Genomic DNA, 72089 nt, shown 5'->3' on the forward strand with positions numbered 1-72089 from the left:
ACTGCCATTAGGTACCGAGATGAGATCCTCAGACCCCTTGTGAGATCATATGCCGGTGCGGTTGGCCTTGGGTTCCTCCTAATGCGAGTCAATGCTAGACCTCATGTGGCTGGAGTGTGTCAGCAGTCCCAGGTGAAAAAAATATATACTTAAATACCCGCAAATACATTATTAGTACATTGTTATTTTTTGTGTTAAGTAAAAGTGTGATGTTTATACACTATAAATCTACTAATTAAAAGTATGTTTATACTAAAGTAGGACTTTAGTACACTTGAAAAAAAGTATACTAAATACCATTAATAATTGAATAAATTTTTTGTGTACTAAAAAAAAACCACAGAAAAAACATACAAAAGTTTTATTAGTGTTTTTCAAAAGTGTGCTTTAAACATTAGTTGATTTTTAGTAGACTGTTTACAAACTAATCCTAAATTTAAAATAAGTTAATATATAAAAAAATATATTAGTAATGTATTGTAGTAGAAGTACATTTTCTCAAAAGTTGTACTTAAGTACACTTTATATGAATGCATCATTAGCACTAACACTTAAATTGATTTTAAATGTGGTAATTCTAACAAAACATTATTGCCTTGAGGTGTGTGTGTGTGTGTGTGTGTGTGTGTGTGTGTGTGTGTGTGTGTGTGTGTGTGTGTGTGTGTGTGTGTACCTGGTATTCATCACGTTGTGGCGACCAAATGTCCCCACAAGGATAGGAATACCAGTAAATTTTGACCTTGTGGGGACATTTCTCAGGTCCCCATGAGGAAACAGGCTTATAAATCATGCACAATAAGTTTTTTGTGGAAGTAAAAGTTTGCACAATCTCCTGTGAGGGCTAGGTTTAGGTGTAGGGTAGGGTTAGGGCGATAGAAAATACGGTTTGTACAGTATAAAAACCATTACACCTATGGAATGTCCCCTAAAACATGTAAACCAGTGTGTGTGTGTGTGTGTGTGTGTGTGTGTGTGTGTGTCTGTGCGTGTGTGAAATAGCAGCTGTTTCAGTGTTGTGGCTGAGTCTGTTTCTCCTTTTTAACAGTACTTCCCCTGCCTTAGAGAACACTCGTTCAGAGGAGGAGGTGTACAAAAAAACCCTGCAATGCCAAAGTGTATAGATGGAGGTACACATTTCTGCATTTTCTAGTATTTTAGTGGATCTTCAGCTCTTTGAAGATCTGTAAGATATCTGTTAGCTTCTACAGTAGCATCAGCCGTGGCACTTGAGCTTTGTTTGCTCTGGTCCACAGTATAGTCCAGCAGGATCCACCTATTAGTGAATTACAATAGTCCACTCATGAATGCATGAATAAGTAACAGCTAGCTTGGCAATTTTTCTGAGATGAAATAATGCTGTTTTTGTAAGATGGGGAATATGATTTTCAAAAGAAAAGTTGCGCTTGTTGGAAATTAGATCAAATCGAATTGATTCGGTTGGGAATCAAATAAAAGGACTCGTAATCAGTTCAGGGAGTGAGATTTACAGAGTTTGAATAACATCCCAAGATTCTAGTTTTTGCTACTAGATCTTAAATCACGACCTGAGAAAACCATTTTAGCTGCTTAAGAAAGATTTTGCACCAGTTTCACCTTTGGGAGATTTTTGTTTACTTGTGTTCGGCTGAGGCAGGGTTCCACGGTGGCTTGTCTTTAGCAGAAGGGAGCTGGGCGGAGCTTTGGTTGGTTGCCTGGTTACGCAATGTGATGCGCCAGAAGTTGTGAGAATTTGAAGAGTTTTAGATGGCACAATCGCGTGGTTGGTCAAGCAGGTGAGCGCAGGTGAAAAGCACTCAAACCAAAGGCAAGAGAAGAAATACGAAAGGCAAACTGTTAGGAACATTGGATTTTAAGCAAGCCAATTAGGTCCATCTCACAAACTTGCGTTCCAATCAGATCTTGCTGCAGGGCGGGGCCATGCCACTCCTTATGCATGAATTATCATGATACTCAGGTTTTGTTAATAACTTAAATAAACTGTTGTAATGCAAGTATTGTACACAACACTAACTTTTCATTCAAGTCAACATTTTGGAAATAAAACAAGCTTGCATTCAACACAAAATGTCAGATATCTTGCGTACGCAATAATAACTTTGTCTACTTAAAGGGAATATAAAACATTGGTTAACTTTGTAGGTTGTGCTAAACATATCAAGCATGGTAATAAAAACACAAAAACATTACTCATTGATACAGTTGCTCTAATAGCAATACTATTAAGTTGACTGTCTCTTAACTCTTTCACTAGTGAGTTTAAAATATTCTAGCGGACCCCCCAGAGTGAGTTTTTTTTAATCGACCATTATTTTAAAACGTTTGTCCTTACTGTTTCCATGGCGACGCGTCAAGCGTGTCACATGACACAACAACCAAAGTCCCTTTAAGGGGCTGCTTCACATGAAGCGTCTTTTGCACGCTCAAGTTCGGTATGCACGCGCATAATGGAAGCGACGCGGTCGCGATGAAAGCGAGATAAAAACATCTCAACTTTTCAGAATGTCGCAAGCGCACCGCAGGTCATGTGACATGAACTAACCAATTAGCTTCATCCTTTTCCTTAATAGCATTGAAAGCACTGCCAAGTCAGAGAAACAGCTTATCATGGCTGTACAGGAATAAACATTTTTACATAAATGTAATAACAGAGCTACTGCAAACAATTTTTAATGCTGAAAATCCATTTATCCTTTGCTGAAACTTCCGCGTATTTATGGAGAGCGCAGGTCATGGTTGCTTAGCAACGGCAGACGCTTCCGGAGCGCAAGTGCCCGAGTGCTTTGTTGATAAGAAGGAAAGTGGCGCGCCTAGCGTTTTCCACACGTTTTTAGGTGCGACATGTGAATCGCCCCTAAGGCAAGTCATGTCACTTGGCGGCAGTCTTTGAAATGCTACTCGGGCAGGCAAGTGCAGCTCCTATTTCTTTAAATAGGGAAACGTTAAATTCTCCAAAACATTAAGTTCACCAAGCTTACGATTAAATTTCATATTTTAAATCTTCAAAGAAATCCAACAAGAACTGCCTCATAAATATGGTTCCTTGTGCTCCAATAGCGTTAAAAAAACGCTTATTTTTCCGGCTAAATGAGCCAGTGCGCATGCGCAGTACTGAGCGCACGTCTTAAAGCGCCGACTGTTTCTATAGCAACCGGGACTTCTAACGGCAGCCGCAGTGATGCGCTGACTTTTCTAATCAACGATTGGCTCTTTCACTAAGAAGGCGGGGCTTCGCGGCCATAATGAACGTTGCATTTTTCCCCATTCAAAACAAGTGACAAGTCTTGGGTATTCTATAGTCTTTGCAACAACACTGTATGACAGATAGATGCTTTTATTTTGTTTTTCATTTTTTATTCAGAATACTCACACACTTGTTTACCATGCCATGAACTATCTGATATTCCGATTCACAAATATGTGTGAATTAGTGTTTCTCATCGTTTAAAACCCTATCTGGATCGTGATCTATAATGTGAGATGGACACCACCATGTTTGTTCACGCTGCCGTTCGGAGAGTCCTGTCAGCCGGATTTACAGCACATAAATTCATCTGTTTCTCCCGAAATACATGAAAGTAAGTGGCTGGTGAACTAGAAGAGGAATAGAGTGAACTTTTTAGTTACTTAGACTATGTGTATGTGATATGAATAAAACACAACACAGCGGCAAATTATATTTGAATGGATTGCTATTTGCTGCTTTTCAGACATATGTGTGTATTTTACAAACTCTAAATGTCTCGTTTTGCTAGTGCTTATGCGTATTTAAATGTATGAAACCTAAAATAAGCGTTATGTGGTTAAAAACACTACATAGTTGTGATTATATGACGAGCACAGAGCTCGCCAGTCTCTGGCTCAGCGCCAGCCAACACGCCAAAGCGCAGTTTGAATTTGGCAGCTACGTGACGTCACTGAAGGCTCTAAGTCCCATTTGTGGGACTGTACTGCTCAAAGGGTTGAAGATTAAAGCGGTGCATTTCGAATGTCAGAGGATGGGGAAACGGGATGTCTGAAGGGTCACGCTGGATGGTTCCTGTGAGCCCTGCAGGCTCAGGAGTGTTGTTGTAAATCTGTCCCTTTTTGTATTTGATTGTCAATTTATGGTCAGCTGGTCAGGAGATACACTGGACATCTGTTTTGTGAACAACCTCAGAAAAGGAGAAGCATCTGTAAATTAGTCTTTTCCTGTGTTTCGGGACATGGATTAATGTGAACTGGTCATGGGGAGACGTATCATTTTGATTCTTCTACAATGTGGTGATTATGCAGTTCTTGTTGTGATCTGTTTGAACCAGAGGTCCCACATCTGCTATATTGGATGAGATGTGCGAAACTAGTCCTACACACAGAATACTCTGACTTTGCCTAAAACTAATATTTGAGGCAGTTCAAAAAGGCAAATGAAAGATTGTGAGGACAAACAGTAGACAGTAGGTGGAAGTATATACTCAGTTCATTTCAGAGGATTCTTACAGAGGCAGCTGAGGTTAATGGTACAATTTGCAGCACACTACAATACCTGTGTCAGGGGTGCGTGCAGGAGTAGACGAGACGATAGACGATATATACAAAAGACAATATATTTAATATAAATCTCCAAATGGAACAAGGCAGGAACACTCACACACATCTATTTCACAGAAGGACCGACAGGGAACTGAACTCAAAGACAGACTTTTAAAGACAGACTAATTAATAAACACAGGTGACACAGATGACTAATAATTACAAGGACAGGTGCAGGGAATCACAATAACGAAGGGCTAAACCAAATGACAGATCAACGGGGGGAAGACAAATGGGAAAAACCAAAGACAAGACAGACAGAACTGTGACATTACGCCCCCCTCCGGAAAGGCGCGTCCTCGCGCCGTGGAAAAAATGAAAAAACGAGAGGGGTGGAAAACCAGGAAACCAGAGTCAATGAGGGAGGGGGCTCCGGCGGAGGACGCAACCCCCGGAGGAGGACCAGAACAAAAGTCCAGGTAACACAAAAGACAGTCCATGGGGGCGACGACGGAGGGAGGAGCCAGGGAAGACACAGGAGGGACCTGAAGCAGGAGAGCAGGACTCAGATCGCAGCCAGGATGACGGCCCACGGAGGAGCCGACGGAGGGAGGAGCCATGGTGGAGGAAGGACCGTCGACTCCATGGGGCCGACCGACAGAGGCAGAGCAGCTGGCAGAGGAACCCGAAGCGGAGATGGAGAGCCGAAGATCCAGGGCGACACCGCGGATCCAGAGGGCCAAGGCGGAACAGGAGGCTCTGGCGGCCGAGGCGGAGGTGGAGATCCGGAGGTCCACGGCGGAGCCGGGACAGGACAGGTGCAGGGAATCAAGGACAGGTGCAGGGAATCACAATAACGAAGGGCTAAACCAAATGACAGATCAACGGGGGGAAGACAAATGGGAAAAACCAAAGACAAGACAGACAGAACTGTGACAACCTGGTCATCAATAAGATGAGAACCAGGCCCATTATTAATCTAAATGTACTTGAATGAAATGAAATGAAATGAAATGTGTGATCTCAAAGTGGTAATAAAGATGAGTAAAAATTGCTGTCATAATGATAACAATAGTGCTTGCAAAAACAGTAAAATAACTGTTACATGTTCTGGCGTGGTTAGCGATCACATTACATGTATACCACACCCGAGCCACCTCTTCAAACGGGACAGGGCATGGTTAAACTAATCGCACTGGACACGGTACAGAGCAGTCAAACTTGTGAAATGACTTTAGGGGTCATTTGCGCAGCGCTCAAGCACGGATCAGATCCGGACATCCTAAATCTGGCAGAAAGCACACCACATTTATAACCATAATATCACAAAAAAAAAAAAGATGAATGATAAAAACATTAAAAGCCAATCAGACCCAGGCCTTACTAGTCTTACTTCACTGGATGGCCAATTTCACATGTATTTTCAAAATACAAAAAACTGTATTTGTATTTAAATACATTTTTCCAGACAGTATTTTTATTTTAAATATACGTTGATATATTTGTGACTTTGCAGCTAAGTCATTCAACCGTGCTCTGAGTTACAGTTTATTTACAAAGAGGCTTTGAGTCGTCTCCCACAACAGGGAATCCGTTTTTAGAGTCACTCTCCCATTCTATACTGTAAATATCACTTTTATTTCATACAATTTATAAGTGATCATGTCTCCAACAAGACTGTATATTAACATTGCGGAAGTGGCATGCACATAGACTAAACAACACCTACGCGTGCGAGCAGTCAGAATAGTGCTGGTAAAATGTGCCGAGTGCCTCCAGTGCAGCTAAAAAGAGGAAGAGCGTACTGTCTTGTTGTCATAGGGGTTTCTAACTTTGGATGTACACTTACACATATTGTGTCACTATTCCGGGGGAAACCAGATGATCCTGGAAAAAGGTAAAATAAGCAATGCAACCGCTTTAGGATGCTATAAAATGGGGAGAAATGTGATAAAATGATCTGAGTGTGTTTAAGTATTAGCAGATATTAGTATTATTAGATTATTATTTTTAATTCACCTCATTTTTTACATTTTTAACTTACAGTTTTTACTTTTTTTAAATTATGGTTTACTTTAAAAAATTCAAATCCAAATTAAAAACTAAATCCTGTTAAATTATGTGATTTATACATGATCAACTTTCACAATTCTCAGATATTCCAGGATATACAGCATGTTCATGCAAAAAGGCAAAATTTTTAATTTTAACTTGCATTTTAACCTTTTATAAGAATTATGAATTATTTTAAACTACATTTGTTAATTGTTTTCTTTTTTTATTTTGGCAGAAAAATCTTGTTAAATTATGTGATTTATACATGACCAACTTTTACGTCAATAAAAATTAATATCAAATTCTCAGATATTCCAGGACAAACAGTATGTTCATGCAAAATAAAGAATGCTTCCTCTTTAGGATGCTATACAATGGGAAGAAATGTCATAAAATGCTCTGAGTGGGTTTAAATATTAGAAAATAGTAGTATTAGAAGTAGATGAAGAAATTATTATTTTTAAGTTATATTTGAACTTTTTTTTTTAGAATTATGAAATATTAAAAAAATTCAAACGTAGTCAAAATTAAAAACTACATTTGATACTTGTTTTATTTTGGCAGAAAAATCCTGTTAAAATATATGATTTATGCATGACCAAATTCTCAGATATTCCAGGATAAACAGTATGTTCATGCAAAAAGGCAAAATAAACAATGCAGCATCTTTAAGATGCTATAAAATGGAAAAAAGGCCCAGTATTAAAAGTGTTCAAGAAATTATGCTTTTTTTATCATTTAAATTTTTTCTTAATACACTTTTTAATGAAGTTTTAGTCCTTATTCCTTTTCTAAATGACCAAATATTTGTAAAAATATTTTATAAAAACGCATTAAGCTTGCATCTTAACTTTGAATACTCAAAAATCCTTTTTTAGTATGACTAAAATGTTCCATCACTAAAATTGTCAGTACAGTAAAGTACATTTTTGCACATTTGTGCATTGCTTTTGTTCTGCACTTGTGTATTTGTTTCTAATAATTGTATATTCTTAATTGACAGGTTTTTATCACCTTGTTTATAGCCCCCTTTCATTGAATTGGCTATATCACTCTCTCCTCTCCAACTGTAGCTGGTGTGTGGTGAGCGCACTGGCGCCGTTGTACTGTGGCTGCCGTCGCATCATCCAAGTGGATGCTGCACACTAGGGGTGGGCGGATCGATCCTAATATCGATAGTATCGATACTGGCCTGCTGAGATCGATACTTTTAAGTTATTTTTTCTCCTCTACACTTAGTGCATTGCTTAATACATTTAACAAAGAGTAGACGTGTGTATATGCCGCAGTTTTCACATCTCGTATGCAAACATTGCTGCTGCTCCCCTGCTATGCTGTTTTGTTGTCATGCCATCACGTGACTCCAAGCGTAAGCAGACACTTTTGGTTAAAGCGAGATGTGGAACAGTACAAATTTGCATCAGTGGCAACACCACCAACTTAACCACATTATTTTTCAATACAGAAGTAAAGTTTTGTTTCTGTGAATGTACGAGATGTTCGCTTCATTAGGCACGTTAGGGAAATAATGAGAAAAATATAGAACACAATGTTGCTGGAACAGATACTGTCTGGAATGATGGTAATGTGAAAATGTTACCTTTAAAAACAATTAAACTGGTTAATTCATAAGACTGCGACCCTTTCAGCCAATATAACATTTTTCAGTTTGTGCAGCTCAGATCTGCAGCTCTCTTTATTCAGTCACATTATTTCATATATTATACAGCCATTGATCTACTACAATTACAGAGCAACATTTTTTTTCTTTTCTTTGTGCCACAATCTCATAAATAAAATAGTAAGGTCTGTAGTGCAGATTGGATGTTATTTTTTATTTTACACAATAATATATATATTTTTTCAAATCATTTTTAATCAATTTCAACGTATCGAAGCTTCATGATGAAATGCTAGACCAAAGAACAAATTTGTATTTTTTTATAGTATGTCAAATAGTTATTAATCATTTACTAATGATGTAGTTATTTCATGATTTACAAAAACATTTTTAATTACATAAAAACACTATTGGCATTTTACTATCATTTATTAATAATATACAAATGTATATTAATGTTTAAACTATTAGTTATTCATTAACAAAACACTTTTAAATTACTTATACCTGATCATTATTGCAAAGTGTTGCCAGAAATTTGATCAAAATGATCTGAAGTCACTGTCACAACCAAATTAAAAACTGTCGATGGTGTTGTGTTTTTTCCAGACAGATTTGGCAACCTTGCTGACAAAACAGAAGTGAGAGCAGATTGTTTTACATGCTGTGTTTGCACTTGACTGTTAGGTTTGTTCATTTTGAAAAACTGATCATCAATCTGTTGTTATTATTTGCTGATGTGGGAATTTACATGTATATAATGGGAAACTAAGGACACTTTGAGAACTTGACTAGTTGCTGAACTTTTTGATCAAAGCAAGTCTTCTGGTGTGGAGCACAAAGGCACTTCCTTATTAATGTAAGTCAGCATAAAATACAACCTTTATCATGAAACACTCAAGAAACATGAATACATATAGACAAATAGGGATTAAAAGACTGATTCGGTTAATTCTAATGTTCTGTAATCATGTTTTCAAACTTTTTATATTATTGATATAAAGATGATTTTAAAGTAGCCTACTGTTGTCACCCATAGGTTAAAGTAATATGAATGTAATGTTTTCTAGTCATAGATATGACTCATTAATTGCCCTTCCTAATTAATGTATTAATAATCCTAATTTCATCTGCATAAAACCAGATGAATTTATTATTGTACAAGACAATGGTCAGAAACACGGGTGTACCAAATAATAGAATAAGATTCAAATAAATTCATGTACAAAGAATAGGCAAATAAATGTTTTAAACAGCTAGTGAAAAACTAACACTGAAAAGTCAAGAGTATATATATTATATATTTATGGTAGAAAATGTACAAAATATCTTCATCGAACATGATCTTTACTTAATATGCTAATGATTTTTGGCATAAAAGAAAAATCGATAATTTTGACCCATACAATGTATTTTTGGCTATTGCTGCAAATATACCTGTGCTACTTAAGACTGCTTTTGTGCTCCAGGGTCACATATGTAGAAGGTTATCTAAGACAGTGGGAAAGAGAAATAGAAAGAATGTTTATGGATCATTGTTTAGCATTTATCAATAGCGTTTATCCTGTTTCTTGTGTTTTTCCTAACCTTGTTCCAGTTCTGTTCAGTTTCCTCATCATAGTTTCCCTTAGTTTCATAGTTTTGTTTCATTACTACTTTGGACTGCTCATTTGGATTTTGACCCTCGCCTGTATAACTGGATTACTCTTACGGATGTTCTTGGATGTTACTGTTTGCTGTCTTTGACCCTGCCTGTTTGACCACGTCTCTAAAAAAGGTTGCGTTTGGATCCACCTCTCACCGCCTTTTTGGATAAAAGCATATGCTAAATAAATAAATGCATATAATGTGAACTTTGATTTTCTAGGTACTAATATCTATAATCTAGAGAGCTAGAGGGCTTTATATGTAGGACATCCTTGTAGAAGTAAAAATAGTCTTCTAGATCCATATGTGACCCTCTATGAAATCCTGGCTAAAGTCTCAAAATCTAATTATTAGATAACAAACATCAAATTTTGATTTCAACCATTCATTTCAGTATGATTTCAAATTTTGACATGGCCTTAATCAATATTAAAGATATCACTAATTATCACTGTCAGTGATAATCTGTGAAGATTACATTTTCACAGAATGTTCTTCACTTTATGAAGAATGTACTATGTAAAGTGATATTGAGCTATGGAAAGTTGCTATAATATGTAAATAAAACTTCTTCTTATGCATAGAGGTTTTTGGTCAAAGTAATAAAATCTCTGTCATATAGATTTAACAGAAGGAAATTGATGTTCATCCAAATGGTCAAATTTAATCTGGTCTGGAGGAAATTGTGTAATAAATACTCATAAATGATCCCCTGAAAGAAATACAGTTTCAGGCCCTATTTAGTCAGTGTTTAGTAAGAGTGACCTATTGTAAAATATTTTCTTTATGTTCAACAGCAGTCAGTGAAGAACGATGGCATCCGTTAAAAGACTGCTTTATGACACACTGGATGATCTGGAAGAAGAAAAATTGAAGAGATTTAAGAGCTACTTAAGAGAAGATGGACCTATTCCAGCTTCTGTACTGGAAAAAAGAAAATGTAACTGACACAGCAGATCAGATGCTGGATCGTTTTGGACCAGAAAGAGCTGTGAAGATCACGCTGGATATCCTGAAAAAAATCAACCAGAACCATCTTGCTAAAGAGTTAGAGAATAAACACACAGAAGGTAATAAGTAAAAAAAAAATGGTAATGTCAAACCTGTAATGTAAAAAGTGATAAATCTCTTCATTGCGCTCTTTCAGTCAAGAAAATCAGCTGTGCCCAGACTGAAGTCAGAGTTGATCTGAATACTGAAACAGGTGCAAAACTAAATGCTACAACTGTAAAGCATATGTTGGTTTAATTATAGATCCTGCACAAAGTTTACTTTATAAATCACATTAGCGCATTTGATTATTCGAGGTTTTTAAGTCATGCCCAGAATTATTAATCTCTTGCCAGGCAGGGGCACCACTCACAATTTTGGGCCCTATGACAAAATATGAGATTGGGCCCCCCCTACCACACCAAAGAAGATCTCTGGGGGCCCCTAAAGTGCGTGGGCCCTTAGAATTGTCCTAACCTATTGTTTTGAATAAAAGATCAAATAAATTAATGATGCAGAATAAATTTTACAGTTTTTGTGTTTATATTTACTAAGGCTGTGACTTTATATATAATTCATATACAGTGGGTACGGAAAATATTCAGACCCCCTTAAATGTTTCACTCTTTGCTATATTGCAGCCATTTGCTGAAATCATTTAAGTTCATTTTTTTCCCTCATTAATGTACACACAGCACCCCATATTAACAGAAAAACGCAGAATTTTTTACATTTTTGCAGATTTATTAAAAAAGAAAAACTGAAATATCACATGGTCCTAAGTATTCACACCCTTTGCTGTGACACTCATATATTTAGCTCAGGTGCTGTCAATTTCTTCTGATCATCCTTGAGATGGTTCTACACCTTCATTTGAGTCCAGCTGTGTTTGATTATATTGATTAGACTTGATTAGGAAAGCTCAGAGACAGAATTGTGGAAAGGCACAGATCTGGCCAAGGTTACAAAAAATGTCTACTGCACTTATCGTTCCTAAGAGCACAGTGGCCTCCATAATCCTTAAATGGAAGACGTTTGGGACGACCAGAACCCTTCCTAGAGCTGGCCGTCCGGCCAAACTGAGCTATCGGGGGAGAAGAGCCTTGGTGAGAGGGGTAAAGAAGAACCCAAAGATCACTGTGGCTGAGCTCCAGAGATGCAGTTGGGAGATGGGAGAAAGTTGTAGAACGTCAACCATCACTGCAGCCCTTCACCAGTCGGGGCTTTATGGCAGAGTGGCCTGATGGAAGTCTCTCCTCAGTGCAAGACACATGAAAAAACACCTGAAGGACTCCAAGATGGTGAGAAATAAGTTTCTCTGGTCTGATGAGACCAAGATAGAACTTTCTGGCCTTAATTCTAAACGGTATGTGTGGAGAAAACCAGGCACTGCTCATCACCTGTCCAATACAGTCCCTACAGTGAAGCATGGTGGTGGCAGCATCATGCTGTGGGGGTGTTCTTCAGCTGCAGGGACAGGACGACTGGTTGCAATCGAGGGAAAGATGAATGCGGCCAAGTACAGAGATATCCTGGATGAAAACCTTCTCCAGAGTGCTCAGGACCTCAGACTGGGCCGAAGGTTTACCTTCCAACAAGACAATGACCCTAAGCACACAGCTAAAAGAACGAAGGAGTGGCTTCACAACAACTCTGTGACTGTTCTTGAATGGCCCAGCCAGAGCACTGGTTGGGCCATTCAAGAGGATCTGCAAGAAGAGGATCTGCAAGGAGGAATGGCAGAGGATCCCCAAATCCAGGTGTGAAAAACTTCTTGCATCTTCCCCAAAAAGACACATGGCTGTATTAGATCAAATGGGTGCTTCTACTAAATACTGAGCAAAGGGTCTGAATACTTAGGACCATGTAACGTTTAAGTTGTTATTTTTTAATAAATCTGCAAAAATGTCAACAGTTCTGTGTTTTTCTGTTAATATGGGGTGCTGTGTACATTAATAAGGAAAAAAATGAACTTAAATGATTTCAGCAAATGGCAAATATATGAAATACCTAATCTTCAACTATTATGTTCAACAGTAACATGAGAGGTTTTTTTGTTTTTCATAGTGTTTTCTTCAATTTTATCAGTTTTTTTAACAGAGGACTGGATGCTGCATAAGTTATTGGAAACTCACAAAACGAACATGAAGAAAAAAGCTAAATATATTTTTGAGGGCAACAAAGAAAATGACACAGATCTCATGGCCGTTTACACAGAACTGTTCATCATAGAGGGAGATATGGAGGATGTCAATCAGGAACATGAGATTCTGAAGATTGATTATGCTTTCAAGAGCAAAAAAACACAGGACAAACCTATTAAATGCAGTGATATATTTACTGAACTGAGGAAAAACAATGAGGAGAAGATTGTACTGACCAAGGGAGTTGCTGGCATTGGAAAAACTGTCTCTGTGCACAAATTCATCCTGGACTGGGCAGAAGGAAACACCAATCAGGATATAGACTGTGTGTTCCTGCTTTTATTCAGAGAAATCAACATGATTAAAGACAAAAAGGTCAATCTCCATGAGTTCCTGCTGATATTTTATCCTGAATTGAAAGATTTGGGTAAATCAAAGTTATATAAGAAATGTAAGCTAGCATTATTATTTGATGGACTTGATGAGAGTCGATTGCCTTTGAACTTTAAAAGTGAAACACTGAACACTGTTGAGGAAAGATCATCTGTAGATGTGCTATTTACAAGTCTGGTCAAAGGGAAACTGCTTCCATCAGCTCTCGTCTGGGTGACATCACGACCAGCAGCAGCCAATCAGATCCCTCCTCGGTATGTGGGTTTGTTTACAGAGGTGCAAGGATTCACGGACCAACAGAAGGAGCAGTACTTTAGAAAGAGAATCACAGATGAAACTCAGGCGTCCAGAATCATCTCGCACATTAAAGTCCAACTTTCAAGTTGAAGATCACTGTGAATGAACGTGTAGATAAATAGTGTAGGAACCAGTTTTTCTTGAAAATATAATTCAAAATACGCTATTTAGGCTTCTGGAGTCGTTTTTGAGAGAGAATTTTACTTCCGCATCTGAAAAACTGGCAAAAGCGGTAGTGACGTCACGGCCGGTAGAGCGGTCAATGTAAACCATAGGAAAACAATGGATCGCAATGACTGTTCGGGCGCAGAGAACATTTAAAATGTTCATTTACACTCGTATGACGAACCACAGACACAAATATGAGCCGGTTATGTGGCCAAGAGAGCAGGGACATGCCAGGATTAAACAGAACAGCGGTCAGAGACAAATCAAGTTGTAATGTGAGGAGAACAGGGCAGGTGTCTGTGAGAGATCAGTGTTAGCAGACGATATCTAATCGGGCAAAATTATAGCATTGGTCATCTAGAAGTATTGATTCTACTTACCTGTAACACAAACGAATAATCGTTGATCAAGCGTGTCATACTCGTTAATATCCAACGTTACAGTGATATAGCGGGTTCTTTTTACCGCGCACGCGAGAGATAAACACCTTTTTGTTTTATTATATGCTTCTATGGGAAATGCCCCCAAACTTGATGTGCTGTCTCTGACTCTGCACTTTGAGGCTTGCTGTCTGAAATCAAAATAGATAGCTTATATGCATTTAAGGCAAAGGCATGAGTAAGTTTATGGTAGAGATAATTTATTACTCTGATCAAAATACTTGTACGTACAAATAAACAGTAAAATGTAATCTCAATTACAGGTTGACTATTTTTAGCTCACAAATACCTATAAAGTAAAACTTTTTTAATGCCATTGGTATAAGACAATTAATATTGACAGCATAAGTCAAGTTGTCTGCTGGTATTCATCAGGAAGCCCTTACCTGCATGTGTTGTGTCAGCTATTAAACAGGTTACAGAGGAAGGATTACTTTATAAAGGTTTTGAATGGCCCATTTTGGTGACAATCAAAAAATAATAATAATCACAATAACAAATTGTCTCAATGTATAAATGTTTTTATGAGGTTAACAACACATATATATCAAGCAGATCTGCATTTATGGCTCATTCAATTCAGTTTAATTTATGCAGCAATAAATCGTAAATATTATTTCATACTACTGTTAATACCCAACTTAAAACACACAACATTGCAACTGTTCATATATATACATGTAGATGTACCAAACATATACAACTGAAAGAAAAATATTTTCAGTGTGGTTATCAGTATCACACTAATGTGTTATTTTAGAGGTTGGTTAATAACAGCTGGCCTCCACTGCTTCAGATCTTCACACAGCCTCATGTCTTGCAATGTCTCCCAAAACCCTAAAAACACACATGACAAAAAAAATCACAAATTAGCTGTGCAAACAATGTGACTAAGCTGTAGACTTGATAAATATAATATTAACAAACGGAGGATAACTGACCAGTAATGCCTTCTCATATGGTACCATTTTTACATGGTTCTTAAACTTACATTGCTAATGCCTAACGTTACAAGCTAGCTACAGTGCTTTACCTCGACTTATACACATCTCGTTGTGTCTCATTATTTAAATAAATATATTCACGGATTTGGTCGTTTTGCGAAGTTATGAGAAGAAAAACAAGACTTACGGTGCACATTTCACGTATTCGTCTGCATCTCTGACGGCTTCGGACGAACCAGGCTGACCGCGGAGCCGATGAAGCCGCTGTGTGCACTGAAGAAACTGCAACAGTTTTGACCCTCACTTGGTTCTTGCTTCGGCATCCCATATTGAACTGTATCATATCGCCGGGATGATAATCCTCCGGTGTAAAGTGAACGCGTTTTTCGAAGCAGATGCATTCACCCGCACAAACGCACCCAGATCCGGAAGACAGCGCCGTTCTTTTTATTGTAAGTAAACCCGTGGACATGATGTCCTGACAGGCTGGAGTTTGCACAGCCTCCATAAACACAATAATTTACCATGACAATGATCAATTGAAATTAAAAATAACGACTGAAAACACTAGGGCTGTCCCCGAATAGTCGAAGATTCGATGCATCGATATGCGGAGCCTGATTCGACCACCGATCTCACAGTCGAATCTTCGCGGGTGAAACGAGCATCATACCATTTTGCCAATATGGGGGTGCTCAATGTCTAATTGCACACAGAACTACTGGTTTTGTACGGTTATATTAAGTTATATACAGCCTTTGATTATGATAATGCAGTAAAAACAAAAGTGAAAAGAATGAAGCGTTCAGTAAATATTTTTAACGTGTTTGTGAATAATTCCAACCACCCCTGTGACTAATTTAATTTTCACTTTCTCTGATGCATGACGAGATGAGGACCATCTTGACGCGTTTTTGCAGTTGGAGGCGCCTCTTTTGAATGGTTTTCTGTTGGCAGTGAGCGTTCTGTGCCCTGTTTATGCGCCCCCGGCTGCTGCGCCTCGCGTTTTGCAGGAGCGCTCTGAGCGCCTGAAGTTAAAAAAAAAAAAATCAACTCTGAGCGGAAAAACACCCAACGTCATTCGCGTTCTTTTCCATTGTCCAATCGAATGAATGGAGATGCGGGTCTTCTGTTGTGATGGCGAAAGTTTACCGTTGCTTAAAAAGTCCGGAGACTGCAAGAAATGGAGGAGAAACCTTTGGTGTCTATCGTGGGTAACCCGGAGCTGTATTATTTAGGGTTTCTGCTAATATGACAGTAATGAAGTTAGAGCGCTCGCGCTATAATCCTTTGAATTGACTGACAGGACAGCTGTTTTGGTCGTTGCTTAGCAACATAAAAAAACCGCAGCACACTGCTCTTTCATTAAAAGTCACCAAAAAAGGCAGTGCTGTGCGCCTCGCGTTTTTAGAACTAAAAGACGCGTTCTGTGTTTTTATTTAAACCTAAATAAGTTTGTCTGTCAGTTGGCAGGCAGTTTTGGTCGCTTATAAAATAAAATAAAAATAGTTTTACCCTCCTGCTGACTATAGTGTCGTGCCCCTCCCAACCCATTCACACACGCACATAAGATGATTCGACTATCGGTCGACTATAGAAAGATTCGAAAATTCTGATTCGACTATGAAAATTCATAGTCGGGGACAGCCCTAGAAAACACACTAACTCACGACTGCTCCTACTGAATAGCAACAGAGCTAGGCGAACGACTACCTGTCGTGACGTCATATGACGCGGTGTGGAAAAAAAGCTGTTTTTGAGAGCGGTCCAGGAAATCGTCACTTTGTCTTCTAAATTTGTGCCCTTATGTCTTGTAAAATATTTTCAAATCCTGCATTAACGATTTGTATTGTATTTTCATACACGAATATATGTTTATCTCGAAATTTTTTTTAACTTGCAACATGGACTTTAATGTTCATAAAGACTTGACCCTGGAAGATCAAGGATTGTGCATTTAAGCGAAACGTTTGTTTTTCTGTAGCTCTAATAAAGTCTGTATGCTTCATATAGAGATATAATTTATGTTTTAGCCTTTTCTTCAGGCCGCGGAAGCATGGTTACGCACTTAATTTCACAATGCCAGTTTTCCTTGGTCTTATTTGATTTAAATAACTGATCAACAAAAATATGAATTAAAAATTAAGATAAAAATTATACAAAACTAAATTCGTTTGAGAAAGGATTTCCCACAAATAAAAACGTACGAAGTTGTCAAAAAATTGTATCTGACCCTCTCCAATTCTCCCGGCTTATTGCAGTCCAATTCATACCACGTCGTCCTCTTTGACATTTACAAGTTACACAAACTTCTTTCGTAATAAACAAATAATATTTAAACAATGTAAAACAGAAAAAAATTCTTAAATGGCTACAACAATATATATCGCTCTTTCTCTTTTCGTTTGATCTCTTTAAACTAATCTTTGCCGCTTTTTTGATAATTCTTTAAGTAAACATTTGCCGGTTTGGTGATTAAATAAACTTCCCCTTTAGACTTCCCCTCGAACTACACGCGACGCATCCTGTGTGTGTGATACCTGCGCTGCCAGTTGTCCGCACAACGAAGCGCTGCACTTTTGCACGGTTTCATTAAGGGTGAGTGAAAAATGGATTCTCCGATGCATCGCAATCCTCTTTTCAACAAGCTTGTGTTTTTTCCCGCATATGGCACGTGTGCTTGCTAGAGACGCGGCGGGCTTCATTGCACAGAGTTTGCACTACGAGACATGTGCGGATTGTTTGACAGTGTGTGCATCCACCCGCAGTGCTTTACTTTAGATATGCCTTCTTTTCTGCCGGTTGTAATGCAGTACTAGTACTATTAGATGCACAAAACTCACGCACTGACAGACTTTCACTTTCACTTTCTCTTTGTGTTTGTTCATCCTAAAAAGCTCAATTGCAGATGCGGTTAAATGCACTTGCATTTTCTAATACTTTTATATGAAACTTGTTTAAAGAGCAGGACAAAACATCTGATATATCGAAATAGATCTGTGCATTCATTAAAGCCTGTTAAAGCAGCCACTGTCATATGTTACTGTCTATTGTTTTAAAAAGTAGCCTGCTTATATAAAAAAAAATAAAGTGAATTCTGCACGAATTAAATTTAATATAAAATCTAATTAATTTGAACCTTAATTTTAAGATGGCAGTACTGACATACAGAGATTACAAATATAAACAAAAAGCATAGAAACTGCTATTTTACATATTGTTAAAATGTAAAGATTTATTTTCTTAACATTAATGAACTATAAAATAACTTTAATGATCAATATATAATTCATATTAATATTTTTATTAATTTACAAAGTATGGTTTTGTACTTTTTTAAAAACTCGTAGAGCACTATTTTAGTTTCCTTTCAGTATCCATTTTCAAAAACTATCGGTTAATTAATCGGTATCTGCCAGTGTGGTCCAACCTAGCTATTGGTATCGGTAAAAACCAATATCGGTCGACCTCTAGTTTTTTTAACCCTCTGTGTCGTAAAAGTAACAACATATTTTATTCATAATTTTTGTTTTATGCACTTAATAGAATTGAACGCAAAACGCAATTAGGTTTTTTCTCAAAATCGTGCAGCCCTAGCTCGCTGGTGTCCCAAAGCTTTAGAAATGGCTTTATAATCTTTTCCAGACTGTTAGGTCTAAATTACTTTCCTTTTCATTTGTTTCTGAATTTCTTTGGATCTCAAAATGTGTAGCTTTTGAGGACCTTTGGTCTACTTCATTCGGGCAGGTCCTATTTATGGTTTCTTGATTGCGAACAGGTGTGGCAGTAATCAGGCCTGAGTAAGGCTAGGGAAACTGAACTCAGTTATGTTTTAACACTTTTTCACACAGGGACATGTGTGATTGGATTTTGTTTTCCTTCATTAAAAGAAACCTTCGTTAAAAAACTGCATCTTGTGTTATCTTTGATTAATATTTAAATTTGTTTGATGACCTGAAATATTAAAGTGTGACAAACTTAAAAAAAAATTTAATAATCAGGAAGGGGGCCAACACTTTTTCACACCACTGTAAAACAGACAAGAGTCCAACACAATCATAAAAACTTAACTCTCATACTTTGTTAAAAGCCAACGAGTAAAAATGAGTTTTAAGACTAGGTCCCCCGGTTTGTAACCTCATGTGAGGAAGAAACAAAAGTAAATGCTCAGTGGATCTAAATGCTCTTGTTGGAGTGTATAGCTGTATTAAGTCAGAATATGCTAGTCCATTTAGTGATTTAAACAATAAAACCAAAATCGATTAAAATCCATTTTAACATGAACAGGAAACCAATGGAGAGGTGCCAGAATTGGTGTAATATGTTCTCATTTGTGTGTTCCTGTCAACATACCAGCAGCAGCATTCTGTACCAACTGCAAATGTGTGAGAGAAGCCTGGTTAATATCTAAACATATGTATAACTCTTTCAAAGTTACTAAAAGATAGAAAAGACTTCACTTTGGATAATTGCCTCAACTGAAAACAACTAGCTTTAATTACTGAATTAACCTGTATACCCAGTTTTCACTCCATAATAACACCCACATTTTTAACATTGGGCTTCACATATAATCTTAAAACACCAAGATCCAACTCAGAAGAGTCACGAGCACCTCTAGATCCAAATACCACAACTTTTCTTTTCTTCATTAAACTTTAAAAAAGATTTAGAGTCAACCAGGCTTTAATGTCTTCAAGACAGTCCAACAATGGTGCTTTCGACTTTGCATCTTTCCTTTTCAAAGGCAGATAAAGCTGAGAATCATCTACATAAAAATGAAACGAGATGCCAGACTTCCTACAGATGGACTCCACATGAAACAAATATATAGAGAACAGAACAGGCCCAAGAATGGACCTTGAGGAACTCCACACAAGAATGACGCTGAAGAGGACACCATTACTACGCAGTACCCTTAATATCAATGCAATTTTCTAATTGAGAAACCAAGATATTGTGGTCTACAGTGTCAAATGCCGCTGTAAGATCTAAAAGCAAGAGGAAAGCATAATTACCAAAGTCAGTAGCTAATAACAGATCATTAAAAACTTTTACAAGGATTTAAAACATGACTGGAGCACTTCCTGAAACCCATGTAAATATAGGAAAGACAGCAGTTGTATTAATACAACCTTCTCTAACACTTTGGGAAAAAATGCCTTTTTAATCAATGGTTCCACTATTGCATGTTTCAAATTATGTGGTGCAACACCTGAGGTGAGACTGCTGTTTATAATTCTCTAAATATTTAGTGTGAAATAAAAGTGTGAAGGGACAATGTCCATACAGTAAGAAGATGGTTTCATCTTACCAATAATATCTCCTAAAAAATAAAGAGACACAGGCTCAATCTGGTTAAAACGTTTTTACCAGATTGAGCCTGTGGTTTTATAACAGCTGTATCTTCTATCTCTAGTTTTTAAAACACTAAAATTAAATAGAAATAATAGAAACCAGCCTACATTTTAACTGGGAAGAGGAACTGACATTTACTCATTTGAGCTAATAATTAGGACTGTATCAGTCAGCTTACATTTGATTTACATTTACTTCCAAGATAATAATGCACTTACATTACGGTTAATAATAATACATGTCACAGTTAATGTCCACCAACACATATTTTAGCTAAATGTATGTTTTCCTCAGAATACCTGAGGAAAACAACATCTCAAATGTATTTAACAGTACAAATATATTTGCCATGGTGGATCAATCTGATCTATAATCGACATTAAGGACTGCTTTAAGAATAAGCGTGCACATCAAATTAAATGGTCAGTAATGGTACTACTTTAACCCCAATAGATTTGTTAGATTATTTCAGGTCACGTTTTGGACTTTAATCCCAGCTTTTCTGAGCGTCTTTTTTGAAACAGCCCCCCGAGCTTGACATTAAGCCTTGATCTGTGCTTGTCCTTTAGACAGCTAAATCAATCATCCATTTGAAGAAAAAAGAAAAAAGTTATATGTAATAAAAAAAATATATATATATTTGTTATTCAAGTTATTTATTTACAAGCAATATTCTCATTACAATTTCATCAGCTCTAACATAAATAAGCATGTGGTATCTGTGGTATTTAACACATTAAATTGATGGATGTAATTTTGTATCCGGATTAATTTAGCTGTATCTTTAGTGTCCACTGGCTGTTTTATTTGCTTATCAAACACTTTAAATGACTAAATGTAGTCAGCATGCAGTAACTAAATGTGATCACTTACATTTTAAGGTTTGTGCAAATAACTTTCACATAAATAATTTTCTTAGATACTTTTGCATAATTAGCCTAAGTGCTAGAAATCAATGGTTTTAATATTAGAAGCAGATATTGGGTTTAATGTTACTGAAAAATATATAATTGTTTTAGGCTAATTCCATATTATTGTTACAACTTAAATGCATGATCTCATAATGCATTGAAAACAAATGCTCAGTGTGAAAGCAGGATATTGAAGGAAGCGTTAGTATTTGTCATGTGATCTCAACACTTCTGTCAAATGTCTTAACATTTCTACACTCGTGTGACATTTCTGTAGTGAATTCAGCTTTGAGAATGAAAACCAACCTCTTTGTTCCTCAGCATCTTCATGTTTGACTCTGAATGTTTCTTCACTCATGTCTTCACTCTCCTCTTTAATAAACTCCATCTTTGTTTGTTCCTCAGTATCTTCATGTTTCAATGTTTCTTCAATCCTCATGTCTTCGGTCTCCTCTTTAATAAACTCCATCTTTATAATAGTGTGTCAAGTGGATCTCTGTTGATTCTCCAGGAGTTTTTCCTGTGTGTTTGTACACTGTGTCCTGTTTAAGATGAGAATAATAATAAAAAAATCAATGCAAACTAAATCCCTGGGCGCGTCTCAATCAGCTCCTAGTTCAGTAGTGCATTAGTAAGACAGTCGGAGAGTTAATAGACTTCTTTATAAAATGTATAAAATATACAAATTACCAAGAAGGTTCATATTTAGGTAAGTTATTTTTTTATTTAGATTTGGTATTCAATTACTTGCACATCATATCTAATTTATTACACTTTCATGAAATCATTCTCGGTTGTGATTCACTCGTTTGTGTTTGTTGTTGTCGTTTGTAGTTCGCGTGCCGCTGAATCGAATCACTGAATCATTTCACAAATGATTTGATTCAAATGATCCGGATTCTGAGTCTCTGGCTGCATCCGAAATCACATACTTCCATACTATTTAGTAGGCAAAAAGCAGTAGGCGAAGAAAAAGTATGCATGAAATCTCAAACACCACAAAAGAGTAGGCGAGATTTACCAGGATGAAGCACTATTTCTCGCAAGATACCTAAGTCTCGTTCGAATATGCCTACTTATCTACTACAGTGTTTCCCACACATAGACGAATCTGTGGCGGTGTGCCACAGATTAAATTCCTACCGCCACAGATTCAACACCGACCAAAAAAATAATAATAATAACAATAATAATGAAAGAGATTCAAAAATTAAAAAACCCACGCGATCATTTGTAAATGACAACGATTCCACATGTCTGTTAAACCTTTGAAAAGTCTTACCGGAACATTCAAATCTATATTTGCACTGCCGCTGACAGATAGAGCGGTCATCATGTTTATGTAAAAAAAAAAAAAAAAGCTTTTTGGCAAAACAGCTTCACAAACAGTATTTTCAAATACCCAGTCGTTAATATTATCACAGCAATATTCTGATTAAAGGTCATAGTTTGGATATAAACACTGATGTGATGTCTATGGTAGAGATCAAATCAGAGCACGCCATTTTTTGAAAGTAATTGGCGCTTCAAGTAATGTTTGTGTCGATTGCTTTGTTTCGCCACTAGATGGAAACAACTGTTAAAAAATGTATTTGTCATTGACTACTAGAGATTGATTCAAAAACGCAGATTCATCCAGTTGTTTTTGTGAGCAAATCATTTTTTCATTCAAACCACTTTTTCATAAATTTAATATAAAAAGTTGGTGTATTAAATATATTCTTTTTTAAATATTATGCATTAAATTAATGATTCATTCAAATGAATTAAACACTTTTTAATAGACTGAAGCAATTAATATTTTGTCTCTTAGTTTGGAATTGCTAGGAAATCGTGATCTCTATTTAAAATAAAACGAATTTAAAAAAGCAAAACTAAATTAACCTTGTTAGGAAGCCCCGCAAAATAAGGTGCCCTAACAAAAGTTTTAGACTGTGCAGCAAGTAGGCTGTTGTATATGGTGCTAAATTAACGTAATAAAGTTCTGTGTAACCAATTATTAACATAAATTATTACACACACACACACAACTCAAGTGTTCATTAGCATTAACAATCACAACAATTAAAGAGACAGAAACATCGAGAGCATCACAGATTTGTATTCACACACACCAAAAGTAAAAGAGATTCATTTACAAATGAACATTTACCTTTTTGCTGAATTTCCTAGGCAATAATTTCATTTCAACCAATATAATTGTCTTTAACAGTAATGACTGTCACACCAATGGACTGTCCTTGTGTTTGTTTTTGTTTCCATGTTCTCCTTGTACTTGTTTTTCCAGATGTTTTCTAATGCCTATATTTGTTTTTTTCTGTTCCTGTTTCCATTGATTTCAGATCTGTCTTGTCTTTCCTTTCATTTAGTTGAGTATTTAAGAGTGATCTGTTTGTGGTTTTCTCCTCTGATGTCTTACGTCCTTCAAGTGAATGTCTTCCTGTTGTTCTCCTGAGTTGTGTTTTAGTTTGTCCATTAAAGACTGTTTTAAGTTAGATCCTGCGTTTCCTCGTCTCCTCGTTTCCCGCTCCGTAGATTTGTGAAATATGACAATGGTATTGAAATGATAATAAATAGTAAATATCCAATCATAAATTTGCCTTAACAAATTGCTTAATGTACCTGTGTTAAAAGTAAATATTTCTTATTTGAAAGTACAAATGGTGATTATATAAACTTAATTCTTCAAGATTCTTTATACATAAAGGCAAATGTATACGCCTTTATTTATACCCAAACTTAGTCAACTGTGAGTATACATAGTACTTCATTACTATTTATGAAAAATATGAAAGATATTTAGATTTGCACATGTTTATTAAATCTTGATATTCTACATTATTTGGATTTTCATGATTTACAAGTTGTGTAAAATCATTAGAGTCAGGAGTGAAGGGTCAGCAAAGCAGACTCAGTGCCATGAATGGACTTAAAACCTGACTGAAATTTTCCTGGAGTACTTAGAAAATACCAAACACAAACTGTTTTAGTACCTTAGGTTAAAGAAACCACAGAATTAGGCTGATAGTTATTTAAAACAGATGTGTCTAAAGAATAATGACTGCAAAATACATTCAGAAAAGAGCATTAGAAACTCAGCAGAAAGATAAATGGCATTTGAATTTTAAAATAAATATATTTAGCTTTAGGAGTGTGTGAATATGAATGTGAAATGATGCTAAGTGTCATTGTCACCGGGGCGGACTGGGACTCGATCGAATGAATCGAATGCCCAGCCGCCCCTGTCTTTAACGCACCAACCACCGCGAGGAGCCGACACCACAGGCCCGCAACAGTTGGACGAAGCAGACAAAAGAAACGATTTTCCAAGAAATAACAATCTTTATTGAACACTATTTATCAATGAACTCAGACGTAATGAACTTCAACGTTTTCCAGATCTTCTTCCCACTACAGATAGATGACTTCGTCAGTGCACAGTAATGGAACAGTAATCCAACAGCTTACTTCACCAGCAATGCTGCATACTTCCGGACTCAGACGGTAGGGAAGGAAGGTAAGGATTCTTCTCAGTACAGGATACTTTCGTCTGTGCATAATAGAGAGACAGTAGTTTAAAAGCTTACTTCACCAGCAATGCTGCATACTTCCTCAACTTAGACATTAAGCAGGAAGGTAAGGATTCCTCTCAGTACAGGGTACTTTCGTCGGTGCACAATAGGGAGACAGTAGTTTAAAAGCTTACTCCACCAGCAATGCTGCATACTTCCTCAACTTAGACATTAAGCAGGAAGGTAAGGATTCCTCTCAGTACAGGGTACTTTCGTCGGTGCACAATAGGGAGACAGTAGTTTAAAAGCTTACTCCACCAGCAATGCTGCATACTTCCTCAACTTAGACATTAAGCAGGAAGGTAAGGATTCCTCTCAGTACAGGATACTTCCGTCGTACTCCACCAGCAATGCTGCATACTTCCTAACTTAGAAATTAAGCAAGAAGGTAAGGATTCCTCTCAGTACAGGATACTTCCGTCGTACTCCACCAGCAATGCTGCATACTTCCTAACTTAGAAATTAAGCAAGAAGGTAAGGATTCCTCTCAGTACAGGGTACTTTCGTCGGTGCACAATAGGGAGACAGTAGTTTAAAAGCTTACTTCACCAGCAATGCTGCATACTTCCTAACTTAGGCATTAAGCAAGAAGGTAAGGATTCCTCTCAGTACAGGGTACTTTCGTCGGTGCACAATAGGGAGACAGTAGTTTAAAAGCTTACTCCACCAGCAATGCTGCATACTTCCTAACTTAGGCATTAAGCAAGAAGGTAAGGATTCCTCTCAGTACAGGGTACTTTCGTCGGTGCACAATAGGGAGTCAGTAGTTTAAAAGCTTACTTCACAGCGATGCTGCATACTTCCAGGCCTCAGGCAGAGAAGAGGTTAATTGTATTTCATCAGTATTGTTGTATACTCACAAGGCTCAGGCAGACGAGAGGTTAATAATATTTCTTCCAGCGTAGCTGTGGACTTACAGGGCTCAGGCAGAGAAGAGGTTAATATTATTTCACCAGCGTAGCTGTATACTCACAAGGCTCAGGCAGTGAAGAGGTTAATATTATTTCACCAGCGTAGCTGTATACTCACAAGGCTCAGGCAGTGAAGAGGTTAATAGTATTTCTTTCCATAAACGTGTAAGCAGGGGTTGGGCCACTTCTCAGCAAAGACACACCACACTCGTGTTCACTTCAAATCCACAGCAATGAATCCATGTATATCAATGAGACAAAAGCACTGCAATTCACTCACACAATAGGGCTGATCCGAGCCTCAATCCATCCGTTCCACTCACGTCGGGGATATTCAGTTCTCGATTCCTCTTCAGCACACTCTGAAACACATAGCTTCCCCACAGTAAGATCTACATTCACTGTATCTTCTTCAAGCTTTCTGAATGTTGGAAAGATGGAATCCATTCACTTAACTTTCTCTCTCTCTTCCCAGCCGAGATCCAATCAATAAGTTCATCCAGTAGACGTTGATGGACGATTTCCACTCCCGACAAATTTCCACAAACAAACTTGTCTCTGGAGCTGCCCTGGCACAACCAACTTCTCTCCCCGAAAGCAAACCCTCCCCCCAGGAAAACACCCGTCAGGAAACTCTCCCAGAAAACTCTCCCCAAGAACTCTCCCCGAAAAACTCTCGAAAAACTCTCCAAGAACTCTCCCCGAAAAACTCTCCCCAAGAACTCTGCAGAGGCTTCTCTGAATGGTCCTTTTATGTGTGTCTCATGAAGCACACACACCTGCCGTGTGTTAGCGCTAATCAGGCCGGCCAATGTTTCTCCCACAACCGGAGTTAGAGTGAGATGTGTCGCACCCAAATCATTCCCTCTGGAAACTCGTACCTCATCAGTTAAAAAAAAGGTTCCGCTCACTGAGCGTTTTTGTCACCCGTGACATCATCTTTTGTCTTTTAATGGCTGTTGATGTTTCTGCCTCATTTCTTTAATTGGTGTCTTTGTTTCTGATCAATATCTGAGTTAAATATGAATACAGAGGCTGAAGGTGAGACTTTTCCTGATCTCTGTGATAATGAGTCTATAGTTCTGCTGATTGGATTAGAGTCGCTGAAAATCTGGGCAAATTCCTGTAACTGCTTACATCCTTTGAATATTTTATCTTCTAATGACGATCCTGAAATCTGAATAAAACTACAGTGATTGAGTCTTTAGTCAGTCTGGATGACTGCAGCGTCACACAGTAACATCTCAATAAAGATCTGATGAAGATTCACTCAGTCTCCTGATCTTCTCTTCTGAGTTTACTACAGCTCTAACTGGATGTTGCAGGTATTTTGGTTTCAAAACTTTTAACTTCACTAAAATCATAACTAATATAACATGAATGCACTTCTAAAGATTGAGTTTGTAAAGCAGGTATTGTATCTTGTATTTATTAACTGAACTGTTCACTGTTAAAAGGGAAGATGAGGAGTAACAACTGAATATGTTGACATGGTTTTTGCCAATAAAGATGCAGAAAAGGTCATAATCAAGTTTAATAAAGGAATGGCAGAGAGGATGGGAAAAGGAAATCAAGACACATTTTTCTGTTCAATCTAAAGTTAGAAACAAATGTTTTTTACTTGTCCATCCTGTAGGGATTCAGTTAAACTGTAGAGTTTGGGGCATTGTGGGTTTAATACTTTTTCGTATATAGTAGGAAAGCATATTTTTCTCTTTTTTTTCTCCTTTAATATTCACTCACAAAGACTGTTGATGCTGATCAAATACCATGATGTGAGTCTTAATTTGAAGTCATTTTCATTTATTTGTGCAGATCGGCTTTTTTTAAAGAAAATAAAAAATAGCGCACATTGTAGACACACAAAGTCATTCCCCGTAATATTTTCCCTCCTTTCGGCGCTTCACACTCCAGTCCAGCGGGTGGCACTAACACACACACTTCTGTTTGACAAACACCATTAAACCTAAGAAGAAAAAGATTAGTTTCACTGCTCTCTGTTGTTTTGTTGTGATTCTGTTTTAGTTCAGCCTGTGAGAAATGAAGTTTCTGTAAACAGAAAAAAAAAACAGTTTTTGAATCCAGTCAGTAAATACCTGTAATATCCTCATCTTCACAGCTGTGACTAGGTTTGGAAGCGAGCAGGAATATCTGGAGAAGTATCTGCTGATCTGAGATCTGCTGCTGTGAAGATGGAGTTTGTTAAAGTGGAGAGTGAGGAGAACATGAGTGAACTAGAAACCTGGAGAATAAAACAAGAGGAACCAGAACTTTTGAGAATAAAACTGGAGGAACCAGAACCTTTGAGAATAAAACAAGAGGAACCAGAACTTTTGAGAATAAAACAAGAGAAACCAGAACTTTTGAGAATAAAACAAGAGGAACAAGGAGGTTGGTGTTTAATCTTCATTCATCTTTAATGACTGTTTGTGGTACATTATTTCAAAGTTTTATTAATACTGAGTTTCAAGCTGCTTTAGATTTAGTAAATTGTAATAGAAACAATATTTAAAGCAGATCAGTCTGTTAAAGTATAGATGGGGCAGCAAAAGCACTTCCAGATCTAGTAAGAAACATTTAAATTCTGCATAGGGATGCATCGATATGTATCGACCGATCACTTGCGCGTTTTGTCAGTAAAGCCGGTTCTGTACTACACACAGCCGTTGTTTACCGACGAGCTGCGCAAATCAATGTTCATTATCAGCGTGTATTATCTGTAGAATATACGGCTCAATGTGAAATCACGCACCTGATGGCATTTACTGCTGATTACAGAACCGGCTTTACTGACAAAACGCGCAACCCTGATAGCAACAGACTCCGGGGCGGATCCGCCCTCAAGTCGGCAGCTCCGCTGTACTGTCAGACTGTGTTTGGACATTCGCCCAGTATATGCCCCGCCTCCGGGCCGCGCTCTCTCCTTTAGCTGATTCATCACGGACACTGTGCGGATTCGCGATCCGTACGCGCCTTTTTTTTTAACCGGCAACGTCATCATCCTTCCTCAGAGCAGAGAGTTTTGCGGCAGCGGCGGGCTGAAGAAGCTGATTACGGTAAGAATACTCTTAAAATGTGCTTTATTTGTACAGTTGCCAGTAACATTCACGGTAATAAAGTAGTTAATTGCTTTGTTTGTGTTTTTATTTTTTTTTAAGTTGAGTTGTGAAATGTTCAGTGGAGGTTAGCTCTTTATTAGCATATAGTAGATTTGAGTAACTTGGCCAACTAAATAAACTGCTTTACCCATCTCACAGAAAGGAAGATATCCCGTCCAAATAGTCCTGATTTCCATATTTTAATCCTGATCAGTCCTGATTGTTAACGTTAGGTAATTTTTCACCCCTTTCCAAGAAATGACTGCTTGCGAGAATAAACTCTTTTTCTTAAATTGGGTTCTACAATATTATTTCAAATACATTTGTGCTTGTATTTCGTCAAATATATTTAGTCAAATATTTACTTTTTGTCCATATAATACATATGAAATAAACTAGCGGACTCGTTACGGATGCTGCGCGGATTCGCGATCCGAACGCGCTTTTTTTCTAACAGTCATTTCAGAAATCAAATCCTCCTCAGAAGTATAACTGCACGCTAGAATACACATTTTTTTCACTTAAATTAGGTTTTAGAATATTAGTTAAAGTCTGTTTTTGCTTGTATTTCAATAAATATATCCCCAGCCTCTTCTCCTAATGTTTCAGTTCATATGAAATATAAAATTATATGATCGGACTCGATACGGATGCTGGGCGGATTCTCAATCCTAACGTGTTTTTGTTTTTCTAACAGTCGCATCTCAGAAATCCTCCAGAGTGAAGCTGCGGCCTGCCATGTTAAAGAGGACTGAACACGGTAAGAATACTTTTAAAATATGCTTTATTTGTACGATTACCAGTAACATTAACGTTAATAAATGAGTTATTGCTTTGTTTACATTTTTAATTCTGAAAGGGCGTTGTGGAACATCTAGTTAGCTCTTCAACGCGTTAGCATCTTGAGTAATAACTGGCCTATTTGGACGGGATCTCCTTTTTTTGGGAGACAGGGCAGTTTATTTGGCTATAAGGATTTTAATCTATGCCTTTTATATAGCGAATATATAGGTATATTGTGCTATATTTTTTCATTAATGTTTGGTTCTGGAATTTTTAGCTGAAGTCAATTTTTGACAAATATATTCCCCATCTCTTGTAAAGTTATTTCAGATAATGTATATGAAATTACTAAGATACTGTCTGTGTGTGTGTGTGTGTGTGTGTGTGTGTGTGTGTGTGTGTGTGTTCTGTTGCAGTTGTAAAGCTCATTCAAGTGCTCCAGTCTGGTTTTTGATTCTACATCATCCATCGATATTCTACTTCATCTTTAAAAGTAAGATTAAATAGTTTTAAACTTGATTTAGCAAACTAGTTTGTCAATTGACAATGATCCACACTACAGCTTTAACATGAAATAAATGTGCAATGTCTCAATGGCAATGCATTCTGTCAATTTAGGACACAGTAGCAATAGCAGAGAATGGATACCAGTGAATGTAAATATTTTATATTACATAATTTTATGTTAATAATATTCTAATTAAGATCATGTTGGAGTGGTTAAGGCTTACTGTATCATCATAAAATGTTACATGTGGCAGCTTGTTGATACCTGGCCACTTGTTTGTACATGTATTAAGCTCATTCATTTATTTGATCTCTTGCATCCTTGTTTGGCATCTTTGACAGTTAGCAATATTCAGCTTAATTTATTCAAGTCTAGTTATTTATTTGTATAACATCCACAACACACAATTTTAAAACAGATTTATAGTAAGTTATTCTGATACTTCTATAATGGTTTAATTCTTTAACACTGAGCAGGGCAATATGACAATGATAAATGATCCACCGTTTGAGATCTTGCTTTAGTGTATTCTCCCCTTACAAATTAGCCATAGTTTTAATACTCTAACCATAGTTCAACCGTGGTATTTCTAATAAAATTGTGGTTATAAGAATGCTAATAAAAATGCCAAACAATTTGGTTGCTACTTGCTTACTATAATAAAACCATGGTAATTTTCGTAAGTGTTCTAGCAGTTATATCAGTACCACTATAGTGAAGGAGACTGAATACTATGTAATGAATATTTGCAGCTTCTCAAGACACACAACAAAGTGATTTACTTTGATTGAAAGATTTTATATATTAATCTGTTTTCACTGTTTTTTCTTCTGTGCTCCAGATCATGTCCAAAAATATGACAGAATGCAATGTGGCTCAACGTGGATTCCCATTCTCTATATTTAAGGTGAAATGTTTACAAACCTATTTTTACATCCTACATTTAACAGTAGTTTTTGGTTGTGGTATACTAGTTTGTGCCCATTTTTTTTTTTTTTTTACAAATATATCCCACCTTATAATGTGGTTTCAGATTATTTATATGGAATTGAAAAATGCTAAGATACTGTCTGTGTTCTTTTGCAGCTTTACAGCTTATTCAAGAGCTCCAGTCTGGTTTTAGATTCTACTTCATTCTTCGATATTTTACGTCATCTTTAAAAGTAAGATTAAATAGAGTTTTAAACTTGATTTAGCCAACCAGTTTGTTAAATACTGACAATGATTCACCCTCCTGCTTTTAATGTGTAAAAATGTGCAGTGTCAAAAGATTCATAGCAATATATTTAAGGGTAAATGTTTACAAATATAATTTTACATCCTGCTGCATATAACAGTTATCTTTGCTATGAGATGTCATGAAATGTCTATGAAAATGTTCTTATTACAGGTGTGATTACAGGTGCTGTGAGAAAGTTAACAAAGATTGTTACTTATTTCAATGTTTTTGTCTCATTCTTGTCCTAAGGTTATCATAGTCAGCCAGATCCAGTCTGTATTCAAACCAGAAGGTGAACCTGAACCCTGAGATGACCACAACGCAGCCCTGAATGTGAGCGGAGACTACAAGAACATCACGATATGACAGCAATCGGCACAGGTCCTCAGCAAAGACCACAAGAAACAGACAAGTCCTCTGCACAGACCCTTATGGCCACCAAAGAACATGCCAGGCCAGGAACTGCTAGGACCACAATTTACAGTCACTGTTAATACAATCGTCCACTTCTGGCTAAAAGGCAGCCCTGCTGGACAGACTTCAACTTCTAAGACAAAACCACAGCGTGATGTATCCTGATCTTCAAGCAGTAGGAGCTGGATGCAATATTCTGAATGACTTCAGTCCACATAGTGATGCACCCTAAAATCATAACCACACCATCTTTGTCCATTTAACAAGAGAAGAGCTGAGCTTTTTTTTTTTGTTTCAGTCACCTGCTGGAGTTTGGGTTCCACTGGCTCTGACATCCTTAGCTGGGGTTTAAAAGACGCTGAATATTCAGTAATTAAATTGATTTGACTGTACTGTCACTATTGCATAATTTCAAGACTTGAACTGAACTGAGTTGGATTATGATATCACTGTTTTCTCCAAGCTGCTTTATTGCTGAAATGACTTTGTTTCCTGATGTATTAATTTTGCAACATTTTTACTGATATTGAAGTTTATCAAGCTTGACACAAAGTGAATAATGAAACTGTGCTAATAAATTCCTTATAGCTGAATTTAATTAATGCATTCGTTTTTCAAAGTTATTAAACTGAAGTTTTTCATTAGTTAAAACAATGTTTTTGTACAATTTTATTTTTCTTAATGTAATTATCTGCATTTATAGAGTGTTTCATTGTTATTGGCCAATTAAAGTTTAGATTTTTTTGAGGTTTGAATGATTTTGTGGTTTATTAATATTAATAAATGGGGACATATAGAATATTTAAGGTTTTATAGAGCAATCTAGTCTATATAATGTTTGTCAACTTTATTTTAGATATTTTCGTAGCTAGTTTTAGCCAATTACCCATTTTAAATAAGGTATAGACAGCACAATGAACGGGTCCGTATCGGATCCGGGCCGGATGAGTCACTCTATAAACGGGTCCAGATCGGATCCGGGCCGGATGACCAACTTAATGACCGGGTCCGGATCGGATCCGGGCCGGATGAACAGCTTTATTGGCGGATACGGGTAGGGTCTGGAACGGGTCCGGTTCGGATCCGGCATCCTCATCCGTTCCGGATCCGTTGCGCTGTGCAAGTGGACTCCTATGCGGACCCGTTTTGCGGATCCGTTACGGATCTTGTGGTACATCCGGCGCGGATCCGTTCCGGAGTCATTTTGCTATCTGGGAAGTGATCGGTCGATACATATCGGTGCATCCCTAATTCTGCACAGAATTTTTGGTAACATTTTCTATGAAGCCCCTATTTATAATACATTATAAAGTATTTCTAAGGCATTGTAATGAATGCATCATAAAAAATAAAAAAATAAATAAATCTTATAATATGTTCTCAAATAATCATAACAATTACAATATACTAAAGTACTTGAGTATTTGGGGTTCTAACTTTTAAGATTATGATTATTTATTAGACACAATGGGCGGCTAATTAAATCTACGCAATTTTTAATGGACTATATCCTATTACAATTTTTTTTTTTTTTTACATTATATTTCATTTTATTATGATAGGCCCCCTGGTCTACTGACTAGAAGCAACTTTCCAACTACACTAACACTCCTTTATTAATAGTATTATTCAACTTAGGTTAAGGTTTGGCTAGGTAGAAGGTTCACAAACTTGCAAAGTTACATATCAGTTTTGTCTTTTGGGGAACCATTAAAATACAGTGTTAGAATATATTTAGCATACTACTAATAATAATTATTGCTAGCTGTCATGCAGTTGAATAGTTACTTATCAAAAGCTGTCTAAAGGGTACCATCAAAATAATCTAACTAATAATACAAACGTGTCATGTTATCCATTCATCTGATACATTAACTTTTGGCTCTTTGATAGATATAATTATTGTTATTATTATTAATACTTATAAGTGCTCTTTTTATGCTTCCAGTAAAGTGACATGCGTAACGTGGTAATATATGAGACTTATGTTATAACTATGAGGAGATAATCACACGCTTAAAAGCTATAACCGCAAATAAATAAAAATTACAATTCATTAAAACAGTTTTATGATACAACATACTATACATTTTTTTTATAATGCACTATGAATTCATTATAGTGCCTTAAGCATGCCCTTATAATGCATTATAAATACGGGCTTTAAAGAAAGTATGCTGAATTCTTTTATGAACAGATCAAACACGGCTGATGCAGAAACAGTGTTAGCTAAAATCATGTCCAATGCTATTACATCATTAGTTTCAGGGTTTGGACATTTTGGGAGAGAAATTCAAGAACTTTTCAACGAAATTGAAATTTTGCATGCCTCCCGACTCAAGTTTAGTGCTTTGCTGTCAAATGTGTCTTACCAAGAAATAAACATGTAATATTTTTTAGTAACTGCGCTTAAACATTCAAAACAATAGTAATCTTATGGTTGACTTGTTATTCACTTTTTAGCATCAAATGGTGATGTGTTTATGCATTTTGAGGTTTAAAAACATGTTATTTTCCACATACTGTACATTATTGTTGCTCCTCTCTGCCCTCCCTTTCTGAAACGCTTTGATTTCCACAAAACTCACTGTTGATGGAAACCCAGGTGTTCTCTGATTGGTCAGCTATCCGTGCTTTGGAATTGGCCGGATACCTCAAGCGTGTGTTGGAAATGTTACACCCCTAACCATGTTGTGATACCATTTCTTGGCGCATCGAGACAGAAATGATAAAACCCATTATAAACTAGGCATTTGTTGCATACGTGCAAACTCGTGTTTGAAAAGTCAGTACTGAATTCTTTAAATATGAAAACGTACTTGCAGGCCATCAGTCAGATGCACAGACTGTTCATGCAACATTGTGATTGGCCCACTTTATGGGCATAAGGAGCTCCAGGTGTGTGTTCCTGTTGTGTATGCACTTCGATGGATTAAATGCAGAGCACAATTCACCATACTTGACTGTTTCTCTTTCAACTGGTGCAAAACTATTTCCTATTCCTAAAGTGTAATTATAATATTACTAAAGTTTTTTACAGAAAAAGTTTAGTGATTTATGAGTGAACATCCTGTGACAGTCAGTTTTGGGTTGTTTTCCATTTAAAAGATCAGTGGAACAGCCCATTTTTATAATTGGCTAACATAACTGCCCCCTAAATAAAAACTAAGAAGTTTTTTTTTTATTATTTGATAGATAAATGGGGAGTTTTTTCTCTTATTTTCCCTCATCACTTTGAATTCAATTTGATGATTTTTATCCCCTAGGATACATAAAATAGTAGAGATCAGTCTATATAGATTTCCTAAACACTATCATTAGATTATCTGGATTTTTTTATTTCTATTAATTGTATAAAGGCCAACTTAAACACTGTAGGAAACCAGCCGACCAGGATCAGGTTTGGACACCATGGTATAGGATCTAGCATTTCTATGATGCCAGTTGCTTTGTGCCATTAAACTGGGGTTAACGTTTATTTCTTTGTTTTTCCACCGTAGACCTAACAGCACTGAAAGAGGAGAAGGAAGTACTGAATGAAACCGAAGAGAAAGATCAGTTTGAGAATCTTCATAATTTTGTATCTGGAGATAAATCTGTTTGTTCCTTAGAGTCTGCAAATACTTCTAAACAAAAAAGAGCACAAAATACAGGAACTAGGAGTAATTTCACTTGCTTTCAGTGTGGACACAGTTTCACTCGAAAAGAAAACCTTAAAAGGCACATGAGAATTCACACTGGAGAAAAGCCTTACACATGCAAACAGTGTGGAAAAAGTTTCAGTCAAAAAGGACACTTTAACATTCACATGAGAGTTCACAATGGAGAGAAGCCTTACACCTGGAGAAAATGTGGAAAAAGTTTCTGCAGAAAATTTAATCTTAAAAACCACGTGTGTATTCACACTTTGGAGAGCCTTTTTAACTGCCAACAGTGTGGAGAAAATTTCACTCGTAAAGAAAGCCTTAACAAACACATGAGAATTCACACTGGAGAGAAGCCTTACACGTGCGAACAGTGTGGAAAGAGTTTCGCTCATAAAGAAAACCTTAACACACACATGAGAATTCACACTGGAGAGAAGCCTTACACGTGCAAACAGTGTGGAAAGAGTTTCGCTCATAAAGAAAACCTTAACACACACATGAGAATTCACACTGGAGAGAAGCCTTACACGTGCAAACAGTGTGGAAAAAGTTTCACTCAAAAAGGATGCCTTAACAGACACATGAGAATTCACACTGGAGAGAAGCCTTCTACATGCAAACTGTGTGGAAAGAGTTTCACTCAAAAAGGATACCTTAACAGACACATGAGAATACATGCTGTAGAGAAACCTTACACATGCAAACAGTGTGGAAAAGGTTTCTGTGGAAAATCAAAACTTAAATACCACATGCGTATTCACACTTTGGAGAGCTTTTTTACCTGCCAACAGTGTGGAGAAAATTTCACTCGTAAAGAAAGCCTTACCACACACATGAGAATTCACACTGGAGAGAAGCCTTACACGTGCAAACAGTGTGTAAAGAGTTTCGCTCGTAAAGCAAACCTTAACAGACACATGCGAATTCACACTGGAGAGAAGCCTTACACGTGTGACTAGTGTGGAAAGAGTTTCACTCAAAAAGTAAGCCTTGGCAAGCACATGGAGATTCATAATCAAAAGAAGCCTTATTAAGGGTTCCAAATGGAATCCTATACAGGGCTTCTACAATGAAATTCTAATTCACATTTTAAAGCAATGTGTTTTGTCCATGGTACACTTTACCGTGTCAACTTGAAATATGGACTATGGACAAATGGACTCTGTCTACAGTGTAAGAACTTCACATTTGAATGTCATGAATTGAAGAGAGATCTCACAGGAAGTGCACTGTTTTTTGGTTGAAGCATACAAAAGGACACTGTTAGCATTTTAACATCAGTGTGTATGGATTTAATTTGCACACATCAGTTACTTGCTCATTTCTAGTACCAACATTGGCGGTTTTGAGGAAGGCTTTAATAATCATATTTTGGAACCATTCCTAAAGGGCTGTATTAGGAATTGTCTTTTAGGATTGTCTTGTAGACCTTTTTTCTGAACGCGGAAGTCACGCCTGACTAAATTTTTAGCATTTTCTATGTCTCATGTCAAAGTAGCGTATAATCCGAGCTGTTAATCTAATGTTAAACCTATAAAAATGTTTTTAAAAAGCACATTGCTCCCTGGCACCATCAATTTGCAATGACCATCATTTGTCATTGCCTCACTTTTAGGTTTAAACTTTATTGTAAAACAATCATTGTTGAATAAAAAAAAACTGTTACAAATTATTGTCCTATTTTTCTTACAAAAAAAAACAAGAGTAATAATAATAGTCGGACATACGTACATAATGTGGCTGCATTCGAAAGCGCATACTGGATGAGTAGGTACTTAATTTCAATAAGTACTTGCTTAATGATCGCTAAAAGAGTACGTACTCTACAGCCAAATCTCGTTGAGTATGGATGTGATCTGCACGTCTTCCGCCATGTTGACGTTATCATGTGACCAACGACGTTATAACAAGTGCAACAACTTAACATATAGCGACAGGTTTAATTCATCTTTCTATAAATATTTTGATATTGATGAAATTTGTTCATTTTGTGGTCATGTTGAAGAAACAGCTGTTCTTTTATTGTGATTGTAGTATAACATATATGTTTTGGTTTCATTTAGGTTTTTGTATTTTTTAATTCTAAAATAAATATTTTTTGTCAGGAAAACCCAAATTCTTTATTTTTTGAATATGTTTTTTTTTTGTTTATCCACACGCAAAACTAGCCTAAATTCTTGTTGAATTTCTCTTTTCATCCCTGAGGCTTAACAAAAACAACAAATCCATTTTTTGATAAACTATAATGTTAATAATTTGATTCAGAGATATTTAATCATATTTCCGTGTATATAATCGCATTCTTTGATGTGAGCAAGCCTAATAGTTATGTTTTCAGGTTTTTTCATTGTTAAAGATAAATACCATCTTTCCCTGAACCTGTAATAATAAGTTATGTTTTATAATAATAAAAAGAAAATAAGCACAACAGATGCTCAAATAACTCATAGCATTAGTAACACAATGACCCTACCTTGTACATCTTCCTCCATGTTTGCAATATCTGCACAAAGGAAACGTGGATCAGCTGCTCGAAGATCTTGTGTTTGGTGCATAACAAAATAATAAACGATTCTAGCATTAAAAAGTATAATAAATAAAGGTAAAATCATAATAAAATAATAATAATAATAATAGTAGTCAGTCCAGCCCATGGAATTTTCTTTTATAACCGACCTGGCCCCCCATTAAAGAAAAGAAAAATATGTGGCCCGCTCAGAAAAAAGTTTGGGGACCCCTGCTCTAGATGCTCTCGCTGGCTCTGGGCTCATTGAGGATGAAGAGGCCACAGCAACATCTGGTCCAGATGAGGCAAAGGGCAGGTGGAGTGATGGAGGGTCTCATCGATGGCACTTGACTATTTATTTCCAGGATGCTGCTGTGGATTTCTCCTTTCTCACTGCACACACCAGTCTGCAGACATTCCAGATCATACAAAGATGCATAAATACAATACAAAAGCTGTCATTTTAACAGCACAATGTCATTAGATCTCTGTATTAGAAGTAACAAACAAAATGAACAATCTTTATATTAAGTTTCAGATTTTACTTTTTTTCCCGTAAATGCTGCTGTCATCTTTGCTTTCAGGTCCTGCTCCACCACAAAATATCTGCAACAAAGGCACAGAAATCAAGAATCAGAAAAGTGGTGTAATAGCTCTGCTTAATTTATTTTTTTATTTTTTATTAAATATTATTAATAAACTGCAACTTAAGGTTTAAAATATGTTTTATTGATGTCTGTAGTGTACTCACTCAAAGCCTTTGATGGCAGCACTGCTTTATCAGTCATTCTTCACCTGACAAGCATACTTGTCTCATCTGTCCCTGTAACATCCAGCCAAGATTCAGTTCCCTCTGATTTGTGTGCTCAATACTACATTTATGAGGTAGCTGTTGTTAATTGGTTTATCATCAAATTCAAATGCTCCTGAATTTATCAACAGTACTATTAGACAAATGAAACAGATAACTCATGTTTAGTTACTATATGTACATGTGTTTATTTACATAACATTAATCTAAAGCAGTGTTGACAACAGTGAACTCTAAATTAACTCACATAATGTCCATCACTCATTTAGATGTCTGTTTTGTGTTGTGATGTGCTAATTTAATTCTCTCAGAACATATTCCTTTGTTATACATTTGTTATACATACCTTTGTTATCCTTCATATTCCGTTGTTAAACATTTAGTAATCATATTTAAGATGTCTATGGTAGCTATACGTAATAAAACGTGTTTTACAGCGAGATCAGAAATATATATATATATGCATTACTGTCTAACGTCTTGGCACCTTATGCAAATCAACAGTTTACGATACAGTAGCTCAACAAATATGATTTTAAGACGGCGAACCGTGTTTCGGTTTGCACCCTGGTCGCGTTTTGGCCTCCTGGGATTGAAAAGTGTGCATTAGATGAACACTTCAGAATCTGGGCTGAAGCAGTAGGGATTTCTCGCCTACTCTTTTATGAATACTGAGGTTTCGAAGGTACTTCTTTCTTCACGTACTCTTTTTCCCTAATATATAGCAGGTAAGAAGGCATATTCGAACGCACTTTAAGTAGACGTTCGTCCGAATCTTGTGAGAATTAGTCCACTCGCCAACTAATTCTCGCCTACTCTTTTATGAATACTGAACATTCAAACATACTTTTTTGCTCGCCTACTGCTTTTTACCCACTATATAGTATGGAAGTATGCGGTTTCGAATGCAGCGCCTCTCTTTTAAGCTTACCAGCACCTTTCCTGCCTCTGGATGTTTTGACCATCTGAGTCACCCTCCCGACAGCCTTGCTTTTGATTTGACGCCATGGCTTAGTTGGTTAAAGTGCCTGTCTCGTAAACAGGAGATCCAGCGCTCGAATCCCAGCGATGCCTTTGGTTGCGCGCCACAATACAGCCGACGTCATGCTTTACCAAAAAAATGGGCAGCGAATGGGGACACAGAGGAGCTTGAGTTGTGATTTTTGCCATTTTCTTAAGCCCATCATGCGCAGTGTTACAATCTGACAGCAGAAACCATTTGGAGGCCTCCTGTTCTCAGCGTAAATTGTTTTAAAAAAAAAGTCAATCATATTTAAAAGGTAGCAAAACATGCCCAAGAACCAATTCAGTGAGGTATGGCAATCACTGTCTTGCATCAAGTGGAGGAAGCAGGACGTCCGAAATGTTGATTCATGCATCGTCTAAGCCGCCATCCCCACGATTAACATGCGGGTTGGTGCCGTGGCTTAGTTGGTTAAAGCGCCTGTCTAGTATACCGGAGATCCTGGTTTCGAATCCCAGTGGTGCCTTGCAAATGGAAGCTTGGATCTTTTTTCCCTCCCTTGGACCTGAGGCCCTTACAGTGCCTCTGCCTTTCAAACAACACTGGGTACTGCAATTGTTCAGAGACCCGAGGGCCTGTCCTTCCTGCAGAGAGAGAACGCGCTCTCTTACTGTTGGACGGCCACAGACCTGGAAGGTCAGCCTGGGTTCGAATCCCAGCAATGCCTCTGGTTGCGTACCACAATACAGCCAACGTCGTGCTTTACCAAAAAACAGACGGCGAATGGAGACACATAGAAGCTCGAGGACAGCGGGCAGCTTCCCTTGCAACACTACCCTCTCACGTGCTTTTGAAGGATAGCATCATAGACTAACGGGTCCCACCAAGGAGGCGCCGTGGCTGGTCAAAGCGCCTGTCTTGTAAACAGGAGATCCTGGGTTCAAATCCCAGCGGTGCCTTGGGCGGTTTTCCAGTCCAGCAAGCGCGCCCGGTCAGCGCCCGGTCAGCCGACGCCTGGCCTCTTCTCTGGAAGCCTGGATTGTCTGAGTCGCCCTCCCGGAGGGCTAATGTGCTGCCCGGCTAGTCTAGTAAACAGGAGATCCTGCGTTCGAATCCCAGCGATGCCTTTGGTTGCAGGCCACAATACAGCCAAGCTCGTGTTTACCAAAAAACAGATAGCAAAAAGGGACACAGAGGAGCTCGAGGACAGCGGGCGGTTTCTCTTGCAACACTACCAGCTTATTCAGCTTAACCATTGCATAAACTCAAATAGATACCTGGATAATTTCCAATCTGGTTTCAGGCAACATCATAGCACAGAGACAGCGCTTATAATTAATAAATGATATTCGCCTAAATTCTGATTCTGGCAAACTATCAGTGCTGATATTGCTAGATCTCAGTGCTCCATTCGACACTGTCGATCATAACATTCTTCTAGATAGACTTGAAAACTGGGTCGGGCTTTCTGAGATGGTCCTCAAATAGTTCAGGTCATACTTAGAAGGGAGAGGCTATTATGAGAGTAAAGGAGAACATAAGTCTAAGTGGACGTCCATGACATGCAGAGTCCCACAAGGCTCAATTCTTGTGCAGCTGTTGTTCAGCCTGTATATGCTCCCACTAAGTCAAATAATGAGAAAGTACCGAATTGCATATCACAGCTATGCAAATGACACCCAGCCCCATTGAATCTCTCTGCCAATGCATTGATGAAATTAACAGTTGGATGTGCCAAAGCTTTCTTCAATTAAACAAGGAGAAAACAGAACTCATTGCATTTGGAAACAAAGATGAAGTTCATAAGGTAAATGCGTACCTTGACGCTAGGGGTCAAAAAACAAAAAATCAAGTCAAGAATCTTGGTGTGATTCTGGTGTCAGACCTCAGTTTCAGTAGCCATGTCAAAGTAGTAACTAAATCAGCATACTATCATCTCAATAACATTGCAAGAATTTGATGTTTTGTTTCCCGTCAAGACTTGGAGAAACTTGTTCATGCCTTTATCACCACCCAGCCAGGGCTTCATGGGCGGCAAATGTGGCAGTCTTATGTGGGTCCTAACTGGGCAATTCATGCCAAACCCATTTGGGCCCCACCTGCCCAAAGAGGTTCAAAGTGGGTTTGTACCCCGGGATCCACATGGGGGTCAGCCGTGGATGCCCAGATGGGATTTAAGTGGGATCTGTAAGGGTCTTATGTGGGTCTTAACAGGGCAATACCGTGCCCTTGCAGCACCCCCTCCCCCAAATCATTACAATTAAAAAACCTTCAATAAAGTGTCAAAGCATGCTTAATGCTTAATGTCTGTGCAAATGCCCTATAAAATTTACATTTTACATTTCAGCTATTTTTTTTAAGAAATACGGCACAATTACATTAAAAAACCATGGGACAGTTTCATCAAAACTTTGAATTAAATATATGTTGACCTTTAAACTATTAGAAATTATTTCACTCAGCCCCATGTAATCCAAGATGTTCATATCTTTCTTTCTTTAAGTCGAAAAGAAAGAAAAGTTTTTGAAGAGTAGATTTCAGGATTTTTCTCCATATAGGGATTAAGGTCAAGGATAAAGGTTTCAAAAAATTTCAATACAGCTTTCAAAGGGCTTTACAAGTTCCCAGTGACCCTTATTCCTTGGATGGGATGATGTAGAGCCCTTTGAAGCTGCATTGACAATTAATTTTGGAACTTCAACCTTTTGGCTCCCTTCGAAATATGTAGAAAAATCCTGGAAGGTTTTCCTCAAAAATCTTTTTGACAGAAAAAGAGACAGACACCAACATCTTGAATGACAGAGGGGTGAGTGAATTATCAACAGGAAATATTTGTGTCAGAATTGATCTAAAAACTGAATAAATACAAAACCAACACATATACAAAATTATCAAGACTAACAATTTTATTAGTTTCAGATGTAAATTTAGATTATTGAATTTTCATTACCAGTTATTCAGAGCTCCGAGGTTAAATTTAACTGAAAATGCATTTCTATCTCATCCACATCATTTTATTTTAATCCACAATATTCTACTGACTCCCATGGGCTCCAAACACAGTGGTGTCCAAAATTCTTAGAACACTAGTATTTTTACCAGCTAAAAATGATTTTAATTCAGTCATGTTTATCTTTTGCTGTAGTGTTTCAATGAGTAATTTATTTTATATTTCTAAACATTAATTTTGCCATTAAATGTAATAATCCAGTAAGACTTTTGTTTGACAACAGCCAGTGCTCCAAACAGAGATCTGATCTTATCATCATCCATTCTGCACAGAATGACAGAACAAACTGAGACAGATTAAATCTAGAAGAACTGTGGCAACGTCTCCAAGATGCTTTAAGAGGCCCACCTGCAAACCTGAAAAAATATCCGCAAGTGCCCCTAGTGCAAAAGCTGCTTTAAACACAGGATGATGGTCACACCAAATGTTGATTTAATTTAGTTAAAAGAAGTTAATTGATAAAGAAAACATTTATGATCTTTTTATCAACATTCTCATTTTACAGAATTTGTACACAAGTGAAAAATACTATGAACTTTCCTTTAAAAATAAAATTAATGTTAGTGTGTCTTAACGTTAGGAATGAATACTTACTTCCTCTGAAGATCATGTAGTAGAAGATTTTCATTCCCAAATCTTCTGGATCATAAGGAGGAAACACACACACAAGCATTCAATTAAATTAAAATGAATTTGTTTGATAAGACATTATCTACTTACGGACAGACATGGGCTTGCAAAAATGTACTCACCAGCTCCATACCAAATCTGCACAGCTGATACAAAATCCTGGTTTACATCTAGTATTCTTCTCCATGGAGTCCAATGATCATGATTTCACTCAGGTCCTCTTTCTGTCAGATGAGTTCACATAACAGTGTTCTTAGGTTACTCATTTTGAAGTTCTGTCACATTTTGTGAGTTTGACCTTAAAACTAGCATGGGTGCACGATATGACCATATTATTTCACAATAGTAATATATCACAGTATAGTTATTTATAATATTGTATTTCATTCAACATACGATCAAAGTAGCAAATTGACGATACAAACAATAGGACTAATACAAAGGCAAGTTAAGTACATTTAATGATTTTCTCTTTAGTATTTTGTTGCTTGATTATAATTAAGACCGACTGCTTGTAACGATAGGCTTAATTATACTGATGTAACTTTAAAATCCAGTAACTGACACCTAACCTGGTTTGTTAATCTGGACTCAAAACATTAGCGACTGTATTTAGGTCAATTACATCTTAAGTAAACTGTCTGTATTTGACTATTCAAGTGAGGTGCAGATTTCTTTCACTACATATATTCGGCAAGACATAAATATAACATTACCGCCTAGCCGCAGCTAACAGTATTTGCTTATACGAACAAAACACAGTAACACACACTGGTAGGATACTAAGATATGTAACGTAGACTAACTATGTACACTTTTCGTCTTTTATCGCACACCAATGACCACTCCTCCGTTGTTGAAAGCCTGACAAGCATGTTTGTGTGATCATTCTCTGGGAGAATACCTATTGCACAGTACACACATTGGTTGATGTCTTTTGGACCAATAGTTTTTGAGAAAAGTGGGGAAAAGCACCTCCTCCACACGTAGGGCTGGGTATCGAGTTCGATACTTTTTAAGCAATGACCGAATTGTCTCGATACTATCGAGTTTCGAAAAAATCATTTTCGTTCGGTACCAAATTTCGATACCCAAGGATATAATCTTGTCAACGTCAGTGAGCTAGAAAACGTGCGGTATCTTTAACGTGCCCGGATCAAATGCTGGTGATTAGCTGCGGCGAGGCTGCCTTGAAAATCAATAGTTTACGGGGGTCACGCCCACTCGCCCAGAGCTTGTCAAATGTGAGGCTGTAATGTACACTATACTTTAAAGCATAGCATAAATTTAACGCAAACGATGTATAAGCGATCAAAAGTATTTCTACATTATGCCAGTATTGAGGGCAACAGCGTGCGATGCAATATTTGTAAAAAGGTTATCGCGTCCAAGACTGGCAAAACGTCAAATATGAAAAAACACCAGATAACATTCTGTCGGATACAATTATGTCTCAATATAGTCTCAGTATAGGTACAACGCGACATACATTCACATCAAATGATAACTCAGCGGCATAGTTGCACTCAGGGGCATCATTTTCACTGGGGACACGCTTTTCAAAATCCCGTTTGTGTCTTCCCACTTTCAAAAGGTTTTGTTAAAGTAATCTCTTGTATTGTAGAATGCACGCTCATCATCGCCGAGTTTCGCGGGATCGTTGAAACGAAACCAAAAGTAACACGCGCACACGCATTTAAAGCAATTTTAATACACCACTCTTAGAGATTAGCCTGATGTGAAAGTGTCACAAACATCCTGAAAAAGTAATCTTGTTAAAATACATTTCTTAAAATAAAAGTATAGAAAAAAAGTATCGTTCGGAACCGGTATCGGTATCGAACATTTTGGAACGATACCCAGCCCTATCCGCACGTGTACGGAAGATGATAAGCATTAACGATGTTCCGTACAGGCTTACGATGGTGTTCCGTACAGAGTGCGCATCTTGATTTCAATGACAAAAATGGACATTTAACGGATCGTCAGTGTGCCATTTATTTGTTTTTACTGAAGAAAACAACATTTAAATTAATAAGGAAGGTGAGTACCCTTTTATTTGTTTAAAAGTCAAGTTATTTGCTACTTAAATAAGCTAGAGGACCACGCGAGCTAGGCCTGATCGTGACGCAATATTATGGCATATGGGTTAAGAACCATGTGAAACGTTAGTAAATAGCATTAAGTTAACACCATGCGTTTCTTAAGATAAACAAGGACAAACAATTTGAACTGATTTAAAATATTTAACGATTAACCAATTTGAAAACTTTAACACACATAAATGAACAGGATACAGGTAGGTGTGTGTGTGTGTGTGTGTGTGTGTGTGTGTGTGTGTGTGTGTGTGTGTGTGTGTGTGTGTGTTAGGTCATTCGTGGGTGTATGTGGAGAGACATACAGTATGCCTAGAGAGGGTGTGAACTGATGACTTTTTATCAGTTCTAGTTTTTATTGTTAGTTCACATTAAGTCTCACTTCTTGTCAAAACAAGTAACAATTCTCCTGTGGCCAGAAGCATCTTATCTCTGTAGCACTCGATGGGGGTGGTCAATTTCAATGTTCTGGTGGACATGCATGAGAGCTAGACTAGATAGCCTCTCATCACCCATGGTAGAGCGAAGCCATGTTTTGAGTCAACGTCATGCAGAAAAAGACCTTTCACAGAGCTAAGTACTACAGGTAAGTAATCACAGTGTCTGGTAACGTAGACTAACCATGTTCCGTACACAAACAATGTTCCGTACAGTTTACCTTTTACTGCCAATCGCTGAATAAATACTTCCGGGACATACATAAACTATATATCTGTGTCATCTTCATTTCTCCCTCTTTCACCCCCGATCATGACAGAGACACTCCCACCATTTGTTCCAGAGAGATTTCAGTAAGTTTGTTAGGTCCGCCCACTGCACTTGAAAATGGATGGCGGGCAAGCTAAACGTGAAACTGGCACTTGGGAGGGAAGACAACTAGAGCAGCAAAAATGTGCATTTCCATTAAATTTATGGATCTCACAGTATTACAGTCTTTATAAAATGAATATTTAGTTATCACAAATTGTTAAATAAATTACCTTTTGTTGGATAAATGTTTTGAAATGGGAATATTTAAACGTCAAATGTGGGCGATGACCACTTGGCGCCACTCTCCGTCTGAGACAGTCAGCAGACGCGGTTTGCGCATCATCCTGCGCGCAGTTTTGATTTATAAGTTCATAAAGGGTCAATTAAGTTAGCATTCATGTTAATTTAAAAATAAAAAAGTTGGCATTAATTTAATGTTACATGAATTTAATGTTTTAACATTTTAAATTGTCATTCTTTAACAAATTAAACATGAAATAAAACTGGATTGTAACGAAACATTATTTTATTGCCAACTTTTCAGTTATTTAATTTATCACAAAGTCAAACACAATGATAGGTTATTTAGAAAAGTTATTTAATAAGAGTTCATATAAGACATTCAATTTCATAATTCATAATATAACAATTTGAAAAACAATTTCACACAACTGACACAAATAATGTTCATTTAAAGGAAAGTCAGCAAAGGCAAAAGAAAGATGTCAGGAAAGAAAAAAACAATATTCAAAGGAGAAATCAAATGAGGCAGTTGAGGAAGCGAAGGCAGGGGCAAGTTTAAGGGCAACTGCAAAAAAATACAGCATTCCCCACACTACTCTCCAGGACTATAAAAAAATAAATATGTCCACAACCCTCATCCTAACTCAGCCCTGACACCTGCAGAGGAAGACGCTCTAGTTTCTTTTATTTTCTGGATGGCGGACCATGGCTTTCCGGTGACAAGATCCCTTGTCAAAGTGTTGGCTGTGGGGATTATAAAAGAGAGTGGCAGAACAGAGAGCACCTCTGTCAATTTGGAGAAGGGCCCAAGCGATGTGTGGTGGTCCAGGTTCAAGGCCCGCCATCCAGAATTAACCTCACGGACAGCAGATTCCCTTGACAGAGCCAGGGTCCATGGGGCGACACCAGAGGCCATTGAAGCCTTCTTCAGGCTGTTTGAGGACCTTTACGTAATGCACGGTTTAGATGAAAAGCCACATCTCATCTACAACTGTGATGAGACTGGCTTTGGAGACAAGCCTCCGTCCAGGGAAAAGGTCCTGTGCCAGACTGGAAGGAAGCATGTCTACCAGCAGCAGCAGACCACCAGGGAGCACATCACAGTCCACTGCTGTGTGAATGCAGCTGGGGACAGCATTCCGCCTTTCATCATTTACCCCAACTGCCTTCCGAGTAATGCCTACAGGCTGGATGGGCCCCCCAACGCCCTCTACGGTGTCCAGGATAATGGTTACATGGACTCGGAGCTCTTCTTAAAATGGCTCAGCCATTTCATTAAATATGCTCCTGAGGAGAGACCACTAATTTTAATCATTGACCAACACGAGACACACGTTTCAAAAGATGTAATCATGTTCTGCAGGGAAAACCGAATTGAAATTCTCTGCCTACCTGCCCACACAACCCATATTCTGCAGCCCCTCGACATTGCAGTCTTCAACCCACTGAAGACTGCTTTCTCCACTATGGCTTCCAGGATGGGTCTGGTGCGAGGGGACATTGTTGTGGGGAAGAAGCAGTTTTCATCTCTCCTCAAACATGTCTACCCCACTGCAGTCACAGCCCAAAACATTAAGGCTGGGTTCCGCAAGGCTGGCATCTTTCCTCTCTCCAGGGCTGCTGTGGACACAACACAGGTATTTTGACATTAATAATATGATAATTCATCCTCTAAGTTACTTACATTTCTTTCCAAGCGTGTTAATGAGTTTTACATACGTTTTATTTTATTAGGTGGTAAGAGTGCTTCCATCTGCAGATGGAAATAATGCCACACCATCCAGCATCCCACCACTCCGTCAGACACACCATCCATCGCTTCTGCCACACCAACCAGCTCTGCCACCACAACATCCATTCCTCATTCACCCACACCATCCAGTGCTCACGCCACTCTCACCTTCACGTCCAGCACTCAACCTGATGACAGATTAAGCACAACTCAAACACCTTGTCCCACCTGTAACCGGGTGGCTCCCAAAAATTACCTGGTGGCAGCAGGCTGATATACCCGAGAGTCTGCCTAATGTCCTCATGAGTCCAGCCCTGGAAAGGAAGGAGAAAGTGAGGCGTCGCATTCCTTTGCCAGCCCGTGTCATCACCAGCGACGAGTATTTCAACCTGCTGGTAGAAAAAAAAACTGAGGGAAAAGAGAAGGAAGAAAACAAAAGAAAGCGCAAGGAAGAGATGGCAAAAAAGGAGGAGGAAAAGAGGCAAGCCCAGGAGGCCAAACGTCAAAAGAGGCAGGCACCTCCTACTCAGACGGAAGATGGGGAACACTGTGCTGTCTGCCGTAGAGTGGTCCCACCTGGCTCAGAAGATGAGGCCATTGATGAATGGCTCCAGTGTGATTTGTGCCAATTGTGGTTCCACTTGGTGTGTGCAGAAGTGGAGGAAGTGCCAGACACCAACTGGCTGTGCCATAAATGTTGTCTGTCAACATAAAACACAAACCTACACACACACACACACACACACACACACACACACACACGTACATAGTGCACACTGAAAATGAATGTTATTTGCAGTTATACTATTGTCAGTGTGGTGTTAAATGTTCATAGTTGTAAACACACAAACACACACACACACACACACACACACACACACACACACACACACACAAACACGCACACACCTGTATCCTGTTCATTTATGCCATAATATTGTGACACGATCAGGCCTAGCTCGCGTGGTCCTCAAGCTTATTTAAGTAGCAAATAACTTGACTTTTAAACAAATAAAAGGGTACTGACCTCACTTATTAATTTAAATGTTGTTTTCTTCAGTAAAAACAAATAAATGGCACACTGTTGATCTGTTGAATGTCCATTTTTTCAAGATACGCCCTCTGTCGGAACACCATTGTAAGCCTGTACGGAACATGGTTAATGCTTAACATCTTCCGTACACGTGCGGAGGAGGTGCTTTTCCCCACTTTTCTCAAAAACTATTGGTCCAAAAGACATCAGTCAACGTGTTACTGTGTAATAGTATTCTCCCAGAGAATGTTCACACAAACATGCTTGTCAGGCTTTCAACAACAGAGGAGTGGTCATTGGCGTGCGATAAAAGACGAAAAGTGTACATAGTTAGTCTACGTTACATATCTTAGTATCCTATCAGTGTGTGTTACTGTGTTTTGTTTCGTATAAGCTAATACTGTTAGCTGCGGCTAGGCGGTAACGTTATATTTATGTCTTGCCGAATATATGTAGTGAAAGAAATCTGCACCTCACTTGAATCGTCAAATACAGAAAGTTTACTTAAGATGTAATTGTCCTAAATACAGTCGCTATAATGTTTTGAGTCCGGGGCCCGTATTTACAAAAAAAAACATCTTAAGGCTAAAAGTAGCTCCTAACTTGATGATTTAGGCGAAAATCTTAAAAATAATGGGCGTGTCAGTCCTAAATTTGGGACTCCTAAATTTTTGCTCTGAGAGTATTTCACAAAGCATTTTAGCGCTAAAACTAGCTCCTAAATCTGTGCAACGTAAAGACTGATTTATACGCGTCGCTTGGGTTTGTGAAATCACCCATTTCGTGTGGCGGTGTGCAATTTGTTCATGAAAACAATGATATAAGGGACAATTTGGAGTTGGGATAACCTCAAAAACTAAAAAAGATGTGTGGAAAAATATATGTGTGCAAATAAATGCAGCTTTCCCACTTTTGTCCAGAAGCAAAGATGACTGTGAAAAGTGCTGGTATTCTTTGCAAAGTCAGGCAAATTAAGGCAGAGATTTAAGTGATAAACAACAGCTACAGCTAAACGGACATTACTTTCAAGTTGCCGATAATGTTTTCATGTAACCTTGTCATGCTATTGCAGATTGAAATCCTTTGCCTCATTAAAATATTTATTGCATTCATTAGGAGCTGCCATTAGAGTATTGTCAGAACCTTGATCTGTGGCGTAATTGGGTTGTTTCTATTTGTTGCAATTCTGCAATAGTCATAATACCTTAAGACCACATCTTCTGAAAAGCTCATTATCATCCAATGCTTCTAAAATGTTCCGAGGCAGACAGCCGGCAACAGCCATTATAGGATAGTTTTAGGACTTGATCTTAGTGACTTAGGAGTCCTCTCCACTACTCCTAACATTTAGCAGATTTAGGAGCTAGTTTTAGTGCTAAAACGCTTTGTCAAATACTCTTAGAGCAAAAATTAGGAGTCCTAAATTTAGGATTGTTTTAAACATTACTTTTAAGATTTTCTCTTAAATCGCTAAGTTATGAGATAGGCTACTTTTATCCTTAAGATCTTTTAGGAACAGAGGCCTAGAATTTGGTGATGTGCGTGCGCAGGCAGCACAGGCTTGCGGTGCAGAAGAACGCACCGAGTATAAATCAGCCTAAATCAGGCTTAAATCACAAGATCAAATCCTAACCTTCCTAATATTGCTGTTGCTGGCGATCTGCCTCGGAACTTAAACTATTTAGAAACACTCTTCCTGTATATGCACGCATATTCCTACACAACTTTTTTTTTTTTTAGTCTTGGAGGTTATCCCAGCTCCAAATTTTCATACGATGGGCAAGAAGTAACAGCTGTTCTTGCGTCCAGTTTGGTTTTGTTTTACGTTTCCGTATCTCGCTATCAGCCATGATGATTCTATCATGAATAGAAAAATAAAAAAACTTTTACGTCAACACCAATAGCCCAGTGGTTAGTGTGTCAATATATAGCGTAACTCTGCTCAAAGCGCCCCAAGTTCGATTCCAGTTTCGAAATGTTTTGCTGCTCCCGCCCCCTTCCCTTCACCCAATGATTTTGTGTCAGTTCTCCAATATTGTGTGTCATTAAAAGCATAAAAAACTCTTTAAAAAAGTCTGTTTATGTATAGCGACAGACCCAAGAGGTTGTAGCCTTTAGCCTCCTTATTAGTGCATCCGCCTCACGTGCTGGAGACCCGGGTTCGAGACCTGCTTGGAGCGGGTGTGGTAGGACTTGGGTGTGAGGGGTAACATTTACATGCATATCAGCTAATTGTTTGTTATAAAAGGCTGTCAATCATTTTAACACTTGTTTAGTAAGTGACACTTGCCCTGTATTTTAAATTCTTTATTTGAATATGGCCACATTTACAACAATATTTCTATGAATAAATGTCTGACAGAGACCCCCTTCCCTATCAGCCAATCACTGTATGCATGGTTAGTGAGCAGGCTGACATCATCCATAGTAACGAGGTCAACCCCGCCCTTACTCTTAGCTTAAGACTTCTCTCTACTGCTGAGTAAAAGTTTGTCTCAGCAGCTTTGTTAATAGGTTTTAAGAGAAAACTCTTAGCTAAAAACTTTAACTGCTATTTAGGAGAACTCTTAGTGGTAAGATGAAATGTTTTGTAATTATGGGCCCTGGTCTATATTTCTGGCATATCGTCCCCCTTCTGGAAGGCGCATCATTGCACTAATGGAACAACAGAAGGATAAGAATGGACATCTGGGAGGAGGATGACGAACAGAGTCCAAGGTGGAGATGACGGAGGGAGGAGCCTGTCTCTGTATGTCCTCGTGTTTCCTTCCCTTTCTCAGGGAACAAGGGTTGTAGTTGTAACCCGAAACTGTGATTTTAAAAATGCTAACAATGTCCTTTATTGTGCTTCAACCAAAAAACTGCACTTTCTGTGAGATCTCTTTTCAATTAATGATACACAAATGTGAAGTTCTTACATTGTAGACAGAGCAAACGCATTGTCCATAGTCCATTTTATTCCTTGCTCTTTTATGCATTACTGTGTCAACTAGCTATATTGTGTTGGACTGAGATTAAAGTGTACAATGGACAAAACATAATGAGAAACATAACTAGAATGTTCTATTTTATACATTTAGTTTGAAACTCACTCTACACTAAGGGGATGTTAGGCTCCTCTCTATTATGAATTTTCATGTGCCTGTCAAGGCTTCCTTTTTGACTGAAACAGTTTCCACACTGTTTGCATTTGTGAGGCCTCTCTCCAGTGTGAACTAACATGTGCCTGTTAAGGTTTCCTTTTTCATTGAAACTCTTTCCACACTGTTTGCATGAGTAAGGCTTCTCTCCAGTGTGGACTCTCATGTGAATGTTAAGGCTTCCTTTTTGATTAAAACTCTTTCCACACCATTGGCAGGTGAAAGGGCTCTCCGTAGTGTGAATTTTCTGGTGGACTTTAAGGTATCCACTTTGATTGAAACTCTTTCCACACTGTTTGCAGGTGTAAGGCTTCTCTCCAGTGTGAACTCTCATGTGAATGTTAAGGCTTCCTTTTTGATTAAAACTCTTTCCACACCATTGGCAGGTGAAAGGGCTCTCCGTAGTGTGAATTTTCTGGTGGACTTTAAGGTTTCCACTTTGAGCGAAACTCTTGCCGCACAGTTTGCATGTGTAAGGCTTCTCTCCTGTGTGAAGTCTTATGTGTCTGTTAAGGCTTCCTTTTAGAGTGAAACTCTTTCCACACCGTTTGCATGTGTAAGGCTTCTCTCTAGTGTGAATTATCATGTGTCTGTTAAGGCTTCCTTTTAGAGGGAAACTCTTTCCACACTGTTGGCAGGTAAAAGGGTTCTCTGTAGTGTGAATTTTCTGGTGGACTTCAAGGTTTGTAGTTTGAGCTCTTTGTTTAGAAGTCTTTTCAGACTGTAAAGAACAAAAAGATTTTTCTCCAGATACGAAATCATGAAGATTCTCAAAATGATCTTTCTCTTCAGTTTCATTCAGTACTTCTCTCTCCTCTTTCAGAGCTGTTAGGTCTAAGGTGGAAAAAAAGGAATAAAAGTTAACCCCAGTTTAATGGCACAAAACAATTAACATCAAAACATGTAGATATGTAATGCATGTATGCTAGATCCTATACCATGGTGTCCAAACCTGATCCTGGTCAGCCGGTACTAGGGATGCACCGAAATGAAAATTCTTGGCCGAAACCGAAAACCGAAAGAATTATGCCAATTATTAGCACCATTGCATTTATGGCTATGACTGTGTACCAATTTGACTAAAATCAAGGCATTGCAATTAAATTAATATTAAAGTTTCGAAGAATAAATCAGTTATATTAATTTAAACAATTATTATCAATCAAGTATTATATAATAATAACAACATATACATATATTTTACTGCCTTTGTTAAAATTGTTTACATTTTTATAACACATTATCCATCAGTTCACATTTACAAGTCTATGTTTTTCTCTTCCAGCAGGAGGCGCTGTCAGACTGGTAAACAAAGCAGCGCAGCAAATGCCTTTGAAACGTGCAGCGCTCATATTTATTCAATAGATAGCCTTTTGAAGTTTCATTAAAATTAAGAGCTTTATTTAAGTCTTTCAAAAAACAACACTTACACAATAGTAGGGGACTAAATTAATATCAGCATATGAAGTATAATCGTCTGATGCTCAAAGCACTGTCAGCTTTCACTTTAATATATTGCGCAGTTTTCACATTGCTTGTGTGATATCCATTGGCTCACCTCCACGGTTTAAAATAATTATTTATAAAAATACAGTATATAGAAAAGGGATATATATTTAAAAATGTTGTGACGTAACACCAAAGTAAAGCCATTGTTTTTCACTCACTGAAAGCCACATCTGTCAGCGCAATGCGCCGGTCTCTGCTCTCATCACTGGCTGCACGCACGACTGCAGACACACCCCCTCTTGAAATTTCGGCATTACAAGTTTTGCAAATCGCTATCCATTGGTCTTTCTCAGATATACTGAAATACGCCCACACTGCAGAAGTGTTGCGTCAGACAAGCACGCGCAGGCCGCGGTTTCTGTTTGCGTCAACATACTGTTTCGGCCGTGTTGTTTCGTGATAAAAGTCTTTCGGTCTTTTCGGTGGCCGAATATTCGGTGCATCCCTAGCCAGTACCCTACAGAGTTTAGGCTGACCGTTATACAATTGATAAATAAATTATTATATATATTAGGGGTGGGCATAGATTAATTTTTTTAATCTAGATTAAATCTTGGAATTAATCTAGATTAATCTAGATTAAAATGGCTAATTTGAATTCTGCTGAAGGCATTCAGAATATGTGTGCTACCCAAATAATGACTTAAAGTCTTTGAGAATGGATCATAAAGTTCATAAAGCTGTTCTATGATAATTTGTTGATGAAAATAAATTATGTTCAATTAGATGTACTTGTGTTTACTAACTAACTAACACTGAAATTATTTTTTCTCCCTATTAGATTGTGTTTTTTTAACGTCAACACCTACCCAGCCCATTACATGTTACACCGTACTTTTATTTTGACAGGTTGCCGTGAAGCTTTTGTGTCATACAGTATGATATGATGCTAGTTTTCTCGGTAACACTTTACAATAAGGTTCTTTAGTTAACATTAGTTAACCACATTAGTTAACATGAACTAATAATGAACTGCACTTATAAAGCATTTATTAATCTTTGTTAATGTTAATTTCAACATTTACTAATTATGGTATTAAAATCTTGTTAACATTAGTTAATGCAGTGTGAACTAACATGAACAAGCAATGAGCAACTGTATTTTAGTTAACTAATGTTAATAAAGATTAGTAAATACAGTAATAAATGTATTGCTCATGGTTAGTTCATGTTAGTTAGTACATTAACTAATGTTTAACTAATGAACCTTATTGTAAAGTGTTACCGTTTTCTCAAATGAAACGGTAAAAGTGACACTCACAGCAGTTTGGGAGATTGAGTTTATCTGTTCATGTGAGATGCAAATGCCAAAAATTACCGGGAGCGTCACGTGTGTTTCAGTATGCGTGTAGTAAAAGCTCGTCTCCGCAATGCATACATACAGCTAGGCAAACGGAACATACCGGATTCATATTAAAACGGTCTTTTTGCATTTCAGTTTTCACATACACTAGTCCATATCGCGATTTGAATTAAGTGACTGACCAACATTTGATTTATGAATCCAAAAAACGACGAATTTACGTGGCATTTCGCTATAGTAGATTCGGTTTTTATGAATGGAGGACGACGCGATTTATCTAATTTAAATTACTTTTAAAAACAACAAGTGTTTACTAAAGTGATGTACAAGCATACTAAATTGAAAACAATAAACACATACAGTGGTTTGGAAAAGTGTTGGCCCCCTTCCTGATTTTTTTTTTTTTTTTTTGCATGTGTCACACTTTAATGTTTCAGATCATCAAACAAATGTAAATATTAATCAAAGATAACCCAAGTAAACACAACATACAGTTTTTGAATTACGTTTTTATATTATGTAGGGAATTCCAAACCCACATGGCCCTGTGTGAAAAAGTGTTTGCCCCCTAAACTTGGGCCACCCTTAGCAGCAACAACTCCAATCAAGTGTGTGCGATAACTTGCAATGAGTCTGTTACAGCGGTGTGCAGGAATTTTGGCCCACTCATCTTGGCAGAATTGTAGTAATTCTGCCACATTAGAGGGTTTGAGCATGAACCACCTTTTTAAGGTCATGCCACCCCAGGTGAAAAAAATATATACTTAAATGCAACGAAAACACACTTAAATACCCGCAAATAAATTTTTAGTACATTGTTATTTTTTGTGATAAATAAAAGTGTGATGTTTATACACTATAAATATACTAATTAAAAATATGTTTATACTTCAGTAGGACTTTAGTACACTTGAAAAAAAAGTACTAAATACCAGTAATACTTTTTGGTGTACTGAAATAAAGTATACTACAGAAAAAACATACAAAAGAGTTTTATTAGTGTGTTTTTTAAAAGTGTACTTTAAATGCTTTAAACATTAGTTGATTTTTAGTAGACTGTTTACATACTAATCCTAAGTTTAAAATAAGTTAATATATAAAAAATCTATTAGTAAAGTATTGTAGTAGAAGTAGATTTTCTCAAAAGTTGTACTTATGTACACTTAATATGAATGCATTATTAGCACTAAGACTTAAATTGATTTTGAGTGTGGTAATTTTAAGTTATATTAAATTGATTTTATTAAAAATCTATTAGCAATGTATTGTAGTAGAAGCACATTTTCTTAAAAGTTGTGCTTATGTACACTTAATATGAATGCATTATTAGCACTAACACTTAAACTGATTTTGAGTGTGGTAACGGTGTGTTCACACGGGGCGCAAGCGTCAACGCTTAACGGAAGGCGTGGCTGACGTTTATGGTCATAGCAGCGTCAGCCAATAAAATGCTGCTCTTGAACAAGATGAACGTGATTGGCTGCCGCCTGGCCACTGTATTTGCATAGAGCGATCTGATTGGCTGACGCGGCGCTTCACTGGCGTTGCTCGCGGCAGAAGTTGAAAATTTCTCAACTTCTGTTGCGAGCAACGCGAGTGAAGCGCCGCCGACGGATCCACAATTCCTTTCGGCAAAGCTTGACGTCACCCATTCAAAGTCAATGGGAAGCGTTGACGCTTGCGCCCCGTGTGAACACACCGTAATTCTCCCAGGAAATAAAACACTTTTCAGTAATGTACTAAAAGTGCTCTATTTTCACACACTAATTTTGTACTTATTGTAATAAAAACTAGTATTAAGTATATGTTAAGATAATCTTAATACCTTCTAAGTTTACTCAACTGTGCTATTTTGAGACACCATGAAATTGAACTAAAATGTGCTTTTAACATACTAAATATGTATTTTAAAAAATATATATTTAGTTACAACTAGAAATACACTTGAACCCTACTTTTAAACATTTATAAATATATTTATGACTAATTTTTTGAATAATATATTAAAAGAATATACAAATTGTTAAAAAAAAGTGTGCTAAAATACAATTTAAGTACACTTAGTGCACTTCCCTAATGTACTTAAAGTGCTCTATTTTCGGGCACTAACTTTGTACTCAATATACTAAAAGTTATTCTTAAGTATATGTTAAGATAAACTTAAGATCATCTGAGTGTACTCAACTGTGCTATTTTGAGACACCATGAAGATGAACTAAAATGTGCTTTTAACATACTATCTTAGCATTTCCAAAAATGTATTTTGTTACCACTTATAATAAAATTGAAACATATTTCATAAACCTTTAAATATACTAATAATACATCAAAAAAAAAAAATAAACTTACTGATTATTTAAAATACATGAATAATATATAACAAATGTATACAAAGTTTATGTCACGCCCTTGGACTGTTTGTCTTGGTTTTTCCCAGTGTTTACCCCATTGGACTGTCTGTTTGGTTTCTCCCATGCCCTTTTTTGGTCTTCCTGCTCATTAGTGTGATCCCCTCCACCTGTTGTTGTAATTATCTCCCCTTTATAAGTTTGTTTGATTTCTCTGTCCAGCTACAAGCGTTACACCTATGTTCCTTCGTTGTGTGCGCGGCTTCTCCAGTCATTCCTGTCTATCGTTACTCTGCCTGAGGATTTATTGAAGACTTTTTATTGAAAACGTTATTTTATGCCTTCCTACACGCTTCGTGACAACGTATTAATAATGTATTGCCCACACATTTTTATTCATTACAATACAATAATTAATTAATTAAAATATATGAATTATAATAATAAATGTATACAAAGCGTATTTATAATGTCTTGCCCACATATTTTTATTTATAAAAAATACATTATAAACACGCTATGTGTAATTTATTAAATATTATTCATGTATTTTAAATGATCAACAAGTGTATTTTTTATTAATAAAAATTTGTGGGCAATTCATTATAAATATGCTTTGTATACATGTGTTATATATTATTCATGTATTTTAAATAATTAGTAAGTTTATTTTTTATGTATAATTAGTATATTTAAAGGTTTATGAAATATGATTCAATTGTATTGTAAGCGGTAACAAAATATTTTGAAATGCTGAGAAAGTATGTTAAAAGCACATTTTAGTTCATCTTCATGCTGTTTCAAAATAGCACAGTTGAGTACACTTAGATGATCTTAAGTTTATCTTAAGAATTACTTAAGAATAACTTTTAGTATTTAAAGTACAAAATTAGTGCACGGAAATAGAGTACATTAGGGAAGTGCACTGTATTTTAGCACACTTTTTTCACACTTTGTATATTTTAATATACTGTATTGTTATACTTTAAATTAGTCATAAATATATTTATAAATTTTTAAAAGTAGGGTTCAAGTGTATTCCTTTTTGTAACTTAATATATATTTTTTAAATACAGATATAGTACACTTAGATATGTTAATGCTCATCAGAGTATTTTCCCAAAAGTCTTGGGGATCATCAAGATGTGTTTTAAAAACTGAGACGAGCCTTTATGTTCTTTTTGCTCAGCAGCAGTTTTTGTCTTGGACCTCTGCCATGCAGGCCATTTTTGCCCAGTCTCTTTCATGAAGTTTTGCAGGCTCTTTAGATGTTGTTGTAGCTTTTGAGGACCTTTTGGTGTACTTCACTCAGACAGGTCCTATTTATGATTTCTTGATTGCCAACAGGTGTGGCAGTAATCAGGCCTGAGTAAGGCTAGAGAAACTGAACTCAGGTGTTAGGGGTGGGCGATATCTCGATATTTAAAATATATCGAGATATTTTTTAAACTCGATATGAATTTTGACATAATGTTTGATATAATGTTTATATTTAATTTTCGCCTCTAAGATTGTTTGCCTTCTCTGTGTTGTTCTCGCCCCCGTCTCTTTGCTTTTGTTCCCCCTCCCCTCGCCTGTCTTCTCATTCAACATGAGTCTCTGCAACCTCCCCCGAGGCTACAGAACTCGTCGCAAAAAAAGGACAACCGGCTCCATTACATGGAGATACTTTGGTTTTAAGGCGTCAAACCCGCATGTGTACGCACATTCAAAAGCAAATTTAATACCCCGGGTTTAGAGAGCGACTCCCCAATACGCGCAAATTAGGCCACATCAAATGCTTGAAAAAGTCGGTCTCTATTTGCACTTTGAATATTAAAAGATTAGTACTTTGATCATGGCAGATTTATGGACCATGACGATCCATTAACCCATTAACGGTTACTCCCATTTTTGAACAGACGTGAAAATGAAGAATTGAAACTTAAATCTTTATAATTCATAAACATTTTGTAATATGATTTTGATGTACATTGTCCATGTTAATGCTATGTCTGATTTTAAAATGGCTTTCAAATTATGAATTTTGATATTTTAAGTTTTCATCTGCTATAGCCTATCATTTCTAAAGTGTAATAGAGAAAAAAGGTAACAAGGGTGTCTGTGAAAAAGGTCAGAACTCCTGTTATGAAGTATATTTTTACATTTACATTTACATTTATTCATTTAGCCGACGCTTTTATCCAAAGCGACTTACAATTGGGAATACAACAAGTGATTCATCCTAAGGAGGCAGATCAACATAGGAAGTGTTCAAAAATACCATATATCAGGCGTTGTTAGAAGAGTGCAGGCTAGAAGGAGAAGATCAAGAAAGAGAGGAAAAACAGGCTAGAAGGGAGGATTTTTTTTTTTTTTTTTTTTTATTGAGTCAGATAGTGTCGAAAAAGATGGGTTTTCAGCAGTCGTTTGAAAGCTGTTAAGGAGTCTGCATTCCGGATAGGGGTGGGAAGATCATTCCACCAGGCAGGAACGTTGAACGAGAATGTTCTGGACAGTGATTTAATACCTCTCTGTGGTGGTACAATGAGGCGTCTTTCACTAGAGGATCTCAGTCTTCTGGAAGGAGTGTAGATGTGTAGTAGTGAATGGAGGTAGGCTGGTGATGATCCGGTGGCTGTCCTATAGGCCAGCATCAGTGTCTTGAATTTGATGCGTGCTGTAACCGGTAGCCAGTGCAGGGATATGAAGAGAGGTGTGACATGGGCCTTTTTGGGCTCGTTGAAGACCAGTCGTGCTGCTGCATTCTGAATCATTTGTAGAGGCTTGATTGTACATGCTGGAAGACCAGCTAAAAGAGCATTGCAGTAGTCCAGCCTGGAAATGACCAGGGCCTGGACGAGGAGTTGTGTAGCATGCTCTGTTAGGAAGGGCCTGATCTTTCTGATGTTGTACAATGCAAACCTGCAAGATCGAGCGGTCTTAGCAATGTGATCTTTGAAAGTCAGTTGGTTGTCAAAGATAACACCCAGATTTCTGGCTGAAGTTGATGGGGTAATTGTTGATGAACCTAGCTGGATGGAGAAGTCATGCTGTAGAGATGGAGTGGCAGGAAAGATAAGGAGTTCCGTCTTTGCTAGGTTGAGCTGTAGATGGTGTTCCTTCATCCATGCAGAGATATCCGCCAGGCAACCTGAGATCCGTGCAGCTACCGATGGATCGTCTGGTTTGAAAGAAAGATAGAGCTGTGTGTCATCAGCATAGCAATGGTAGGAGAAGCCATGTGCCTGTATGATGGGGCCCAGAGATGTAGTGTATATGGAGAAGAGGAGAGGTCCAAGAACTGAACCCTGAGGAACCCCGGTGACCAGTTGATGAGTTTTGGATACCTCGCCTCCCCAGGCCACTCTGAAAGACCTACCAGAGAGGTAGGATTTGAACCAGCGAAGTGAAGTCCCTGTAATACCCAGCATTGAGAGGGTGGACAGGAGGATCTGGTGATTCACAGTGTCAAAAGCTGCAGATAGGTCCAGCAAGATGAGTACCGATGATTTGGACTCAGCTTTTGCCGTCCGCAAGGCTTCAGTGACAGACAGTAGCGCAGTCTCAGTTGAATGGCCGCTTCTGAACCCTGATTGGTTAGAGTCCAGTAGATTGTTCTGTGAGAGGAATAAGGATAGCTGGTTGAAAACAGCCCGTTCCAGTGTTTTTGCTATGAATGGAAGGAGGGAGACAGGTCTGTAGTTGTCTATGAGTGAAGAGTTAAGTGTAGGTTTTTTGAGCAGTGGGGTTACCCGGGCCTGCTTAAATGAAGTAGGAAAAGTGCCTGTGAGAAGAGATGTGTTGATGATGTGTGTGAGCGCCGGTAGGATTGTAGGGGAGATTGCTTGGAGAAGGTGTGAGGGGACAGGATCTAGAGGACATGTCGTCGGATGGCTGGAGAGGAAAAGTTTGGTTACTTCTGCCTCCGAGCAAGGACAGAAGGAGAAGTGGGGGGTTCCAGCCTTGATTGTGGTCAATTTTAGTTCCTGTATGTGTGGAGCTGAGAACTTATTATTGATCGATGTAGTTTTGTCTGTAAAAAATGTGGCGAAATCATCAGCTGTTATAGAAGTTGTGGGAGGTGGTGGAGGGGGACAAAGCAGTGTATTAAATGTTTTGAAAAGGTTGCGTGCGTCCGGGGAATTGTTGATCCTGTTGTGGAAGTATGAAGATTTGGCTGTATGTACTTGGGTAGCGAAAGATGAGAGCATAGACCGATACTTACTGAGGTCGGATGGATCCTTAGATTTGTGCCATTTTCTCTCAGCTGCCCTAAGTTTGGAACGATGCTCACGAAGAACATCGGATAACCAAGGGGTTGTCGGAGCAGATCGTGCTGGCCTGGAGGAGAGAGGGCATATAGCATCTAGACAGGAGGTGAGAGTGGAGCATAAGGTGTCAGTTGCTGCATTAGTGTCCAGGGATGAGAAGTGAGTAGGAGAGGGAAGGGAGGAGGATACTAAAGAAGAAAGATGGGAGTGTGAGAGAGAGCGTAGGTTTCTTCTAAAAGTAACAGGTAGAGGGGTTGGGAGTGCACAAGTAGCAAGATGTAGGTCAAATGTAATGAAGAAGTGGTCAGAGATGTGTAGGGGTTTGACCACAATGTTGTCTGAAATACAATTTCGCATGTAAATGAGATCAAGTTGGTTGCCAGATTTATGAGTGCATGTAGTGATAACACGTTGTAGATCAAATGAAGCTAGAAGTGAATTGAAGTCAGCAGCATAGGGTTTGTCAAGGTGAATGTTGAGGTCCCCAAAGACTAGAAGTGGGCTGCCATCCTCTGGAAACGAGGACAGCAGCCCATCCAGCTCTTCTAAGAAGATGCCAAGTTGAGTAGGAGGGCGGTAGATTACCACAATGTGGAGTTCGATAGGAGATGTTACAGTGATTGTATGAGATTCAAAAGAACTGTAATTGCATAGAGGAGAATGGGTTGAGTATTTCCAGTTGTTAGAAATAAGAAGTCCCGTCCCCCCACCCCTTCCAGTCTGACGAGGGGTGTGAGAGAAGGAAAAGTTATTAGAAAGAGCAGCTGGGGTTGCAGAGTCTTCTGGACGAATCCAGGTCTCAGTCAAGCCTAGAATGCTCAAACCAGATTGCACAGAAAATGCTGAAATGAAGTCAGTTTTATTGACAGCTGATTGACAGTTCCAGAGTCCAACCGTGAAAGAGAAAGGTTCAGTGGAAGAAGTGTCGATAGGACGCAGGTTAGATATATTGCGTCGGCGTGTGCGTGTGATATTAGTGCGGTGTGAAGAGACCACCGAAATGAGTTGGAAACACATGATAGAGGAGGACAGAAAGAAGAGTGAAATAAAGGAAAGGAGTACTTAAGTGCGTTGTCGGTGTCGTTGCTCGGAGAAGTCGCGCAGGAAAAGTCGCAAGTCTTTACTCTCGTCCGTCTTCACGCGAGGAGGCTGAACGCTTCCGCTGACGCTTCAGCGTCAGCTGTTCTGACGCAGTTAAATAGACAACCAAACAGTGCTTCAATGATAAAAGCTAGGGACGCCTCCTAGGCTCAGTGAGCCGCAAATGTCTCGCCTGCACGCAAAATGGCTCAATCGACACTCAAAAAACAACAGCTTCGCACTTGTAATAGCTCCAGAAGGGAACAATATGACAAAAACAAAAGCTTCCCTTGGCCGTACGCTCAGTTATCGATTTTAATGATTGCAATAAAAACTAGAATTTAAAGCAAAAACAATCGCAGGACAAATAACAGAAGAACACTCCTTTTCTAACAGTGAATAGATGTAAATAAAACAAACGAATAACTAAATAGAACAACGGAGTACTTTGAGAAGCAGCTCAAAATTAATATTAACGAATAAGTGAATAGAAACTACAGAGTGCGTTTTAGAAGCAGCTCAAATTTAATATTAACCAATAAGTGAATAGAAACTACAGAGTGCGTTTTAGAAGCAGCTCAAATTTAATATTAACCAATAAGTGAATAGAAACTACAGAGTGCGTTTTAGAAGCAGCTCAAATTTAATGTTAACCAATAAGTAAATAGAAACTACAGAGTGCGTTTTAGAAGCAGCTCAAATTTAATATTAACCAATAAGTAAATAGAAACTACAGAGTGCGTTTTAGAAGCAGCTCAAATTTAATGTTAACCAATAAGTAAATAGAAACTACAGAGTGCGTTTTAGAAGCAGCTCAAATTTAATATTAACCAATAAGTAAATAGAAACTACAGAGTGCGTTTTAGAAGCAGCTCAAATTTAATATTAACCAATAAGTGAATAGAAACTACAGAGTGCTTAAGAGAACAGCGGCTTAAAATTAATACTTAGGAATAAGTAATTAAACAGAAACGACAAAGTGCTTTTAGCAGCAACTCTAAGTAAGGACCGCCTAGTGAAATAGTATTAATGTAGACACTTACGCGCCGTCGTTCTTTCTCGTCTGAGGACTGAACTCACTTTCCCGCAGTATGGAAAGTAAGCAAACTATTTAAGCTGTATTCTCGCTAGCCACGCCTCCTAGGCTCAGTGAGCCGCAAATGTCTCGCCCGCACGCAAAATGGCTCAATCGACACTCAAAAAACAACAGCTTCGCACTTGTAATAGCTCCAGAAGGGAACAATATGACAAAAACAAAAGCTTCCCTTGGCCGTACGCTCAGTTATCGATTTTAATGATTGCAATAAAAACTAGAATTTAAAGCAAAAACAATCGCAGGACAAATAACAGAAGAACACTCCTTTTCTAACAGTGAATAGATGTAAATAAAACAAACGAATAACTAAATAGAACAACGGAGTACTTTGAGAAGCAGCTCAAAATTAATATTAACGAATAAGTGAATAGAAACTACAGAGTGCGTTTTAGAAGCAGCTCAAATTTAATATTAACCAATAAGTGAATAGAAACTACAGAGTGCGTTTTAGAAGCAGCTCAAATTTAATATTAACCAATAAGTGAATAGAAACTACAGAGTGCGTTTTAGAAGCAGCTCAAATTTAATATTAACCAATAAGTGAATAGAAACTACAGAGTGCGTTTTAGAAGCAGCTCAAATTTAATATTAACCAATAAGTGAATAGAAACTACAGAGTGCGTTTTAGAAGCAGCTCAAATTTAATATTAACCAATAAGTGAATAGAAACTACAGAGTGCGTTTTAGAAGCAGCTCAAATTTAATGTTAACCAATAAGTAAATAGAAACTACAGAGTGCGTTTTAGAAGCAGCTCAAATTTAATATTAACCAATAAGTAAATAGAAACTACAGAGTGCGTTTTAGAAGCAGCTCAAATTTAATATTAACCAATAAGTGAATAGAAACTACAGAGTGCTTAAGAGAACAGCGGCTTAAAATTAATACTTAGGAATAAGTAATTAAACAGAAACGACAAAGTGCTTTTAGCAGCAACTCTAAGTAAGGACCGCCTAGTGAAATAGTATTAATGTAGACACTTACGCGCCGTCGTTCTTTCTCGTCTGAGGACTGAACTCACTTTCCCGCAGTATGGAAAGTAAGCAAACTATTTAAGCTGTATTCTCGCTAGCCACGCCTCCTAGGCTCAGTGAGCCGCAAATGTCTCGCCCGCACGCAAAATGGCTCAATCGACACTCAAAAAACAACAGCTTCGCACTTGTAATAGCTCCAGAAGGGAACAATATGACAAAAACAAAAGCTTCCCTTGGCCGTACGCTCAGTTATCGATTTTAATGATTGCAATAAAAACTAGAATTTAAAGCAAAAACAATCGCAGGACAAATAACAGAAGAACACTCCTTTTCTAACAGTGAATAGATGTAAATAAAACAAACGAATAACTAAATAGAACAACGGAGTACTTTGAGAAGCAGCTCAAAATTAATATTAACGAATAAGTGAATAGAAACTACAGAGTGCGTTTTAGAAGCAGCTCAAATTTAATATTAACCAATAAGTGAATAGAAACTACAGAGTGCGTTTTAGAAGCAGCTCAAATTTAATATTAACCAATAAGTGAATAGAAACTACAGAGTGCGTTTTAGAAGCAGCTCAAATTTAATGTTAACCAATAAGTAAATAGAAACTACAGAGTGCGTTTTAGAAGCAGCTCAAATTTAATATTAACCAATAAGTAAATAGAAACTACAGAGTGCGTTTTAGAAGCAGCTCAAATTTAATGTTAACCAATAAGTAAATAGAAACTACAGAGTGCGTTTTAGAAGCAGCTCAAATTTAATATTAACCAATAAGTAAATAGAAACTACAGAGTGCGTTTTAGAAGCAGCTCAAATTTAATATTAACCAATAAGTGAATAGAAACTACAGAGTGCTTAAGAGAACAGCGGCTTAAAATTAATACTTAGGAATAAGTAATTAAACAGAAACGACAAAGTGCTTTTAGCAGCAACTCTAAGTAAGGACCGCCTAGTGAAATAGTATTAATGTAGACACTTACGCGCCGTCGTTCTTTCTCGTCTGAGGACTGAACTCACTTTCCCGCAGTATGGAAAGTAAGCAAACTATTTAAGCTGTATTCTCGCTAGCCACGCCTCCTAGGCTCAGTGAGCCGCAAATGTCTCGCCCGCACGCAAAATGGCTCAATCGACACTCAAAAAACAACAGCTTCGCACTTGTAATAGCTCCAGAAGGGAACAATATGACAAAAACAAAAGCTTCCCTTGGCCGTACGCTCAGTTATCGATTTTAATGATTGCAATAAAAACTAGAATTTAAAGCAAAAACAATCGCAGGACAAATAACAGAAGAACACTCCTTTTCTAACAGTGAATAGATGTAAATAAAACAAACGAATAAGTAAATAGAACAACGGAGTACTTTGAGAAGCAGCTCAAAATTAATATTAACGAATAAGTGAATAGAAACTACAGAGTGCGTTTTAGAAGCAGCTCAAATTTAATATTAACCAATAAGTGAATAGAAACTACAGAGTGCGTTTTAGAAGCAGCTCAAATTTAATATTAACCAATAAGTGAATAGAAACTACAGAGTGCGTTTTAGAAGCAGCTCAAATTTAATATTAACCAATAAGTGAATAGAAACTACAGAGTGCGTTTTAGAAGCAGCTCAAATTTAATGTTAACCAATAAGTAAAAAGAAACTACAGAGTGCGTTTTAGAAGCAGCTCAAATTTAATATTAACCAATAAGTAAATAGAAACTACAGAGTGCGTTTTAGAAGCAGCTCAAATTTAATGTTAACCAATAAGTAAATAGAAACTACAGAGTGCGTTTTAGAAGCAGCTCAAATTTAATATTAACCAATAAGTAAATAGAAACTACAGAGTGCGTTTTAGAAGCAGCTCAAATTTAATATTAACCAATAAGTGAATAGAAACTACAGAGTGCGTTTTAGAAGCAGCTCAAATTTAATATTAACCAATAAGTGAATAGAAACTACAGAGTGCGTTTTAGAAGCAGCTCAAATTTAATATTAACCAATAAGTGAATAGAAACTACAGAGTGCGTTTTAGAAGCAGCTCAAATTTAATATTAACCAATAAGTGAATAGAAACTACAGAGTGCGTTTTAGAAGCAGCTCAAATTTAATATTAACCAATAAGTGAATAGAAACTACAGAGTGCGTTTTAGAAGCAGCTCAAATTTAATGTTAACCAATAAGTAAATAGAAACTACAGAGTGCGTTTTAGAAGCAGCTCAAATTTAATATTAACCAATAAGTGAATAGAAACTACAGAGTGCGTTTTAGAAGCAGCTCAAATTTAATATTAACCAATAAGTGAATAGAAACTACAGAGTGCGTTTTAGAAGCAGCTCAAATTTAATGTTAACCAATAAGTAAATAGAAACTACAGAGTGCGTTTTAGAAACAGCTCAAATTTAATATTAACCAATAAGTAAATAGAAACTACAGAGTGCGTTTTAGAAGCAGCTCAAATTTAATATTAACCAATAAGTAAATAGAAACTACAGAGTGCGTTTTAGAAGCAGCTCAAATTTAATATTAACCAATAAGTAAATAGAAACTACAGAGTGCGTTTTAGAAGCAGCTCAAATTTAATATTAACCAATAAGTGAATAGAAACTACAGAGTGCTTAAGAGAACAGCGGCTTAAAATTAATACTTAGGAATAAGTAATTAAACAGAAACGACAAAGTGCTTTTAGCAGCAACTCTAAGTAAGGACCGCCTAGTGAAATAGTATTAATGTAGACACTTACGCGCCGTCGTTCTTTCTCGTCTGAGGACTGAACTCACTTTCCCGCAGTATGGAAAGTAAGCAAACTATTTAAGCTGTATTCTCGCTAGCCACGCCTCCTAGGCTCAGTGAGCCGCAAATGTCTCGCCCGCACGCAAAATGGCTCAATCGACACTCAAAAAACAACAGCTTCGCACTTGTAATAGCTCCAGAAGGGAACAATATGACAAAAACAAAAGCTTCCCTTGGCCGTACGCTCAGTTATCGATTTTAATGATTGCAATAAAAACTAGAATTTAAAGCAAAAACAATCGCAGGACAAATAACAGAATAACACTCCTTTTCTAACAGTGAATAGATGTAAATAAAACAAACGAATAACTAAATAGAACAACGGAGTACTTTGAGAAGCAGCTCAAAATTAATATTAACGAATAAGTGAATAGAAACTACAGAGTGCGTTTTAGAAGCAGCTCAAATTTAATATTAACCAATAAGTGAATAGAAACTACAGAGTGCGTTTTAGAAGCAGCTCAAATTTAATATTAACCAATAAGTGAATAGAAACTACAGAGTGCGTTTTAGAAGCAGCTCAAATTTAATATTAACCAATAAGTGAATAGAAACTACAGAGTGCGTTTTAGAAGCAGCTCAAATTTAATGTTAACCAATAAGTAAATAGAAACTACAGAGTGCGTTTTAGAAGCAGCTCAAATTTAATATTAACCAATAAGTAAATAGAAACTACAGAGTGCGTTTTAGAAGCAGCTCAAATTTAATGTTAACCAATAAGTAAATAGAAACTACAGAGTGCGTTTTAGAAGCAGCTCAAATTTAATATTAACCAATAAGTAAATAGAAACTACAGAGTGCGTTTTAGAAGCAGCTCAAATTTAATATTAACCAATAAGTGAATAGAAACTACAGAGTGCTTAAGAGAACAGCGGCTTAAAATTAATACTTAGGAATAAGTAATTAAACAGAAACGACAAAGTGCTTTTAGCAGCAACTCTAAGTAAGGACCGCCTAGTGAAATAGTATTAATGTAGACACTTACGCGCCGTCGTTCTTTCTCGTCTGAGGACTGAACTCACTTTCCCGCAGTATGGAAAGTAAGCAAACTATTTAAGCTGTATTCTCGCTAGCCACGCCTCCTAGGCTCAGTGAGCCGCAAATGTCTCGCCCGCACGCAAAATGGCTCAATCGACACTCAAAAAACAACAGCTTCGCACTTGTAATAGCTCCAGAAGGGAACAATATGACAAAAACAAAAGCTTCCCTTGGCCGTACGCTCAGTTATCGATTTTAATGATTGCAATAAAAACTAGAATTTAAAGCAAAAACAATCGCAGGACAAATAACAGAAGAACACTCCTTTTCTAACAGTGAATAGATGTAAATAAAACAAACGAATAACTAAATAGAACAACGGAGTACTTTGAGAAGCAGCTCAAAATTAATATTAACGAATAAGTGAATAGAAACTACAGAGTGCGTTTTAGAAGCAGCTCAAATTTAATATTAACCAATAAGTGAATAGAAACTACAGAGTGCGTTTTAGAAGCAGCTCAAATTTAATATTAACCAATAAGTGAATAGAAACTACAGAGTGCGTTTTAGAAGCAGCTCAAATTTAATATTAACCAATAAGTGAATAGAAACTACAGAGTGCTTAAGAGAACAGCGGCTTAAAATTAATACTTAGGAATAAGTAATTAAACAGAAACGACAAAGTGCTTTTAGCAGCAACTCTAAGTAAGGACCGCCTAGTGAAATAGTATTAATGTAGACACTTACGCGCCGTCGTTCTTTCTCGTCTGAGGACTGAACTCACTTTTTAAAGTGCACTCTACATAATTTGTAACACAACAAAATGTTAAATATCTTTTTAGGAGCCTTAGACCTTTCCTATGTAATATGGTTTGATTTGATTAGATTAGGCTTTATTTGTAAAATGGTGAAGTAAACTGTGTAGCTCTAATATGTATACAGGGATTTTGAAAAGAAAATTCGCAGAAGCACTTTGTTCTGAACTGCCTACCTCTGAGTTTCAATAAAAAAGACTTTGGATTTTGGCATATTTGTTTTTGCAGTAGTTTTTGGGGGGTTATTTATCCAGTAAAGATATTGAGATATATTTTTTTCTGCATATCGCCCAGCCCTATCAGGTGTGATAAAACACTGTTATGTTTTAACACTTTTTCACACAGGGACATTTGGATTTTATTTTCCCTTCATTAAAAGAAACCGTTTAAAAACTGCATCTTGTGTTATCTTTGATTAATATTTAAATTTGTTTGATGATCTGGAATATTAAAAATCAGGAAGGGGGCCAACACTTTTTCACACCACTGTAAAACAGACAAGAGTCCAACACAATCATAAAAACTTAACTCTCATACTTTGTTAAAAGCCAACAAGTAAAGATGAGTTTTAAGACTAGGTCCCCCGGTTTTTAACCTTATGGCAGGAACAACCTAAAGTAAAGGCTCAGTGGATCTAAATGCTCTTGTTGGAGTGTATAGCTGTATTAAGTCAGAATATGCTAGTCCATTTAGTGATTTAAACACTAAAACCAAAATCGATTAAAATCCATTATAAAATGAACAGGAAATACTTTTCGTGACCTTGACAGTGTTATTTACTTGTAAAAAAAAAAAAAAAAAAAAATGAACAGGAAGCCAATGGAGAGTTGCCAGAACTGGTGTAATATGTTCTCGTTTGTGTTCCTGTCAACATAAGAGCAGCAGCATTCTGTACCAACTACAAATGTATGAGAGAAGCCTGGTTAATACCTAAACATATGTATAACTCATTCAAAGTCACTAAAAGATAGAAAAGACTTCACTTTGGATAATTGCCTCAACTGGAAACAACTAGCTTTAATTACTGAATTAACCTTTTTTTCCAGTTTTCACTCCATAATAACACCCACATTTTTTACATGTACTGCTGTAAGATCTAAAAGCAAGAGGAAAGCATAATTACCAAAGTCATTAGCTAATAACTGGTCATTAAAAACTTTTACAAGTGCCGTTTCAGCGCTATGATGGGATTTAAAACATGACTGGAGCACTTCCTGAACCCCATGTAAATCTAGAAAAGACAGCAGTTGTATTAAAACAACCTTTTCTAACACTTTGGGAAGAAATGGCAGTTTTGATACAGGTCCAAATTTGCCTTTTTAATCAATGGTTCCACTATTGCATGTTCAAAATTCTGTGGTGCAACACCTGAGGTGAGACTGCTATTTATAATTCTCTAAATATTGGGTCCAATGGTTTCAACAACAAGTGTGAAGGGACAATGTTCATACAGTAAGAAGATGGTTTCATCTTACCAATAATGTCTCCTAAAAACTAAAGAGACACAGGCTCAATCTGGTTGAAACGTTTTAACCAGATTGAGCCTGTGGTTTTATGACAGCTGTATCTTCTATCAAAAAAGAAATAATAGAAACCAGCCTACATTTTAACTGGGAAGAGGAACAGACATTTACTTATTTAAGCTAATAATTAGGACTGTATAAATCAGCTTACAATTGATTCACATTTACTGCTATAATAAAAAATACACTTACATTATAGTTTATATAGATTAGAGTAAGCCTTGATATGGACTTGTCCTTTAGACAGCTAAATCAATCATTCATTTGTAGAAAAAAGTAACAAGTTTTATGTAAGAAAAAAATTATAATTTGTTGTTCAAGTAATTTATTTACAAGCAATATTCTCTTTACAATTTCATCAGTTCTAACATAAATAAGAATATCTGTGGTATTCATCACATTAAGTTGATGGATGTAATTTAAAGTTGTTTTTATATAAAGAATAAGTATGATTAAAAAAAACTATGAAAGTATATTTGGGAATATACACATAAAATCATGATTTTAGCTTTAAGAAAAGGTTTATTTATTTTATGGTGAAATACAGCACCTTCTTTATAAATATGCCCTACTGCTCCTCTCTGATGCACTTGAAGCGTGGTCATCAATTTATTTACTTCATTATATTAATATTATGTGAATTATTCTTTATTTCCTGAAAAAGCATGAAAAACTATCATCTGTTCCGTTTGTAAAGTCTCAGTGAGCTTTTATGAGGTTTCACGCATACACAGAAAGGCAAATTTAACACTTTCTTACGTTCAAGTGTGGACGAGAAACTTTTAGAAAATGCTAGAAAACGTTAGGGTGGATGGAGAAATTTTTTACAACAAAAACACCTTTTCATTTGTATCCGGATTAATTTAGATGTAGCTTCAGTGTCCACTGT

The 72089-nt window shown here is 37.2% G+C and overlaps 1 protein-coding gene across 1 annotated transcript; it reads left to right on the forward strand.

Annotated features, from left to right (window-relative positions):
* Positions 1-27949: 27949 nt before the first annotated feature.
* On the forward strand, positions 27950-37204 carry LOC141336606 (uncharacterized). Its single transcript, XM_073842304.1, has 2 exons — positions 27950-28351; positions 35483-37204. The coding sequence occupies exons 1-2, from the start codon at positions 28153-28155 to the stop codon at positions 36586-36588; spliced, it is 1305 nt and encodes a 434-aa protein (XP_073698405.1). The 5' UTR covers positions 27950-28152; the 3' UTR covers positions 36589-37204.
* The last annotated feature ends 34885 nt before the right edge of the window (positions 37205-72089 follow it).

This window comes from Garra rufa, chromosome 6, assembly GCF_049309525.1.
Source record: "Garra rufa chromosome 6, GarRuf1.0, whole genome shotgun sequence".
NCBI lineage: Eukaryota > Metazoa > Chordata > Actinopteri > Cypriniformes > Cyprinidae > Garra > Garra rufa.

Excerpts from the sequence above, each read along its gene's own strand:
- LOC141336606 (XM_073842304.1), top strand. The coding sequence starts at position 28,153 with ATGGAGTTTGTTAAAGTGGAGAGTGAGGAGAACATGAGTGAACTAGAA. Across the intron at positions 28,352-35,482 it reads AAAACAAGAGGAACAAGGAG|ACCTAACAGCACTGAAAGAG; the intron begins GTTGGTGTTTAA and ends TTTCCACCGTAG.